A 71,932-nucleotide genomic window follows, 5' to 3' on the forward strand; every position below is an offset into this window, starting at 1 on the left:
TGGGACACAGCCTTTGTGTTTAGCTTGCTGAGGAAACTGGGACTAAAAGGAAGTTAAAGCACAGCGGTCGCAGGGGCAACGCTGCCCCCTGGTGGACAAAGTCTTTGTTACACTCTGCAGAAGTTGACAACACAAAGTTCCTTTAATGACTTTAAGCTGTGTCGATGCCTGTTTGTGTGTTTCAGTGTGTTTGTGTGGAAATGTCTGTAAACATTGGATCCAAACCGCCTTAAACAGACCACAAGTGGATCCAGAGGGAGTCGAACCCACAACCAGCCTGAGTCTCCCACGCCACGCAGGCCAGACTGCGGCTAACCCTCCACGACGGACGGATGCATGGACATGAACACAAAGCCTCGGGAGAACCCGGGGACTCTATCAGCTGATGTTTACATGTTTGTCGTTTTCTTTTTTGGTCACATGGCGAAAAAAAAACATTAAAATTTGTGCAAACAGGTTCATAAAGTGAGGGAGCGGATGGCTGTAAACCAATCAAACGACAATCCCGCCCTCACTTTGGTCAACCACATGCTCAGATTTGCACGTCAGTGCGCCCCCTGCAGGGCTCAGTGGGAACCTTCCTGATGGATCACATGACTCAGAGGCTCCATCAGCTGGTATCTGACCAAAATCCACAGGATGACTTTGTTGGACGGTTTCTGCCACCTGCTGTTACCCATAAGGCCTTGCGTTGGGTCGTCGCTGTGGTGGAGATGAATTAAGTTTGAACATTTAAGACATTCCAGTCGGCTCAAAGCTGCTGCTTCCACAAAACTGAGCAGAAATCAGAGTTTACTGCAGCTCTAACTGAGCCGCGCTGAAGGGAATTAAAACAGCTTCAAACGAACGTACGGAGGCCCACAAGTGTCCAACAGGAATAACTATTTCTCTAACATCTTCAGAGGCAAACAGTAACCTGAAGATACTCGATTACATTCAGGGGTTATTTTTGGCAATAAGTCATTTACGATAAAATTCACACAAAGAAAACAAAGAAAACAGAAACTATAAAAAGAGACGTTAAAGTTAAATTAGGAGGAATAAACTCAAAGACACAAACAGCACAGCAAATGAAATAAAAATGTCATTAAATTAAAAGAAAAAGAAATGACTAAACTAAAAGACTGAACTAAAAAATATAAAAACTGATTTATTACATCGCTCTGTTTTCTTCTTTTCTTTGAGGTGGATTAATTTTTATCTTCAAGTAAAACACAAAACTCTTTGTTTATACAAAAATAAAACAGTCCAATGAGGAGGGACCTACCTATGCAAAGTAAAAAAGCAAAGTGCAACACACAAAAAGCCCAAAACAAATATTCACATAATCAAGTTTTAGATTTATAAATGAAACATTTAGGCTACGTTCACACTGCAGGCGAAAGCGCATCAAATCCGATTTTTCTGACCCCATGCGACCCGTATCCGATCATGGTATGGCAGTGTGAACGGCACAAATCCGATATTTTCAAATCCGATCTGGGTCACTTTCGTATGTGGTCCTGAATCCGATACATATCTGATGTTTTAGAAAGCGACTGCTGTTTGAACGGTCATGTCGCATTAAATCCGTCTTTTACGTCACTGACACAAGACGGACGCCAATTATCAGCGCCGGAGACATCGCGAACGCTTCCTGGCCATCCAGTGTAGATGTTAGTGAAACTGTTGGGAAGACAACGTGAACATTTTATTTGTACTGTATAATCTGCAGATTCTGACAGAAATCTGCAGATTATCCTTTGAAGCACCGCCTCTCTCTAAAACAGCAATAAGGATCATTATTAGGTTATTTACATTATTATGTAAATAACAAAATAACTTAAAGCAAAATTGGGAAACGTGTAGTCTGAAGTCTTTATATTAAGGACCATCAGTCAAACAATACTGTTGGTCTGGGTCTAAACAGAGCGCGTTGTGTGTGACGTCTTCTTTTGCGCATGCGGGCCGCTTTGAGCGTTCATGTTTTAGAAAGCGACTGCTGTTTGAACGGTCATGTCGCATTAAATCCGTCTTTTACGTCACTGACACGAGACAGACGCCAATTATCAGCGCCGGAGAAGACATCGCGAACGCTTCCTGGCCATCCAGTGTAGATGTCAGTGAAACTGTTGGGAAGACAACGTGAACATTTTATTTGTACTGTATAATCTGCAGATTATCCTTTGAAGCACCGCTCCTCTAAAACAGCAATAAGGATAAGTTTTAGGTTATTTACATTATTATGTAAATAACAAAATAACTTAAAGCAAAAATTGGGAAACAAAGTCCGAAGTCTTTATATTAAGGGCCATCAGTCAAACAATACTGTTGGTCTGGGTCTAAACAGAGCGCGTTGTGTGTGACATCTTCTTTTGCGCATGCGGGCCGCTTTGAGCGTTCACACTAGAGCGCGTTTGTTGTCGCATTTTATTTGTAGTGTGAACAAGCAGACAAAAGAATCGGATTTGATCAAAAAATCAGAATTGAGCATTAAGACCTGCAGTGTGAACGTAGCCTTAGTTCTAACATTTACCTGAAACTCAGATAAAAATATTTCACACGCTGCAAAGAAGAAAACGACATGAAGCAAAATAAAAAGTACGAGAAACAAAATGAAATCACTACAGGAGGGGTCAAAGGTCATCCTGGTACATTGCTCTGGTTTCTGTTTGATTTTGATGAAATCAGCATCTGATTACGTGTTATTGAAATGAGCCGATTCGAGCGGGCGTTCTGGTCAAACTAAGATTTCTTTATGCAGAAAACAGAAACGTTCAACTGCTTTATAATAAAAAATAATCGAATGCAGTTTCATATTTACAGAAACTTTGTGAAGTTTGTCTGAAAAAAACAAAAAGTCTCACGGTCACGTTTCATGTCAGCGCCTTCACTGCATCTGTGGTTGGACATCGTCACACTTAAGTGCCTTTCCGGATCTTTCTACCTGTGTTTGTTTCTTTTGGACGAGGTTCATATGCTCGATTTATTTATTTTTAATCCATAATTGAACTCGTGTTTTCTTTTTTGTACTCTGTCTGGTGCTACACTGAGAATGTTCATCCAAAAATGGACGTTTAAAAAAAGAAGAAGCTTTTTGCTTTGCTGCTGCTTTTTGTTTTAAACACGTGAAACATCCAAAGCTTCGTGATCGTACCAACACGCACGACAAGATATTTGTGGAGATGTGTTCATGTTTCTCTGCCGGAGCGTGGACGAGTCTGTGTGTCGGATTATTAACGTGTAACTGTCGTGAAACGTGTCAAAGAGTCTGTGTGTGTAACCATGAACGAAAAAAAACCTGTGAGAAACCGACCGACTGCTGACTCGTTTGTCCACACACACACACACACACACACAACATTGACCCTCAAAGCTGAATAAACATGAATATGTAGCTCCTTTGCAGCTTATAAATTTTTGCATATAAAAATATATTACTTACTTTTTGCTCTGTCAAGTTGTATCTGGCCCCTGCGGGCGGTCTATCCTCCAAGCTGGCGTAGGTGTCGATGGCTCGGATCTTGTTCTTAGCCTTGAGGCGACTTTTGTTGTGATTTGGCGCTATATAAATAAAATTGAATTGAATTGAATAGCGTTCAGCTGACTCCTCAGGACTTGCCTGACCCTCTGCAGGTACTTGTAGCTGTCCTCTTTGCCTGCAGTGTTGCCTTCTGGTAGTTCGATCCCCTCAGTGAATCAACGTCTCGTTCACTCTTGGCATACAGCTTGATGTCATCCATGTACAGGAGGTGGCTGACAACTGCTCCACTCCGTAGTCAGTATCCATAGCCAGTGAGGGGGTTCAGGCCTATGCAGGACAGCAGTGGGGACAGAGCATCTCCTTGGTAGATCCCGCACTTGATGGTGACTTGTGCTATGGGCTTGGAGTTGGCCTCTAGTGTTGTACGCCACATCCCCATTGAGTTCCTGATGAAGGCTCTTAGGGTCCTGTTGATCTTGTACAATTCTAGGCATTCCAGTATCCAGCTGTGGGGCATTGAGTCATAGGCCTTCTTGTAATCAATCCAGGCAGTGCACAGGTTGGTCAGTCTGGTCTTGCAGTCTCGGCTGACTGTTCTGTCTACCAGGAGCTGTTGTTTTGCTCCTCTGTCAATCGCCGCTCATGTATTGAGCCATGTGCCTGTTTGTCTTAGCTGCTGTGATGCCTGACAGGAGCTTCCACGTGGTGCTGAGGCAGGTTATTGGTCGGTAGTTGGAGGGGACCGGTCCCTTCTTGGGGTCCTTGGGGATCAGGACTATCCGGCCTTCAGTTAGCCATTCTGGGTGTCTCTCATCAACTAGCAGCTGGTTCATTTGTGCTGCCAGGTGCTCATGGAGTGCAGTCAGCTTCTTCAGCAAGCAGGCGTGAACTATGTCGGGGCCTGGTGCTGTCCAACTCTTCATACTGGATGTCTGCCGCTGTGATGGTTACTGGTCCCTGTTCAGGGAGGTTGCTGTGGTCTGCCCTCAGATCGCTGTTATGGGTTGCGTCCTTCTGCCATATTCCAGTATTGCTCTGGCTGTGTCCAAATTCAGGGGCTGCATCCTTCAAAGGATGTCCTTCGAAGGCCACGAACACCGGACGTGCAAGCCAGTTAAATTGGACGGTCTAGCCTACGACGTGCGGTTTCTGTTAACCTAGTTAACCGTGACATAAGCAGCTACAGCTATGGAGGACGGCATGTTTCACAGAAATAGAGAAAATCTTTATTTATATCATTTGTTTGACTTTACTGGAGAACATTGTTGTTTCACCTCCGTGTACATTACAGCCACAGCGACTCCCCTTAGCCAACAATGATGCTAACTGTAGCTGCTGAGACTAGTCTCGTTTCATTTTGATGGTACAAACGTAATAGGATTTACATTATTCATATTTTACACCATTTTTTTTAAGTTCAGTGGTGAAATTTAACTCAGTTGTCTCAAATATTACATTTCAGTTCAAGTTTAAGGTATTTATTTCTGTTTCGTATCATTTACAGTTTGTGGCTGTCTGACAAATATTAATATTCACTGACCACTGTGTGAAAGCTTAGTTATGTTTAAGGCAAAGAGCCCAAAGATAAACTTGTTTCAGATACAATGGAAGACAAAGTGATGCAGCAAACATTCTTTCACTGATGAGAAAACTGTGCAGCATAATTTACTTAAGCTGTTGAAGACATGAGAGAAGATGGAGAACCAGCTTCAGCAAAACAACGTTGGTGAAGTCTGGAGAGGCCTCAGAACCATCTCAGGCCACAAACATCAGAACTCTCTGCCTGGGAGGGATGTGAGGTGGGCAAATAAACTGAATTATTTCTTCAACAAATTTGATTCAGCCATGAGGCAGTCTCCAACATCGGCTGCAGACTCACCCACCCCCACTGCTGCTGTTCCACCTCAGACACTTCACACCTCCTCTATTCACCCTGCTCACTCCTCCCAGCCCCCAACAACAGCATCCAATACACACTCAACACAAGGCTCCAGCCTGTCTCTCTCAACCACCCAGGTTAGGAGGGAACTGAGGAGGATTAAAGCCAAGAAGGCAGCGGGTCCAGATGGCATCAGCTCGAGGGTCATCAGGTCCTGCGCGGACCAACTGTGTGGGGTGATGGAGCACCTCTTCAACCTGAGCCTGAGGCTGGGGAGAGTCCCACAGCTCTGGAAAACCTCCTGTGTTGTTCCAGTGCCAAAGACTTCACGCCCAAGGACCTCAACAGCTACAGGCCGGTGGCTCTGACATCCCACCTGATGAAGACCCTGGGCGGCTGGTCCTGGCTCAGCTTGGCGCCTTGTGAGCTCATCACTGGACCCACTTCAGTTTGCCTACCAGCCTGGCATTGGAGCGGATGATGCCGTCATTCACCTCCTACATCGCTCCCTCGCTCACCTGGAGACCGCTGGGAGCACTGTGAGAATCATGTTCTTTGATTTCTCCAGTGCCTTCAACACTATTCTTCCCTCGGTTCTGAAGGACAAGCTGGAGAACTCTGGAGTGGACCATCACCTCACTACCTGGATTTTGGACTACCTCACCGACCGACCACAGTATGTGAGGACTCAGGGCTGTGTGTCGGACAGGGTCGCCTGCAGTGCAGGGGGCCCCACAGGGAACGGTTCTGGCTCCGTTCCTCTTCACCATCTACACTGCAGACTTCTCCCACAACTCCACCCAGTGCTTCCTGCAGAAGTTCTCTGATGACACTGCTATAGTCGGCCTCATCACTGATGGGGACGACAAGGAGGACAGAGGACTGACTCAGGACTTTGTGGATTGGTGCCAGCTGAACTACCTCCAGATCAACGCCAGTAAAACCAAGGAGCTGGTGGTAGACTTCCACAGGCACAAGCATCCTGCACTGCAACCACTGAACATCCAAGGTATGGACATCGAGGCTGTGGACAGCTACAGGTACCTTGGTGTTCATCTGAACAGCAAACTGGACTGGACTCATAACTCAGACGCCCTCTACAGGAAAGGGCAGAGCAGGCGGTACCTGCTGCGGAGACTCAGGTCGTTTGGAGTGGAGGGCCCACTCCTGAAGACCTTCTATGACTCTGTGGTGGCCTCAGCCATCTTTTATGGTGTGGTCTGCTGGGGTGGCAGCATCTCTGCTGGGGACAGGAAGAGACTGAACAGGCTGAGCCGAAGGGCCAGCTCTGTTCTAGGATGCCCTCTGGACCCAGTGGAGGTGGTGAGTGACAGGAGAATGGCGGCTAAGCTGTCATCCCTGTTGGACAACATCTCCCACCCCATGCATGAGACTGTGACAGCACTGAGCAGCTCCTTCAGTGGGAGACTGCGGCACCCACGCTGTGGGACGGAGAGACTTCGCAGGTCTTTCCTCCCCACTGCTGTCAGACTCCACAATAAAGACTTTAACTGATCAAACACACACATCCACACATGTGCAATAACACTAATGTGCAATAATCTTTCTGGCATCGTTGTATTTTTACTCACTTGTATATAGCATTTGTACTCTATTTTTATCTCATTGTATATTTTATTCTACTGTATATAGTATTTTATTTTATTCTATTCTGTACAGTTGTGTACTGTATTTATTCTTATTTTATTTTATTCTAATTTTTGCTTCATAACTTTTGCACTGTCCACTTCCTGCTGTGACAAAACAAATTTCCCACATGTGGGACTAATAAAGGTTATCTTATCTTATCTTATCTTATTAAACCGGCTGATGTTTGGGAAAGAGGCTCTAACAGAAACATGACATCCTGATAAAATACTGTTCCCGAACCCTCCCTGCGTTCAGTTATTTCTTATCATCGTCCATTATTGTGATCTCTTATGAATCCACTCCCCATGTAAATGTCATGGGCAGTCATGAAGGGTGGAGCCTATCGCAGCTGTCTCAGGGTGGGAGGTGCTGTACACCTGGACAGGTCACCAGTTTATTTTAGGTAATTAATGGGGATGACAGACATACAGGATTGATAGGTATTAGTAACAGATCAGTTATAAGGAATAGAAGTTGTGAATGATTGATAAGGAAGTCATGACAATAAAAACATGGAGGGTAAAAGTGGTGAGGGGATGGTGCAGGTTTACATCCACAGATCCTTCATCAGCCCTGACGTCAGAGACTCGAGCGGGAAAACAGACAGGAATGTTTAACCTGATCTGATCCAGATTAAAGCCGCGAAGAGTTCAAAGTTTCTTTCCTCACGTGGTCCGGGTAAGAAAACCGAGCCGTCTGGATTCACACCTGGTCTCAGGTGGTGATAAATCAGCCTGTTCAAGTGCACAAACTTTCTTTATCAGCACTTTCACACAGACTGGTCTGAGTAGTGTTTTAATTAGACTAAACCACATACGTGCTTTTAAGAGTTCATCTCAGGTCAGTCCCAGAAACAGACTTCAGAGAGTGTCTTCATCATCATCACCGTCACAGGAGTCGTTCTTCCACAAAGACGGGAATCATCCGGGACATGATTTTATGCAACCAAGAAAATCAAAAGCGCCTTCAAATGTAAAATGTATGACTTTAAACAGTTTATCGATCATTTAGTCATCAAACCTGAAACTGTTGGAGGACGCGAGCAGCTTCAGCCTCACCTGCAGAAAACACCTATGGAAGCTCATTTCTGCCACGTTCATGTTAATGTTGATGATTTCGAGTCAGAATCATAAGTTTGTCAGTTTCTTTTCATTTGAATATTTAATTTGAACTTAAATATAATCCAGCAAATTATAACAATCATATTTAACTTTACTACATATTTAATGTTATAATTATAACAATTTCCTTTCAAATGACTGAATGAATATTAAAGATTAAACTTGCAGAATATTTTTAAATATAAAATATGGATTAATTTTAAATGATCATTTCTAATCATGATTTAAAACATTTCTAAAGTCTAATTTGATCCAGCTCATCATTGAAAGTCATTACCAAAACTTAAAAATATTGTAGTTTTTATGTTCCTGTGTGCATTTACAGTTTAAGATTCAAGACATCAAACTGGTGGAAATTCTTACATTTTTTAAAATTAATTTGTACTTTCCTTTGTTCATATTGTTTGGGCACAAACAGGCTTCCGTATTTCACAAGCAACAGGAAGTGACGCACAGACGAGGAAGCGGGGCTTTCGTCTAGAAGCTTTATTGATAATTGTTTACATCTCACAATGCATTCCACAAACACGGCTCCCGGCTGGAAGCTTTTTATCGTCACAATTGAAGTATGAAGTTTATCATTCACAATTATACTTGCATAACAAACAAATGCTTGAAGGTTTCCCAAAAGTCACATCAAGTTGCAACTTTATTAAGATAACGGCTCCACAGACAGAATGGTTATTTTAATCCCATGGCTGTTTTGTTTTTTTTAAATCTTTTTAAATATTTTCTGATGGTGATGAATGTAAACGTTCCTTCCAGAGTTTGTCACTAGACAGCTGCGATGACGTGGAAATAACGACTTTTATGTAATTAATGTGTTTAAATCGTCCGGCAAAGATTTCTAGATGTTTCTAACTAGAGTTACTCAGAAGCGATGAAGATTTTAAAAGGTAGTACAACCCTCCTCCCTCCCCCCGCTGCCTCATCAGGAGTCAAAGACGTCGTTCGCGAATCCGTCGTTCGTCACATCGAGGCGGAACCGGCGTACCGAGGAACGAGCTCCAAGCTTCAGGGACACGACAGGAAATCACAAAAATACACCGAAAATCAGCGAGAATATTCAGACCGAAAAAACAACAACAAAAAAAAGAGGCGCCGCCAGCCGCTCGCGCTCATCGACCGCAGCCGACGCGAAGACGAACCCTTCAGCTGGAAAACCTAAAGCCAAAAACAGAAAACAGATCCCCCGAACCCGGCCGAGGAGCAGCCGACCTCCCACAGCGCACCGGGTGGAGGGAGCGAGGGTTCGTTCAAGATTCAAATGCGTTTCTTCGAGCGCAGAAACAAACATTTCAAAACTCGACTTTAAAAAGAAAAAAAAAAAATCAAACGGGGGAGGGGGAAGCGAAAAATCATCGAGCTGACCTCGGAGTCGTCACACGGCCGCAACTTTCCCAGAAAACACAAAAATAATAAAAGGAATTCTGAACTGGAAAAAAATGTTTTATTATTTTAACAAATGCAGTTGGAAGGGCTGCGTCCACGCCAAACCCCTCCCCCTCCTCCTCCAGCCTTCCTTCATATCCACCCCGTCTCCCCTCACCCACCCACACACCCCCATCCTTCAATCAAATCATCTGGCTCAGGACTTCCTGAATCCAACTCCCACTTCCTGTTTACATCACTCTGTCTTGCGTTTCATCCCGGGCACCTTCGCCTGGATCCTGTGAACGAATCAGAACAGACGAGCCGTCAGCACGAGACACAAACACAAACATCAAAGTCGATGTTAAAATCAGACGTCTGGTCATGAAATAATCGGCTACGATCAAAAGTCTGATCGCCACAGCGGCCGCTCAAACCGCAGAGCACACACGAGTCTGACGTCTGCAGGCTCGCTGTGAGTCGGACACCACGCTGTGACATCACATGATTCAGATTACAGCTGAGGGGAGTTTGCTCTTTACTTCAGATATTAGCAGCACGGGGTGTCGCTACCCGATCCGTACCGGAAACCCGATCGGTACCCCGCATGCGCAAATTTTACGTCACTTCCTCTCTTTACCAACATTGCGACATATGATACGGTTAGCTCCTAGCGCCGTAAAATAAGAAGAATGGCGCCTAATTACAGAGTTAGTAATACAGACTTTGTAATATGTCACGTGAAGATTAATCAGCCAGATGAAGTGTTTACTGACAACTGACAGTGATAGCAGACATCATCATCACTATTCCAATCAATCCTCTCCACACAGACAAGCATAAACACACTCGACTATCACTTAATCAAATTTAACACACGTCTGTAATGACGCTAATTCATTTACAATAGGGTTCATTCGCTCGGTCAGCAGGTGGCGGTATCCTCTTACACTGGGAAGTAAACTGCCATTAAACGAACAGAAGAAGAAAACCCCTGCACATGCGCGGTACCGATCGGGTAGACCTGATTTGTACGGTCCGACTTTGCACATGCGCAGTAAGGATCGGGGAGTCCTGATCCGTCACTATCTTTTTATTTTTCGTTTTTGTCTACATTATATTGAAAGGTTTCATTATTGCAAACATTTTAAGAGACACTTATTATTCTTAACATCTCAACAGATACTCTGACCCGTAACTATCGTAAAACACTTCGACCGGAAGTAGACACCTTTCGCGCATGCGGGGTACCGATCGGGTTTCCGGTACGGATCGGGTAGTGACATGGAGGAAGTCAGCAAAGGGTTTGGAGCTGTTTGGAGGGAGCGAGTCGATGTGTCCGAGTACTCTGATTACATCGTTCTCCCGTCACTCCCACAGAGAGACTCGGAGCTGGGAAACTAACGTGAGCCTCACTAAGAGCAGGCCCTGCTGCATCATAAATATTCCTGGACGTATTTGTTGGATTTGATCTGACAAAGTTAAGAAAAACATTTAAGTCGAGCCTTCAGCAGAAACCATGTGACCATCAGTCTCGTTGATCCGACAGCATCAGCAGAAATAAAACTGGAGATGGGAAAGTGGATGAGTGCAATAATCCTCATGAACAGCTGATATTCCTCAGAGGGCTCATCCTCACAGCTGTGTCAGTCTGCTCTGCAGCTCCTCTTAGACATGAAACTACCAGAGTCTACAACAGTACAGCCCACCGCGAGGCCCACTGTGAAACGCGAGGCCCACTGTGAACCGCGAGGCCCACTGTGAGTTCCACCACAGCAGACACTTAATTTAAAAACAGTGGTTTTGTTGGCTTTGAGAACAGGAAGTTGCTGTTTTGCTGCTCACTTACTTTCCAACGACGTCTTTGATCTGGTTGTTGACCAGAGCCAGGTAATGGTCGATCTGAGCCTGGAACACACACACACACACACACACACACACACACACACACACACACACACACACACACACACACACACACACACACACACACACACACACACACACACACACACACACACACACACACACACACACACACACACATTAAAACTAGAACGAGCACCTCCATCATCGACATTCTTTCTGTATTTCACAGTAAAATAATAAAAACTAGTAGAGAACGTCTTTACTGGCTGTGGTTTATTTCTCAGCTGCATTAAACACCCTCACAAACCTGCAGACAGAATGGTGCATTGTGGGTAAAATGAGCCCTCACCTGGTGCTTTTCATAGATAATCGGGCAGCTGAAGACTGCGATCACACCTGCAGGAGGAGAAGAGGAGGTGGCTGAGTGTGGTTCGTGTTACTCGAGTATTTTTATCTAAACCTCAAACTGTGTCTGCGCTTTAAACCAGTTCATCTTAATGGGACTTCCTGTTTCAATAAACATTACATTTATCTGTGATTTGACTCCAAAAGATCTCGTTTTGGTCATGTGATGAATAAAGACAAAATCGACCAGTTTAAGTTCCTAAAATCTCCACCAGATGGAGTCAAAGGGAGAGAACACACTGAGACCTCCACCCTAAGACTGGTGCCATCATCGTCCCTGCTGTGACTCACCCAGAATAAGAAGAGTGAGGCCGTTGAACAAGGCGCCGACGTAGGTCAGGATCCACATCAACACAGCGAACTGAATCAGAGAAGAAGAGATGAGTCAGCGGAGGCTCGAGTACTTCATGAATACAACTACAGGTTCATCAAGCTCAACTGTGACAGGAATCAGAGAACAGTGGTTTAACACACTGAAGGGTCAAAGGTTAAGAGGTGGAGTCATGGTGGCTGTGTTTGTGAAGCTGTGATGTAAACGGATACTTTCCACAGTTAAAGTGTGCCATCTCAGGCTGCAGGCTCATTGAAACACGTGTGACATTTAGTGACCTGCTGATGCGGAGGGAAATACTCAGGACAATAACAGGAAGTGGGAGCAGAGGCAGAAGAAGAGCGGGGTTATCCCAGAATGCACCCTGCCTGTGAGACATTCCTGAGGCTCGAAGCGGCTCCTGGAGGGATTAAAACTATCAGTTTTTTTTTACCCTCTAAGGGAATCTTGGCGGCGCGTCTGCCCGCTGAGCTGCAGCTCTGTATTTGGACAGCAGGCCGGGGGGTGGGAGGGGCTCAGCGAGGCGACGACAGCCCCCGACAGCTGCAGAGCCGCCTGAACGCTGACCTGCACTCACAGTAAGCCAGTGCAGGTGCTGCTCATTAACACAGCCTCAAAAAGCACGAGCCCGTGTGCGCACACAGACGCAGCGCTTGCGTCCTGCGGGGGGAGCTGTGGGTGGAGCTGCGGGACACATAGAGAAACACGAGCCTTCAAACTCACCTTGATGGAGTCGACCAGGTCCTCGACCAGGAACAGGCGTCTCAGTTCACCGATGGTCTTGTTGAGCTTGGCCAGAACCACGTCGCTGTACTTGTGGACCATGTCTTCAGACAGCGCCACCTCCTGGTCCAGATACTGCCTGCGGGGCACAGCAGAGGAGCAGGTCAACACTGTAAAAATATGCTGCAGTTCCTCTAGCGTCCAGCAGAGGCAGAGTGAGTCAGCCCCAAAGTGTTTTGGCCACTATAGATCATTTCCCCTTCATATGAAACGTGTATTTATGACTCACCCTTTTAAACTTTATTAATGCTTAAAGTGTGCATTATTAGGGGCGTCGACATTTTAACCACTTTAGTGTCATTTAAGACATTTACAATATATTTTTTCTACATTTTTCTTCTATATCGATGATTAGTTTGAATTTTTATAGAAAAATATAACATCCAAGCTCAACTTCAGTAAAACTTTTCTTTGCATCAATAAAACCGTCACGCTCTCTGGTCGTATGAATCATGTACGCTCGAACTCTAGATCAACCGCTGGACACGCTGATCAGGAACAAACTGATGAAGTCAGGCCGTTTTCACGTTGTTACGATAAATAACTCATTCGCCTCTCTAACAATGTGTCGATGTAGCCTGCAGTTCAATGTCTAATGGAAGAGACGGCACCAGTACTGCTGCTGCGGTGGTGAAACTGCAGAGCAACACTAAATACTGTTTATCCTGGGAGGTGTACGCACGTTGGAAAACTGCAGCAGCAGAAGAAAGCAAACATGTGTAACAGGAAGTGACCGTTGGCGGCTGATCCACACTGTGTATGGTTACATTTCCACGCAGGTTACACCATCACTTCTCTGGCTTTACACAACTTTGCAAAGTTCACAGCTTTGACGGTTAAAACTTCAACATTTGTTTTTAAATCTAATAAATCTACAGTGTGAGCTACATGCTAACGCTAAAATCTAGAAAGTCGTATTTTTAGGTACAGACACGTCTGCTGTGAATATTCAGTGAAGCTGATTTAGTAAAGATGGAGCGTTTGCTGCACGATCACGTCTCCTCTGAGTAAAAACGAAGAAATCTGCAGGAAGTCAGACGTAATGCGACTCTGTGTTTATGCTAATCTGCATTAAACAGCCTGAGGTTTGCAGCGAGGAGGAGGAAACACCGTAAGGTTTTTCTCCGTCTGAGGGAACAAACCACCAAAGAAACGAGGAGCTCAGCGTGACCTTTGACCTTCACTGCTGCAGTGAGAAAGGAGCGTATCTGATGTGAGGCGTGACTAACAGGATAACAGGAGCAGCAGAGAGCCGGAGCTCCGGCTGATAATCAGGATTAATCAGGTCGTTGATTTCTCTAACGGGATTGGCTGGGTTTAAATTCCTGATGAAATCTGACGAGCGGGGACTCGCACGGCTTCCAAACCCAAACTTAGACACAGCTTTTAATGTTTTACCTCCTGTCCCTCACCACTCTGTGCCTGCCAACTCATTCAACTCCAATCTATGAATGCTGAACCTTCATCTCCTCCTTCACTCAAACCTCCTCCTGTTTCTCCTCCTGCTGGTTAAATCCCATCAGGAGGATTTTCCTGGTGTTTTAAAACAAACCTTTATTTCCTGTTTTGTTTTATCAAAGATCTGCTTCGTTTTGTCTCATCGAGACAGATTTTATGGAAACTCGGTGCCGATGAAACTGCTCGAGTTTTTCCAGCAGCTCAGAACAGATTGTTTTTATTAATGACCTTTGACCCTAAAACTGAAGAGGCCAGTGTGTGTCCTTCACACCCAACTGTGTCGTATTTTAGGATTTGGGCGTTTTATGTTGGTGCCCAATATGTATGCAGAGCTGGGAGCTACAGGGAGGTGCTGGGAGGAGCTACAGGGAGGTGCTGGGAGGAGCTACAGGGAGGTGCTGGGAGGAGCTACAGGGAGGTGCTGGGAGGAGCTACAGGGAGGTGCTGGGAGGAGCTACAGGGAGGTGCTGGGAGGAGCTACAGGGAGGTGCTGCAGCTTTCCTACTATGGTTTTAGCAGCTGAATTTCCCCTCAGCAGCTCCCGTGGACACGCACGACTCTCACTGTCTGACACTTTTAGACATTTATCAAAAAAACATGGAAAAATAAACTCCGACCTTTTGGACTCAAACCTCTGATAACTCTGCAGACGGGCGGTACTCACTTGAATGGGTGTCCCTCATCTGACTTCTGGATGGCCTGCAGGATGCCTTTGTATATCCTGAAGCAGATTGTGACTGAGAGCAGGGCCAGGCAGATGTAGGAGCACACGCTCACGATGCTGCACACCGTCAGGGAGAGGAGCAGCAGCAGGGCGGCGCCGAACACCACGCCCGTGGTCTTCACATCACGCCAGTAGAGGAGATCCACCACTGCAGCGGGAAGAGCAGCAAAAACCGTCATCGGGACAAGAAACAGTTTGTGACATTAGATATTCTAACTGATGATCTGCACAGTGACTCCAGGGTGATGCTGTCCTGATCTCCCCTCAGAGCTCCTGCTCCAAAGGTGAATGTCCACATTCATCATGACCACCGATTTTATTATTATGACTCTACAAACATTACGAGGCCAAAGTTTTACTGGTTATTCGATATCAAACTGAGCTGCGTGTGACGCCCATGACCTGAAACCAAATCCAATCCCAGATAAACTGTTTGCTTCCTCCTGCAGCTGCAACAAGCTTCCAGCTCTTCTTCCCTGTTTGTTGGTGATTTGCATCATTTTCCTTGTTTTTGTTAAAGCGGGACGAACAGATCAGAGATCAGCGACCACGAGACCGTCAGCAGACACGAGCGGGAGGAAACAGAGTCCGACTTTAAAGTGCCCACAGGGCGAAGCTGAAACCAGTCAGATTTTCTGCCCTCTCACATGGACGCTGCATGACATCATCTTATCATAGAGCATCCAGGGTCAGAGGTCACGCTTGGCCTCATCCAGAGTTTAAAACCCTGCAGCAGCTGACTCAGAGTCCCTCTTTTCTGTCTCTCTGGGACTTTGATTCATTTTTACCTGCAGCCTACAGCAGCGATGACGGAAGACACGCATCATCATCCTCCTCCTCCTCCAGCTCAGCACTGAGGTTGGGGCCAGGCGCCTGTTAATAATCAGCTCTGTGTTACAGCTGCCTGACACATGAAAGCACACGCCCTGATCATTTTCAGCCGTCTGTGGTAAAAATGATGCAGATTTCAAACAAAGCGAGAACCTCAGAGCGCAGCGCTCAGTCTGGGTACAACATCATCGTTTATACTGATGCTGAGCTGCATTAAGGCATGTCTCACCTGCGCTCCTCCTGAAGCTCTGCCCCCACGCTCCCTGTGCATCTAAATGGCGCTCTGGGTTTTCCTGCAGCGTGCAGGCAGAGCCACGCCGAGCTGACAGCACACTACCTTTGTGTGTTTCCTGTGTTAACACGTCACGCAGCTGTGAATTTAAACACTTGAGTCGTGGCAGAAGCAGTAAAACGCTCGTGTGCACTCTGATGTAAAATTCCTGTTTTTCTGAATGGAGTCTGGTGGAGTGTAACAGCTGCGCTTACTGAGCACATGGCTTATGTTTGCGTCCGCTTGGGGGCGTGGCCTACTGACACCTGCTGCAGGTATCACACTGCAGAGTGAAAGAAAACCTTGCACATAATCTGAAAATAAAGTAATAATAATAAAAATGAATTTAGTGCAGAGCACTGTCCCTGCTGAGCTTCAGGTCAGACTCTTACAGGCTTTATTATCACTGCTGAACACAATCAGCAGTATCATGAAACTAAAAAACTAAAATTAAAAATCTGCAGGTTCCTGACTGACAGGAAGTCCTCCCCTCTCTGACGGGCGCTGAGAAGGCGAGTGGGGAGGTCAGCGCCTCCTGAGCGACAGCTGAGCTCATGACCTCCTTCGAGCACGCTTATATTTCATCAGAGAATTCCAGGCAGGTCAGCGGACAATATTAGAAGTGAAAGAGCGGTGCATTTCCTGCAGGCTCGCAGACGTTTCACTGCAGCAGGTCAGGGAGAAGAGTTCAAACGCACCACAAAGCGCCAAAGAATAAACGGCACCATTCAGAGAGCCACCAGATAATGTGCTCTGTGATAAGGAAAGCAGCTTTAAAATGCAAACGGATCCTTCAGAGTGAGACGACGACAGCTGCTGTGAGAGACGACGGGCCGAAATACTCCAGAAAATGAATCCATATCATCAAATGTTCAAACATTATATCTGAAATTTTATATTTCATCAGAGGAAAGCAAGCAAATCTGAAAAACTGAAAACACCCCAGACGTTTGCCCGTTCCTCCGCTCAGGTGTGCCTCAGCTTTACCTGCTGCCAAAAGTCAAAATCCAAAAACTCTTCCAGAAGAGTGAAATGTCAGTCATTTAGCTGCTTTTTAAAGTTTAAGGATAATCACAGTTTGCTGTCAGACGTGTGAAAGAAAAGCAGAAGCAGTTAAGTTTAAGAAGCTGAAAGCAGCAGGTGATTAAATGCAACGCTCAACAATGAACATTTATAGTTAAGAAAACGTCACAAGGATGAAAATCATCTAATCTGACTTTCAGTTTCTCAAAAGACCAAAATATGCAGCAGATACAGAATAAATACTGAGCATGAATATGTGAACTTGGACAACTTGATTGACTAACAGCAAAAATGTTTAAACACATTTCAGCTACGAGCTAACATCAGCGATTGAGTCCAACCAGTAATCAATAATTCACACTTTATGAAAGGACGGCACATGGCTGCTATCCCAGCTCCATCACCATGGTAACAGATGCTGAATCCTGGACCGGAGGTGGTCATGCTCAGAGCTCGTTTTCACCGATCCCGTCATCCGTGTCTGCTCTGAGCGAGCTTTAGATTCTCAGCTGAAGGAAAACGTTTTAAACGTGAACTCCGTTTAAAACAGTCGTGATTTCACTGAAGGAGCCCCGCACGCAGCGGGAGGCTCTGATCGCGAGGTAGAAACAACATCAACACGTTTTCAAACTCTGTGACGCACAGCTGAGTACAGCGAACCCAACACTGCAGATCCAAATGATGCTTCAAACACTGAAGCAGAAAGGCTTAACACAGACAGCTGACGGCCGCTGTGGTCACGCCGCTCACTGCGGTGTCAGGTTCTCTCCATCCAGCCTGGATGAACTTGTTTAGCTACACCGCTCAGGTTCCCCGGGCCACATGTTCCAGGGCTTGTTAGCCTAACAGCAGTTTGTTTCCGTGCACGTTTCATTTCTTTTCGTGGGATGACATAAAATGTTTTAAGTCTCCACGCTCCTGACAGAAACACACGAGCGAGTCCAACCTCTGCACTCAGACTGCAAACAAACCAAACTCATCTGAGACTGTTGTGTTGTTAATAAAACACCAAACCTGGAGTTTCAGGCACTGCAGTGTAAAAACATCTTAAAATGACAAAAATATAAATACTGAAACGCCCATGAACCTCTATACTGTTGAGTTTACAGTCAGACCGCTCCTGGGTTTTATTTTACATTTAACATCTGTGTTTGGACCTGACATTTCGATTACAGCTAATCCTGTGTTTAAATAAATTAAACCTGACTTTACAAAGTCCAGTTAAAATAATTTAGGTGATTTTTCTTTTATATAACATTAACACTGCCTGTTCAAGGACACCAGTATAAAAACTAATGTAAATACACCAGACTGTAAGTGTGCTAATACATGCAGGACAAACTCAAAGTAAACTAGAAAAATTTGCATTTCCTCCGAAAATGCTGTGTGGATGCCTTAACGCTGAAGTTGCCTGCTGAAAAGCTGAAAAAGTTGAAAACTTGCAAAAAGTTATATGGCGGTGAAGAAACTGAAAATTCTGCTGAAAACAGCTGAAGAAGCAGAAAATGTTTGCTGAAAAGTGGTGAAAAGCCAAAACTTCTACTGAAAGGGGTAAAGACAGAGAAATTTTGCTGAAAAAAACATTGCCCTAAGCGGGATTCGAACCTGGCCCTCCCGGTCCTAAGGCAGCAACTCATCTCACTGAGCCAAAGTCATTCTGACAAAGATGAGGTGGAGAGACTGACAATTCTGCTTAAATGAGCAGAAGCTGCTGAGAATTGTGCTAAGAGGTGAAAAGGCTGAAAATTTTGCAGAAAAGAGGTGAATCAGCAGAATTTCTGCTCAAAAGAGTTTTTTCTGAAAACAGCTGAAATTTGTGCTGATAATAGGGGAAAAGGCTGAAAATTTTGCAGAAGAGGTGAATAAGCAGAATTTGGGCTGAAAAGGGTGAAAATTCTGCTGAAAAGAGTTCAATCAGCAGAATTTCTGCTGAAAAGAGTTCTGCAGAACTCTTTTCAGAATTCTGCTGAAAAGAGGCTTTTGCTGAAAACAGCTGAAAAAGCTGGGATTTGTGCTGAAAAGTGGTGAAAAAACTGAAAATTGTGCTGAAAAGGGGTGAAAAAGCTTAAATTTGTGTTGAAAAGAGTTAAAAAGTTTAACTGTTAACTGAAAGAAATGTTGCCATAAGCGGGATTTGAACCCGGCCTCCCAGTCTGAGAACGGATGCTCATCTCACTGAGCTAAAACACAGGTCAACCCGGCAAGGAAAATCAGTGAGGCCACTGATAATATGGCAGAAATGGGCAAAAAATATTGCAAAAAAATTCAATATCTCAAAAGTATAGAAGTTATGAGCACCAAAAGTCATTGCCGGAAAGAGCAGAAAGAGCAGAATTTTTAAAGTTTGAATGGCGAAAATCGGCTGAAAACTGAAGGAGTAGTTAAGTGCCAAAAAGTGTACGGAAGCAACTAGAAGAATAACTAGAAAGCGAAAATTTCAGAAGAAATTTTATGTGTGCCTATGCAGCTGCTAATCACTGTAGTTTGCCATTCATACGGCTACAGAGAGCAAAACTCAGAAGAGCAGCCATTCTCCACCATGAACTATGGTAAAACAAACACCGCTCACGCTTCACAGATGACAGCTTACAGTTTTGTGTAAAGATGAAGTTACTTTGTACAGCGCCGATTTGCAGGCAGCTGTGCACACAGGTTCATGAGCAGAAGTCCCATTGTACCACGGCAGACCCGACAATGTTTGCATGAACACACTTTGAAGCATTACATTATAGACCACTTTTCACACATGCATTCACTTTTTGTTTTTGTTATTTTTACACAGTGTTCTGAATTATGAACAATGGTCTACAGCCAATCCTGTGTATTATTATACAAACTTTGGTTGTGAGATTCAGATAACTATTTAATAAAAGCTAAATATTTTATATGAGAGTAAGAAAGAAAAGTATATCTTTGTGTCCACCTTTCTCTGTTAATGCCCTAGCTCCCCCTAAAAGCTTTGCTAGATCCGCCCCTGCACAGTTACCAGCTGTCAGCTACACAAAAAAGGAGCTTGGTCTTTGTCTCTCAGAAACAACTCATAACTTCCCTTCAACTCATTCATGTCACCTAAAGTGTAAACCTGTTTCTCCATCACCAGTTCAGCTCTGATGATTCAGTAAGGACATCTCCTGATTTCATCTTCATGCTCCAGCAAACATCAGCTGATACTAGAAATTAAAATCAAAAGAATTCTAACAACAGCTGATCAAGCTTAAACGTGCTGCTGTTGTTTAGCGCGATAAATAAGAGCGAACAGCCGATCATTGATCAGTTTCATGATTGACGTTTCAACACGCGAGAGAATGACAGGGAGGCTTCAGAACGACAGAATAAATCATAATGTTTTCTCTGAATGTGGGACGATTCCGTTTATGCGGCACGGCAACTCTATGAACTAACCCTAATGAATAAAATAAAGTCCAACGTCAGTAACTTAGTGCGCACACAGCTGTATATAAACACCATTGGCATTACGATTGTAAAGGTCAACGAAAATAAATTACACCTAAACTCGGTTTATATCTGACCCAAATAGAGAGCGACCGGTGCTGACACGAGTTTCACCCGCCTCAATATAAGCCAAGCCTGGGTGCTTTTTCACGAAGGGTTGCTAGCGGCGCGAAAGCTAACTATGCTAGCGGCGCTAGCTAGCTAGCCGGCTATCAGCAACACATAAGAGAACTGCTGCTAAATAAACTACACCTAAACTCGGTTTATATCTGACCCAAATAGAGAGCGACCGGGTGCTGACACGAGTTTCACCCGCTTCAATATAAGCCAAGACTGGGTGCTTTTTCACGAAGGGTTGCTAGCGGCGCGAGCTAACTATGCTAGCGGCGCTAGCTAGCTAGCCGACTATCAGCAACACATAAGAGAACTGCTGCTAAATAAACTACACCTAAACTCTGTTTATATCTGACCCAAATAGAGTGCAGTTCATAACTTCTTACCTGAAATTCAGTTCACCTCACGCTCCTGCCTTCGCTTTCCTGATCCATGATTGACCACCGCGTTAGCAATCGCCTGCCCGGCCTCATATGTCTCGTTGGCGGCATGTCCTTTCTGTCACACACCGGTGGGTAGCTGCCCTCTGTTGTAGCTCCACCACCAAACAACTCAGTTATTTTTCCACATCCAGCTGTAACTCCGATTCTATGCGAGCATTTGCGAGAGACCGGGAGGTGAAAGGAGAGAGAGAGTCCCTCGCTATCCATTTGCAGCCAAGTGCGGCAGCTAGCTAGGTAGCCGGCTAGCTGTCAGGCAGGACCGACGTAGTCAGAGCACTGTCGCTAAATATGGGATGTCTTGATAAAACAAGCAGATATTTGAAGTTTACACACCTACATTCTCGCCTGAAAATATCTTAAAAGCTTATTTTGTGACCTAGAAACACGAATAAAAGACATATAAAACGCAGTGGTGGCCGCCATTGTTCACTCTGTAGAGGCGTGCTATGAATTGTGGGATATTGAGTTTTCCACCAAGCATTACCGTAACTTTTGAATGATTTGCGCAACCTTAAAATTCCAATGGCTCCTGAAAGCAGCGACGCTGTGCGCACCGTTGAAATTGTCATCATTACGGTAATCCAAATAAGGGTAGACAGGCTGTACCACTCCCGGCATACCACTAGAGAGAGCCAACACACCACAAATGAAGTCTGTTTATTTGGCGCCAAAAGATGAATTGGCCTAAATTTGCACTAAAATATTAATATTTAAAAAACTATAAAAGTCATGAACACCAAAAGTCATGACATAATAGTCCAGCTCCAGCCGCACAAAATGATCTAACATATGTAACCCTAATGTCAAAGCTGTTCGGCAGAGGAGCGCGGGAAAATTTTCACTAAAATATTAATATTTAAAAAACTATAACATTCACAAAGACCAAAAGTCATAGCACACCATTCCAGATTAGGCCGCACAAAATGAGGTAACATATATGAAGCTTGTCTCAAAACTGCGGGGCGAGATTCGCTGCAAAATTTCAGGCGGAAACTGGAGAATAATAATAATAATAATAATAATAAATCCGACGAATAGTAATATGTGTGCCTCTTGTCATAGGCACACATAATAATAATAAAGAATAAAGAGAAACAGGAAAACAATAGTGTGGAAGCCCTTTAAGGGCATCCACACAATCAGACTGTGTCAGAGGAAAGAGGCGAGCGATTCATTTTAAATGTGCTCAAAGAAACGCAGAGCAGAAACATTTCATCAAAAATAAAATGATTTCGTTTGTATTCATGTTGTTCTGAACACTTAAAATGAAAGATGTAAAGCTGAGAGCAGATTATATGTGTGATGAGCTTCACACCAGGACTCCCTGTTAGTGTTTTTATACTGGCTCTGATGGTGCGTTCACTGACGCCCATCAGAGTGGCTTCCAAACCCCTTCAGAGACACACCGTTATTTACACAGAGCCACGAGAAAGGCCGGGCGGGCTCCTGCCGGTGAACCATCCCGTTTACAGGCTACATGTGGGCTGACAGATGCTACGTTAGCCGACAGCTAGTTATCTCTCTGCTCAACGTGCTAACTCGGTGCTAACGCCGTTAGCCACCGGCTGACGGCCGGTGGACCGGCTACCGTGCGGTCGTAAAGACTCGGACCGAGCACATAACATGAGAAGAGACAGACGGGAGGAGGTGGAGGAGGGTCTGGGATCCAAATGTGTCCGCCTGGCTACATATGGTAGCAGGCGTGCTAGGAGCGATGGAGGCTGGCTAAAAATAGACCCGCATCACAGCGAGCTAAACCCGGCCGCTGCTTTAATCCCCTCTCTGACACGGATACCGTCCCCCCTAAATGTTTTAATTTTTCTGCCCGGGATGCTCTCCGTCTGTCCCCACCGGCTGCTCGCCTCCTCGCGGGGACGAGCCGTCAAACCGTCCGGCATGACCTCCCGCAGGCGGCCCGGTGCGCCTCCAGCCCTCCCCGACTCAACGACAGCCTTTTCCGCCTCGAAAGGAGCCCCGCTCTCGGTGCTCATGGAAACGCAAACCGGCCATAAACGCGACGCTAGCGGGCGGATGGAGACAGGAGAGACGGTAAACAAAAGATTAGAGCCACACTAACCACATTTGGCGTCCATCTTGAAGCTCCGCTGAGAGAGGTGAGACAGAGGAGGGGGGCCGGGCATGCGCAGTTAGGCCTCTGTCTCACTCACGGACCCCTGCTGGGACAGGTTGAGCCCGCACGGGTCCGCTTTTCAACCCGGGACACAACTCTGCCGGGTGAAGGCAGCGAGGGTCTGGACCAGGAGGTCAAGTTTACTCATGTTTAATATGAAAGTTTTACATTTGTGAGGAAAAAACTTTCACATTTAAAGATGAACAAAATCAGGAAAATCAAAACGAGCCAAAAACGGGCAAATTTACCAGGAAAAGGGTCAAGTTTAGGAGAGGTGAGGGGCCAAATTCATGACAAAAACGTCAAAAATATACAAAGAAAAAAGCAAATTTATGAGGAAATCCTCACCAGCAGTGAGGAGCAGGTCAGTGAGGAAGACTCCACACGTCATGCAGGCATTAAAAAACAAAGCATGTCTGAAGCTGACTGCAGGTCAGTACAATGAAACCTCCACGACTCAGACAAACTAAGGAAGCAGAGGTCAGTGTGAAAGGAGAAACAGGCTTCCTAACAAGGATGATCGCCACAGGAGGAAGAGGAGGAGGCAGCGTGTCACAAAGCTGTAGAAGGACAAATGCAGCTGCAGGAAGGACAGAAGAAGACAGAAAAGTGAGGAATCCAACAGATGGTACATGAAATCTGCTCATGTTCAGCAGCAATCCCTGCACCGGTGCATGCAGGGAGAGCTGCAGTTCGTTTGTTCATACGTTACTGATGGACGGCGTGCTGAAGGAGAGCGGCTGCTTTAACGGCGTTTTTTTCATCGAGAAACCGACAGAGCGAAGCTCCGGAGTCAGACGATCAAACATCCCGAAGGCTGAAAGCTCAAATCATGGCGAAGGTGACTGAGCGACACAGTGCGGATGGGGAACTGCTCTATAAACCATGAAAGGAAGTTTGAGCATCTGAAAGGTGCTGATGTGTCTGACAGGGACAGCACGCTCGTCCTCAGGGTTGATCTGCTGCAGACGCTCAAAAACCAGTGAGACTGGAAAAACCACCAGCAGACCAGGCTCGCCGTCGAGCCTCAGGTAAGACGAGAAAGCAGGAAGACGATCAGACCAGCGAGCGAGTTCACCTGCTACAACCAGTCTGTGCGCCGATGTTCACCTGCCAGCAAATCGCACTTCTGTCATCCATCACAACGCATGCTTTGTTTTCTTCAGCGCCGTAATCTGATCGATGTAAGAGAGGCTCCGTCATCGCTGCCGGTCGTCACACCGCGGTGGATACCTGCGAGGGTTCAAACAGCCGCCAGCCCGCCATCAGAACAAAACAGGCTCGGTGTTTACTCCACTATGAACTCTGCTAATTATTCTGTATGTTTGCAGGTTGAGCTGGCGGTTTATAAACTCACTATGTGTTAACAGACCTCTCTGCATCGAATCATATCTGTTATTAATCTCTGTCTCTCTTCCACAGCATGTCTTTATCCTGTCTTCCTTCTCTCACCCCAACCAATCACAGCAGAGGCCCCGCCCCTCCCTGAGCCTGGTTCTGCCGGAGGTTTCTTCCTGTTAAAAGGGAGTTTTTCCTTCCCACTGTCGCCAAAGTGCTTGCTCATAGGGGGTCATATGATTGTTTTTCTCTGTATGTATTACTGTAGGGTCTACTGTACAATATAAAGCACCTCGAGGTGACTGTTGTTGTGATTTTGTGCTGTATAAATAAACCTGATCGACTGATCCAGCAGCTGAACGTTGCTTTGAGTGTGAAAACATGTCAGTCCCTGCTCTGTGTGAGTGGATGATGCACAAGAGGTCAATGTGTATACTCAAATTTTAAAAAGGCCTAACGTGACAGCTAACAGGACTTGATGTGATCGTGTAAAAGAAATAAAAGCAGCCTGTCGTCAGTGCTGTGAGCTGGACAGCTGCCTTCTCCTCAGCTTCGATGGAGCTCGCTCATAAAGCCGAAGAATTAAACTGAAAAATGTAGAAATGTTTCTCTGCAGGAAAAAAATGACCAAAATACTCAAAAACTTGTCATCAACAGTCGAGCTCAGCATCACTCGAGTGTAGCTCGGTCTGATTTATAAAAACGTGCGATCAGACTCAGAACGTCTGAACCGAGGACGAAGGTGAGTCACTGAGCTGTGATGAAGATGATGATGATGATGCTCCTCAGGCTAGCTTGCAACATAAAACTGAGTTAATTCACTGCAGCGACACACACACACACACACACACACACACACACACACACACACACACACAGCAAATAGTGCTTAGTCACAGTGCGACAGCCTCACGGCTACACGTTCTGTCACTTCATGGCCATCGCTCATTAATCTCTCACACACACACACACACACACACACACACACACACACACACGGGCAGGGGAAGCGAAAGCAGCGCTGTGACCTCAGATGATGCAACAGCAGAAGGACACATGATGGTCAGCAGCGAGCAGCGTGAAAGAATTTTTGAGCTTTTGAAACATTAAAGCGAGACAAATATGATTTCAGTTCAACTGCGTCACTGAAATCTTCACTACTCGAACATTTACTATGAAAGGTCTACAAGAACTTCCTGAAAGAGCATCTCATGCACGGCTGCATCATTTAAATCGAGTACGTCGTTCTTCATGATGCTACAGTGGACCTATTCTACTTCCTGTTTTATTCCTACAGCTGCTTTGCATGATTCACAGTTCCAAACAATCCTCCTTTCTCTCATTCGGGGCCTTGGTACCTGCCGTTTTAGCTCCTCCTCCTTATGTCAACATTGCTACAATTGGCTGCCACCACAATGAACAGATGGGTGGGGCTTCTGTGCCTGAGATTACCATATTTGGGATATCCCAGCTCTGTGACATCATTCAGATCCAACAGTGTAAAAAAACTGCGATAAACTGAGTGTTTAGAGCAGGATTACTGTAAAAACGCTCAGCTTATTATTAAAAAGTTAAACCTAGAAAGATGGACGACACCACTTTAAAGACCCTAACGAAATAACTTTTCTAGACCCAGGTTCACATAACGCAGCAGGAAAAATGACATCAAACAGGGCAGTGGTCATATACTTGAATATAATTATAAATAAAATAAATAAATAATGCGTGTCACAAACCAAACCTTAGTTTTCTCCAATCACTAATGAAGTTTGTACTTCACAGCAGTCAACATGAATGCCTTTCTGTGGTTATCAAACAGAAACTTGAGGCCCAAATTCTTCATTAGTCTGTTAATTGATTAGCTAATCAACACTATTGACTGCAGCTGATTTTCTGTCTTACAGTGAACTGAAAACCTGCCGGTCAGCAGCTCCTGTGAGCGATTACACAGCAGGAAAACAGACTTTAGTCAGGCTGATGAAATCAACGATTGAACGGATTTATTCATCACCTCCACCGGAGAGGCGTGTGATTGGTTCAGCTTCATCACTCTGAAATCTATGGACGGTATTTCTGTATATTTGTATAGACGTGCAGCTTTTCTGTGACCAATTCTAAAAACATCAAACTGAAAAAGGAAGAGTTAGAAAGTACTCAGAGAGACTGTTTATGCCTGTTCAGCCTCTTGTTTTCTCCTTTATCTTGTCCAGATAAAGAAAATGAGGCTTTGGTTTGTCAGGATGAAGACCAGGAGAAGCTGGTAAGGAGGTCTGAGCACGTCTCAGGTTCAAAGATACTGTTTGAAAAATGAGAAACGACCTTCAGAATGTAGCAGAGCTCAAAGCTTCAGACCGTCAGGAAAATCCACACCACCGAACCAGTTCACCGTTTTTGGGAAAAAGCTGAAAAGCAGCAAATCCTCAGATTAGAGAAGCTCGAAGCATGAGCTGGATTTTTTTTTTAAAAACGTTTAATCCACACAGGAAAAAAAAAAAAAAAAAAAAAAAAAAACGGCCAGAGGGTCAAAACATGGTGGAAGGTCTCTGACAACCCCACAAATAACAAGAACAGGAACACGATGTTAAAAACTGAGACGGCGAGTGACTGACTGACATCCAACCATCAGTCACCTGCACGTGGGTCACATCAGACACACCTGTGCTTCAGTCCGGAGCCAGGGAAAGGTCAAACAGTCACCAAGGTAAAAGCTGCAGCAGGAACAACAACAACAACAACAATAATGGTTTATCTGTTTATCGCTTGTGAAAGTGATTGCTCACAGCCCTCAGCTGAGCACACGTGATACTAAACAGGCTGTAAAATCCAAAATATAGATCCAACTTACCAAATAAACGCCTGACTTTGTCTGGTAAATTTCACATAACTAAACAAAAGGGGAGGAAGCTGAATAAAGACCCAGGATCACGATTAAATTCCCTCAAAAATGAACATTTCCAGTCACATGAGACAAAGACAAGCACCAGGAAACTGGGAAATTTTGTGGAAAATGATTAAAAATGTGAATAAATATCCAAGATAAAGAAAGAAACGTGTTGTTTGTTAAACTGATAATTGTTGAGTTTGCCTCACAGGAAGTTGGACATGCTCCAATGTGAGGAGGAACAGAAACGAGTGAAACCAGCACATCGAGGTCCTGCAGCTCTAACATGACCCTCATGTAACGCATGCTGCTGCTCCAGCTCATCTGCATATGCCCGCTATATTAGCCAATCATTAACCTGCCAACTAACGTCACCCCTCTCTCCGATCTCCCCTCCTCCTCCTTCCTGCTGTCCACCTTTGGTCACAGTGGCTGACTGGCCGACTGTCCAAAGGTCCCGGAGCTGCAGGGACGACACCCGAACACAAGCCAGAAAATTCTGCAGCTCCCACATGAGACAGACGCCACAAACCTGCTCTGAGGCCAAGCTGTTCACCTCTTAGGAAGCTAAACAAGGCTAAAGCGAGTCAGAGACTCCAGAGCTGCACACATCTGCCGAGTTTCAGGTTAATTCAGCACAACGTGGGCGTCTAATGCAAGCGAAGGAAAGTCAGAGCGGTAAAACACGAGCAGTTTGTGCAGGAGGAGCTGCGGGAGGAGGACGAGGCAGAAAGGTGGAGGTTTACCCTGCTCCTTCCAGTGCTTGGCGGCAGCATCACACTCCTTTCTGTCCACAGAGTTGTTATCCATGCCGTCCGATCAGCAAACAGTCATTCCACTCAGAGAGGGACCCGACAGGCAGCAGCACTGAGAGAGTGTGTGAGGAAAGGTGTGTGTGTGTGTGTGTGTGTGTGTCGGGCTGCAGGAGGAGGAGGAGGAGGAGGAGGGAGGGGAGAACCTGAGCAAGGCTTCCTCTGAGGGGGGGTGACTGCAGCGGGCGAATAAGTCCCTCCCGCCGGCTGTCAGCTGACTGTCTGCTGCCAGTGCTCTGACGCAGCAACTATAACCGGCTCGGCCTCACCCCCGCCTTCCCTCCTCCCTCCACCATCCCTGCCTGCTTTGGCTTCCTCCTCCTCTTCACACAAAACCAAATTCATGTTCCTTTTCTCCCTTCCTTTTTCCTTTTTTTTGGATGTCCCCTTACTTTTCCTTCGTCATCCCATCACAGCCAGATCTGCTGACGAAGCAGGCGATGACACCACGATGCAGAAACCTCGATGGCTGAACCGGGCTGCAGCCACAGACTGTATATAAAAGACGGCCACGCCACCTACTGGTTTGCCCACACTCAGAAACAATTCAGCCATGCTGGGCTGTTTCATGTGACCATATTTATGGATTAATGTACTGCATGGATACATCACAAGGACACAGATACCTGCTAATGAGTGCAAAGTGACATCCAAATAAAGTGACACAATCCTTGTTGGACAGGCTGTCAGTGCAGTTAATGCACAGCACGGCTTATTGTTTGTCAGCTGCAGCTTTTGGTGCAATCAGTGTCTTCAATCATTTCTAATGTCCAGCAGGGGGCGACTCCTTATGTCTGATTGGATAAAAGTGTGTGAGCCTGGTGCTCACCTGGTCTCTTAGCTCAGTGAACTGTTTCCTGGTCTCAGTCGCTGCTTTAAAGTCTTACTGAAGAAAAGTTCATTTTGTCAATTTTGGCTCCATTAGAGTCAAAACGAACCAGAGAAAAAGCACGATGCTAATTGGCTAACTGTGACTGGGAGGTCAGAGTCTTCCTGTGGTCGTGACATCTGGTTTCAGAAAGCTTGAGACTTCAAAACCGGGACTTCACTTCCATCTTTTATATACAGGACCACTTTGAAATTAGCCTAAAAAATGTCACAAAACAGCCAAAGAGTCGTTACATGTTGTGTTTTTGTCTGACCCAAATCCACAGACAGTCAGTTTACCATAAGTTTAAACGCAGAAAATCAGCAAGTCAATAATCAGCTGTTATTGATCGGTTAATCACGGCTTCTGTTCCACCCAATATCTAATCACTATCTAATGTCACTGCAAACCAGCCGCTCCCCATCTTTTCAAACTGATCAAACCTTTGCAAAGACACGTTTGCATTTCTTTCAGTTCTCCAACATGAAACTGACAGATCATCAGATCTGCCTTCAAATCACTGTTACTGACACCAACAAGGTGATTAAGGCTGAGAAAATGAACAAAAGCAGAAACACTTTAAAGAACAGAACGAAGCACCGAGGAGCTGCAGGAGGCTCGGCTCTGCGGCTTGGAGCTGCACTGGTGTCATCAGAGTGGTAATTATCAACTTGAGCCACTAGAGGGCACCTGCATCCTTTATAAACACCTCTTTTATTCTTTCTTTCAGCCACATTCAGCAAACCTTATGAAACACGTCTGACTGAAACAGTTTCAGGGTCTGCAGCTCAGCTTTAACTAGGCCCACAGTCTGGACGTTTAATCCAAAAAACCTTCTGCATATTACTGCTGCATGTGTCGCATGGCCTTATGTGTCACATACAGCCACATAAAGGCCTGAATCATCACAGTTCCACGCCTCCCTAGTCTCAGTTTCTACTGCCGGGATTTCTGAGGCACACAAACCACAAATAAACTTCCTCAGCTCAGACAGAGCGTTGCTTTTCTGCTCCATCACGTTAAGATTAGCATCATTGCGCTAATGCGTGACTGTGTGCAACAGCAACACCAGCTGGTTTAACTACATTTGTATTTTTTTAATTATCAGTTAACTGCAGCCTCCCACCACTGGGTGGGGATGCAGCCCCCACGGACGGCAGCGTGATGTGGAGGACGTGCAGCGTCACACACTTTCCTGCTCGTCTGTTCATCGTTATTCATCAGTTTTCTGCATCAGTTTAAAACAGCAAACTCAGCGAGCGTTACCGGAACATCATCACTTATCTGTGCTTTGACAACGTGGACGAGATCGTCTGATAGCAAACACACCATCACCTCTCCTCTATGGGACACATTTTATTTTACATATTCGTGCTCAGAGCTCGTGATTCGTGCTTCCTGCAGGCTCGAGCTATGAGAAAGTCTTCTAACTGTGAACTTCAGTCTCCAGCTGGAGGCCCACAGTTTGAGCTGCAGTGATTTCACTGTGCAAACAGACGATTACATAAAGAGGAAGTGCACGTTTGCACACAATGACCCTCCACCTTCATCTGACTCTGAATGACTTTGCCCTCTGCTGTTGTAATCCAGCGAACACGTGACGCATTCCCCACAGTAGAAACCTGCAGAAGCTCTCCCTCAGCGGTGAGCTGGACAAGCTCCAGCAGCTTTTCCCCCCTCTGGTTTCCAAAACAAAAGCACTTTGAAAACAAACGCTGAGCAGCTTTGATTTGATAATGTGCACACAGTGGCACAGTTATCCAGCATGTCATCAGCTCATGCCAGGAGGACGTCCCGGACTGGATCTGTGTTATGAATCAGGAGACTGTCACAGCTTTCTCCAGTCACATCATTCAAACTGATCCACAACTCACTGCTTATCGTATTAAACTCATCATCATAAACACAGTCACAGGGACGCCAGTTAGCTGAGGTGAAGACTAGCAAACAGCCGCCTGTCAGAGGCCACACCCCTAATAATGCAAGCCTTTACCCAGGTGGGTTACTGAAATGTTCTCTCCCAAAACAAAAGTTTGTGTCAGGCTGTAAAGTTTTTACATGGGAATCTATGGTGACGGGCTCACGGCTGCCTCTGCTGGACACTAGAGGAACTGCGGTTTCCAGCAGTGACTTACATTATTTCTCATCTGGAAAGTGTGAGTCGTCCTGATGTCTGGAGTTATTATACATAGTTCAAAGATTTTCTGCTTTTGTTACAAATGACAGCAAATTGAAGATCTTCAAGTTGAGTCTCAGACAAAACGAGACATCTGATGCAATCAGTGTGTTCACACATGTAAGGAATGGCTGTAAGTGGAAATCAGTGAGCTGATGTTTCATCGGTGAGGAAGAGTGGAGCTCAGACAGCAGCGCTGCACCTCGGGTTGCATAATGAAGAACATTTGCTGAGTGTTTTCTGGGTCGGAGAACCCTTTGTGGGGCTGCCAGTGTCGCAATGCAGGGAGGAGGAGGAGGCTTTAATTAACAGGAGATCCCTCCAACACACACACACACACACACACACACACACACACACCCCTAAAGCCTCGGCAGCTCATCCAAGGACCACAGTCCGCTTACACAGCCTGCTGTGAGCTGATCAATATCAGTCGCCATTTAAAGGAAGACGAGGCTCTACCGCGCTCACAGAGACGCCTCCTAAAAGCCCAAAGGACACAGCTCTGCGTCTGTCTGATAAACTCTGATCAACCCGCCGCTCAGCTCACAGAAACTTTGTCATGCTGCAGTTCTATCCTCCGATCATCACCTCAGGGCAAAATGAAAACGAACCACAAACAGACGAAACAGGAACTGTGTAGAAATCTGCTCTGCGTCTTACAGGAGGCGGCAGAAGCCGCTTTAAGGTTGTTAAAACGCCTCTTTTGGGCAGTTGGTAAAGAACATTTCCTACAAAACTGCAAGACAGAAGCAGGAATAATATGCAACATATTAATAACTGAGGCGGTTTCCTGGGATGCACCAGCCAGGCAGAGTCATCACACTGTCCACCGAAGCCATGGAGGCTGAACAAATAATAAAATAAAGTAAATAGACCTGCAGATGAATCACTGAGCTGCAGTCCAAACAAATGTAACCATAACTATCCTAAAGGTGACCTACTCTACTCATTTCCACCTCCATATTTCTACTCATGCACTTTCCTACAGGAGCTTCGCATGATTAACAGCTAAAACAATCCTTAATTTTACACTGTGGTTCTCAAGCTGTTTTAGCCCCTCCCACTTCAAATGAACTTTTTCTGATTGGCTGCCCCTCACAGACATACAGATTCAAGACGATGTTTAGAGCAACTTTGAGCTCACAGGGATAAGTGAACGTACACTCGGCTCATTAAAAAACTCTGGTCATGTTAATGTGAACATCCACTCCTGAGAAGTTTATAGGTGGAAAGTACAACGTCCTCCTGACTTATTACAGTTCAGGTTATTCAGCACACAGGTTATCAGTAAATGATACTAAAGCATTCAGCCTCAGAGCATGAAATCTGACACTATGCTGTGTGACGTGCATGGGTGAGAGTAAAACATGTAGTAAAACTCAGGAACAGGGTGTGGTCCGTTCTCTGTGTGCATGTGAGCGGATGCTGGGGTCTGAGGTGGTGCTGGGTTTCAGTCCAATATCTCAGGTTATGTCCAGAGGGGAGGAAGATAAAACCAGAGTAAGAAGATCTAATTCAAAAGCAAAAAAGCTCAGCAGGCAACCAGAAACGCCTGGTGTACTAGTGTTTGTATATTCGACTCTATAAGCTTTGTCAGCGTGTTTAAAAAAAGGACAACAAATCAAAATTTTACAAAAAACAAAAACTAAACCAGCTTTACTTACCATGTTTTTAAACATAAAAAAATAAAGTGATCAAATGCACAGAAATGGTGTTACTCGAATGAGACAAATGCACAAAATCCAACAAAAGGTCGAACGATGAGGAACACACAACTACAAAATGCAAATGTTAAGATTGAAAGAAATGCAAAAAGATGATGCAACCAAAGGAAAGACTGACTGGTTGGTTGGATGGAAGAAAGTAATGGAGGGGAACTAAGAATGGAGATGGAAGTTATGTGGATGAACATGGAAGTGCCATTAAAAGTGTATGGGGGGATGGTATCCATGCTGGAACTGGGTTATTTTACCTGCACTTATGTTCAGGTTTGGCATCTTAAACAGTTTGCCGCCCTCCGCGCTCTTCTTCGCCGCCGGCTCCTCTGGTTTGCAAACGGGGGAATGGGTGGTAGGAGCTTGGAGGGGTGGGGGTTGCTGGATGTCGAGCTTCTCCAGCTCAGCCTTGCTTTTCTGGGGGGAAGCCTGTGTGAGGAGGCGGTAGGAGCTCTGACTTGGAGCTTCTTCTTCAACCTCCGGGGGCGGGGCTACTTTTGCGATTGGATCCTTTTGTCCAAAGCTGAGATCATCATCCATTGGGATCTCCGGGGGCTTGGAGGCCGCAAACTTTGAAGTATCCAGAGCTTCGAGAAACTCGTCAATAACACCCCTAGGTGGTCTTTCGATGAATTCAAACTCCTCAGAGGAGACTTCATGCTCGGAGACCTCCTCGGCCATCTCTGGCTCCTCCAGCTCCATCTTCAGGTCCTTCTTGTCAGTTTCCACCTGGAAGCTGGCAGGGTTCTTTGCCATTGCTTCCAGGACCGGCGAAAGGGAGTCTGCTGTTGGAGACTCTGAATCCGAATCCTCAGCAGGGGTCTTCTTGTTTTGGAAGTCGAGTGGCTCAAACTTTTCGGTCACTTTGGGAGAATCGTGGCTTGAAAACCAATCTTTCTGTTGAATCTTGACAGGTTCCTCTTCTTTTGCTTTAGTTGGGGTAGTTTCCTCGGCGTCTTTGACGAGATCAAATGCGCCAAAGGTTTTGTCGTCTTCTGCTTTTTCTTTGTCTGTAGCTCTCCCCTCCATCTCCTCAGTCATCTCTTTCAGCAGGGAAACTTTAGCCTCAAAAGCAAAGGGGTTATTAGCAGACAGATTGATGGGAGGATTGGGTGACTCCATCATCCTTCGTTCGAGGATGGGGCTCTGCTCCTCCGGACTTCCCTCAGAGGAGCCGGAGTCTAGTTTGTCGGGGTTGAGCGGAGAAGACTTCAGGATGTCTGGAAGCGATGGCGGCAGAGCAGAATCCTCCTCTTCCTCTTCATCATCATCTCTGAGACCAGATGAGAACTGATTCATCGATTGCATGAGTGAGTCAGCAGTCATCTTGGCGGTCTCAAATGTTTTTCCCTCATCCAAGAAAGATGGTGGATTTTCCTGGGATTCTCCAATCTGCCCATACTGGACCAGATCGGGAGTGGGACTATCGGACATTTTAGATGCTCTGCTGTCTGACTTGGAGTCTCCAAAATGTGAGTAACCGCTGTCCGCCAGTGGGGAAAAGCCATCAAATGGGTTATTGTTCTTCTTCACCTCGTACATCAAGTCATCTTCTTCGTCAGACTGGTTGCCGTGCAGGTCTGGCTCAAAACTTGGGGGACTAATGGAGGCCGTGTCCTTGGGGAAGGAATCCATTGAGGGCTTGGTGTTGTCTTGAGAAGCTAGGTATGGTGAATCCCAGTGCTCTGTTGGGTTAGAGGAGGCAACGTGAGACTCAGGGACCATCATCTGGGGATTCACGGGGGAGGGGCCAGTGGAAGACCTGTCTGAGCTAATCAGCTTCTCGTCAGGCGAAAAGGAAATGCCACTGTCTTCGCACGGATTATGAGGCCCTGGGTCTTTCCCTAAACTCAGGTAAGGACCAGCTAATGGATCTAGAGGGTCTTCCTTATTCTTACTACTGCCCGGTCCAGAGTCACCCTCCCAAGGCATGTCCTTGGAAAGAGTAGCAGGGGGTTGAGTGGAGAAGGAGCCCAGGGGTGCAGCAGATCCTGAAGCAGGGGGCTGGTTGGGACTCTCGGTCAAAGAGAGCTCTTCCAGAGAGTCGGGGGAGTGGAGAGGGGAGATGGGAGAGATGGGAGCAGGGGAATCACCCTTCTGCCCAAGTGCTTGAGTAGAGAGGGAGGAGGGAGAATGCAATACAGCACATATCAAAGACATACTCCATTCCTTACAGTGCCCACCACACCTGGGTAGAACAGCTACCAACAACATTCTCAGAAAAGGTTCAGAGATTTGGACCAGACAACTGCTACTGAAAGGTGGCTGTGGCTGGTAGACCAGTTCAGTATAACCCCAAAAACAATCAGGTGAAAGGATAATGCCAAATACTAATACATTTTGTGTGATTTTAAGTCTTTTATATTACAGTATTGGCTTGAAAGAATATATTTTTGGAGTTTATGTTTGAAAAGAAATGGGGCTTACCTAATATTTGGGGACCAGATCCAGTATAACATGGTCATGTTGAGATATTGGTGGGATTGTATAGTCAATGTAATGCATACAATAGATAGATTACAAAAGACGAATGTTGCTTTGGTGCTGGAACACCTCACTTTGGATCCAACCTAATCCTAAACCAACACACAAACACAGCTACAAGTGCATACTGATTTGTTTTTTAGATTCAATGATTATTTCAAACATTTTAACTTTCATGAGCAGAGATTTTCAGCCCAGCTGTCACTGTATCCCCTCTTGAAATAGTCTCAGGGTCGACTGGCTGATATGCTCTTATGCAAGCAATCAGCTATGTTACTTTCACTGGGAGATATTGCCTTTCAGAGGACTGACGGGGAGGAACAGGTGACTAATGAAAAACACCATCACGTTTTCTCAAAGGTGGACTCCACCAGACCTATGGATGAGTGCAGGCTTGGATAATGCTTTCACTTGTTCAACTTCTACTCACCTTCAAACTAACTGACATCACATTAAACAAATATTTGGTATGACTGTACGTGTTGTGCACAAAGATGATGGGCAAAGTCAAGTGTACATTAGTCCTGATTTAGACTTTTGCTATAAATGTTTGCAGAGCCTACTGGGACACTTTAATGCCTGGTCTTGCTTGGAAATGAGATTTTAAGCTCAGTGAGATTTATACCTGGATAAATAAAGGATTAATAAAATAATTATTAACAAAATACTATGTCCTGGAGCCAGTCAGCTTGGCGTTGATTTCAGCAGTCACTCTTGGGCTCAGGCAAGTCCACCGGTGTAAAAACATGTTTATTTTTCACAGGTAACCTCTTCCTGCTTCTGCTAACAGTACTGGTTCACTCCTAAAAACATACTGATTTCTTGTTATGAGAGTTACTGACCAACCAATAAGAATGTGATGGGATTTAAGTATACTGACAAAATCATCTACATGCACAAAAAGCTTGGATTGACTGCATGACTGTTGTCTTATTTCCTAAATGCCATAAAACTAATTCTTTGCGGAAATATGAATTTAAACCCACCTAAACAAGGGAAAGAAACAACTTTTATAGCTGTAATGTTATAGCTGGGGTCTGTTTCTTTGGGAATAAACTGGACTTACACGACTACCATCCACAGTCAGGTTTGCCCACATTTGTCTGGTGGTCTGTAAACCACCTTGGTTTGACGTTTGGTGGTGCAATAAATGCTTCCCCAGGTCTGGCGCCAATAAACCATGCCCAGAGTGTCAAACAAACTGCTAAGTGACCACAGATAATGATTCCTCTCAATTAAGTTTTTCAAAATGTCATTTAACAAATGCACAAACCTGAGGAGAATCATTATTGGTCTACAAACTACTCGTACAAGTTCAGGTCAGTCTACAACAGTCACATGTGGATCACAATGCAACACAAACACAGGCAAAGTCAGATTTAACAAACCCACAGCAAGCATCCCGTGTAAATGCTCATGTGACGTAAAAAATCTACAGCTTCTTCCATGCAATGAATCATTTTAAAACAAAGAGTGAATAAAGAACTGAAGAGGAAAATAAATGACCAAGACGGGGAAAGACACGAGCAGAGAGGACTTGCCTGTAGGGAATTGCATCAGAGGATGAGGCTGAGCTTTAGAAGAAGAAGAAGGTACATCTGTGGAAGAAACGAGAGAAAGCAGCAGAAAGTGAGTTTATGCAAGCTCAGAGGGAAAAGACTGAGAACAGAGAGAGATATCATTGCAAATACAAAGTGAAGAGGAGCTTTCTAAAGCCAAAATGGGTCTCTACGCCTCAAGTGACGGGATAAAATCTTAATTACAGCTACCGAGCGATAAAGAGAGAAACGTGGATGCCCACAGGGGGCTTCTTCACCCAATGCTTTTATTCAAAAAGGAGCAGCCGTGCATAGAAGTTCACATAGCTTACAGCATTTAACAGCCTCAGTGCAATCTGACATGCCATCAATACCACGCCTTCATCCCTTTATCAGACCTGCAGCGTGTGGGTCACACTCAGTGCCCCGCTGCAGGAGGCCAGGAGCTGTGTTAGCTTACCATGTTAGCAGTTTACAACCTCTCCAGGTACAAGCAGCCTTCAGCACAGCTTTCAACATTAATCTTTCTGCTGCTCCCAAAAACCAAACAAACAGTTAAGATGATTCAAATTCTTTTAGCGCCACTAAAACGATCAGCTGTTCAGCTCTCAGGTGTTGATGATGTTCATTCAGAGCATTTTTGAGGTAAAGGAGTGTTGATGACTTCAGAATTACACTTTGTTCTACAATCATCTCACTTTCTATAAATTGCAACGTAACAGAAGATTTATGACTATAAAAGAGTATAAAATTCACTGCACTGACAACATGAATCAAACGTGTTCGTTACGGTTTGTGCGGCTGTACTTTGTGGTTAAAGAGGATGACTGGATGTGAGAACCTTTGCTAACTGAACAAGCTCTCAGAGTTACGTAAACACGTGTTAAAGGCCGGACGTTTTTTAACTGATAGCAGATGACAAAAAAAGGTCAGATAAATGGTAACAGGAAGTAAAGCGTCAGATGATTTGCTATGAAGAGCATGCGGTGAGACAGACAGGACGCAACACGAGGGCAACCCAGAGGTTTCAGCAACACGCCGACTAACCATCCAAAAACACTCTAAATGTGTGAAATATGACAGATGTTTTCAAAACTTGTCTGGTTACACAACATCAGCTCACAGACAGGAAACTTGACTGTTGTGCAAGTCAGAAAGCTCGAGCCAACAGCAATCGGCCGATAAAACCAAATGAAGCCGAATGACATTAAGGACAGCGTGCTGAAAACATCCGCTTCTTCCTCCTAATGAGCTTAATGCTGTTTTTCCCAAACAGATGACTGCCTACATGTGATGGGACAAAAAACATGAAAAGTGCTCCAACAAAATCCTCTACAGCAACACAAACACACAGACTGCTCATGCAGTCAAGTGCAGCGGCTAAAGCACCATTTTATCCAAGTAAAGGTCTCACTGAGATTAAGAACAGCCGGCTGAAGGGAAGCAGACATCGACATTAATGCAACTGTTACACATGATCAAGTAAATATACAGACATACAGCTCGAGCTCCTGTGCTGAGCTGACTGCTCTTTAAACCTTTAAGGACAAACTGAGAAAGACGTTTTCGCCGATTTTGGTTTTTCTACATCTATGGATAGAAATGAGAGGCAACGGGAGAAGCAGACTAATCTTTGACTGACAGTTAGACCACTGCACTCAGAAAAATGAGCAAAACAAGTGAAAGAAAACAAGAGAAATCCCTGTAATAAGTGAAGAAATCGGAGATTTTCTAAGTTAAAAAAGGCCAAAAACCATTAAAAGGCAAACTCTCAGAATGCAAGGACATAAAACTGAGTCGTCTACATAGAAGCGGACATCAGAGAAACAGGATTGTTAACATCGAAAATACAAACACACACAACACCCGTGTCCAGATTGGGACATATGTCCTAATATATTTACACAGACTGGTTGGTGTCGCCTGTGTAAGTCACCCGATGAGCAGAGGGCAGCTCAAACACAGACAGCAGATACTCTACAGCACGAGCTGCTAAATAATTAACCTCCAAACCTACACGGATCTCTTACCTACCCTCCAGAGACTGTTTACAAAGGATGGACGTCTGTAGGTGAAGCCAATGATTAAACATCTTTAAGCTGCATTCCTGTGAATGAGCAGCAGCTCCGACTCACTGACTTTATGAGAAGGTGAAACTTGTGCTCAGCTGAGCTCTGAGCTCAGCAAACACTGTGCTGGTGAGTTTGTGGTCTCATTGAATAAAACATGAAGTTCATTTTGTAAATGATGGTCCCACCAGAGTCACCGTGGCTCTGTGTCCACCGTGTTGGCTCACGCTGAACTCAACCACGAGAGTTTGTGTTTTTAGGATGGAGCGAGAACGATCGATTGATTTATAACACGAGACAAACGAGAGCTTTCAGTGGAAACAGCCGTTTTCTCCTGATTATCTTCCTCTCATAACTGTAGGAAGCCAAGATCATAATTAAATTAAAATCTGATTGATTAGTCCTCCATCTTTAACTCAATGTCTTCATTAGCCAACAAAGAACGGATTCATAAAGAGATTAAAAAGAAACTTTTCATTCAGATTTTTATAAAATTTGATTATTAAAGGACAGAAGTCTGAACTGTGTACAGGCTGGAATGACGTTCATCATCAGTGAAGTTTCATGAAGGTCTCAGAAACCCTCTGCTTTCTCTCGTCCTCTGAGCTGAAGGCCAGAATCAAAAACACCGACAGGAAACTTTCATCATTTTGTGATTATTACAGATGAAAATCAAGAATCAGGACTCGGTGAATAATCTGATTTATTAATGAATTGATTTTGAGTACAAAGTGATGCTGAGCTGATTACAAAGCTCAGTTTTATTTGTTACCTCTGCTGTTGAGGTTTGCCTTCCAGCGATGGAGAAGACCTGCGATGGAACCAAACAGGACATTTAACATGAAGTCACAGTCGGCTAAGTCTGAACTCTAACCGCTGCTTCAGCTTTTCTCACCTAACATAAAGCACAAAATGGAGTTACGTTAGGTTTGGATCCCTCTCAGCTGACTCCTCCTGACGCTCCTCCACTGCTCACATTAGAAATATGTTTACTTATCTCTAAAGTATAACAGCGACATTCATAATCGCGCAGGTGTGAGCATTACCAATCATAACCAGCAGCAGTGACGCCTCGGCCTGCTGCAGGAATCGAACCTTTAACCCCGACACTTTACGACTGAGGAATGTGCTCTAAGTCAGCGGTCCCCAACCTTTTTTGCGCCACGGACCGGTTTATGCCCGACAATATTTTCACGGACCGGCAATGAGGTGTCGCGGATGAATACAACAAAATAAAACTAGTGCCGGCCCGAAAAAAGAAGATTTATTCATAACACACGTGAAAAGACCCAGGAAAACCGAGTTAACGATAAAAACGATAACAAAATAACGCTGAAAACCGATAAAAACCTTGAAAACCATACATTTCACACCTGAGCCTCAACTCTCGCGGCCCGGTACCAAACGACTCACGGACCGGTACCGGTCCGAGGCCCGGGGGTTGGGGACCGCTGCTCTAAGTGTCTCGCAGCTCGACACAGATGAACGACTCAGCTGCTGCCGCCCGAGCTAAACACAAAACTGACTGCGCCTTCTTAAATGTGCACAAAGCAGCGCGTTTAAAGAGGAGAAAACCCCGAGATACTACTGCAGTCCGTCCACACTCTGAACCCACACAACCTTAAAGCTCTGTGACACAAACCAGGACCTGTGTGGACTCATCTGACACTGTTATGTTTAATCTGACCCTGTCCCCAGAGACAGGGCTGAGAGGGAAACTGGCCTCCAGCTAAACCAGATCAAACCCAGCCTGTAACGTCCGCTGACCTTACTCTGAGCCCCGGCGTCTGCCTGGCTGGGACGTCTAAGGCCAAATAAACCCAAACTTTAACAGGACGGATGGAAGCGTGGAGATTTTCATGGATCTGTTCTTCCACTTCTTCGATTCACTCGCCGTCATCCATCTGACATCAGAGTCTGACTGGTCTCAAAGCTAGAAACCAGTCCAGATTAAGTCTAGTCTAATGGACCAGGTTAGATATTCTCCATTCTGCCATCATCTCAATCTTCAACCGTTTTAATTGTCTCTGAAACGTGGGCTTCTTATTTCCGATTTATTTTCCACCCGTCTTGCAACTTCCTGTCACAAAGAGACAGAGGTGCTGCTGGCTGGTGCCAGGTCAGCCAGCGTTGTACATTAATAAGATACGAAGAATTTACTAACTACCTGCTGGGAAAGGAAAAAGGTCAGATTTATTCCTTTTCCAGAATCCCCTGAAAAACGATCCCCTTCCAAAAACACTTGGAAAAGTCTTTTCCACAAAGTCTGTTCTGCCTTTTTTAAGAAGTCCACGCGTTTCCTAACCTGGTGCTACCACTGCTGAAGTCAGCCACTGTCAGAAAACTGCAAAGAGACACATTTCAGAGGTATGGAGAAAGGAAACTTTTCATTCATTATCTCAGAATACTGCATTATTCTGACATGTGCTCTGTTAGACGTCTGCCTATGAGAGAGCTCCATCTCTGATGTGAGAGCTCTGCAGTCCATCCAACTTTAAAACATATATATATATATATATATATATATATATATATATATATATATATATATATATATATATATATATATATATCAAATTAAGAGGAACTCCGGGATCAGACTCAGCTTCTTTAGCCTGAAAACAAACAGATGACACAGTTTTCTGCCTCGTCTGATGAATCACTTCATCACGGGCAGGTATCACCTTTCACCGCACAGCTCTACAATCTCTGAGCTTATCGCGGCGATAAGAGGCGGGATTAAATCAGATTAACACGAGCTCATCGCCACGAGAAGCCAGAGCTGCTGCTGACCGAGTAAAATACAAACAGAGCGGGCGTGGCTGCTGTGCCAGGTGGAGTCGCACTTAACCACACGTATGTGTCACCATCACTCACTCACACACACACCTCTCTGTCTAATCCACCTGACCACACCAGCAGCTCTTCAAACAGACACTGACGGATGTAGGTGACCCAAAAAAATGAGATGTAGGCTGACGGCGAGCCCCAAACGATTACACGGCCTGTCCGTCACCCCGCCACAGAAGGACGAAAACTCGCCGCAAACACATTTATCAAGGTGATGACCTGAATCTGTGTGAGAGCGAGGAGGAGGGAGGCAGCAGCACCTTCATCTCTTCCAACAAACAACATGACAAACATCGAGCTCCAACATTTCTGCTCCTGTTTTTATTTCAAAGCAAAATCAAACAAACATATTTTTAAAAAGATTACTCGTCATGACGCACGCTCCCGTGGTCATCTCCCCGGCTGCATGTACATCTCTACATAGGGCTGCACGATTTTGCATAAAATGAGAATCACGATTTTTTTGCTTAGAATTGAGATCACGATTCTCTCACGATTTTCTTTTCCAGTATAAATATTTATTGCACTTATTAACTGCACATCAACTTCATAACAGTTGAGACTGAACATAAAAACAATAAATAAACATAAAAACAATAATTGTCTCACATTTTGTTGTTGCCGCAAAATGTTGTACTGCTTGAAATTCCATCTCCACCGTTGCTCGACACTGCGTGTATAGAGCAGGTAGTGCAACAATAGAAAAATAGTTGCGGGACGGCGCTGTGTAGCGTTTGTCTAGGGTGTTGATCATTTTCCTAAATCCCTCGTTTTGCACAGTGTTGATGGGAGCCATATCTTTGGTCAGGTGATAAGTAATAGCCTCCGTAATTTCTTTGTGCCTGCGGGAGTTCGACGTGTATAGGGAAGCGCTGTATAAGGTTCCCGTTATTGATGTTTGGCTGGTTGACCGGGACGGATTTTCTCCTGTCATTTTCTCGTCATCCCTGACGTGTTCTCCGTTGTTATTTTCCTGCCAATTTGAGCATCACGGCACAGCTTCTGTATCACGTGGTATAAGGCTCCGCCCTTGTCATTTGTTGAGCAGGAAGAGGGAGCGCTTGTTTTCATGCAGATTACATCCCGGATCAAAATGCAGTACAATCGTCATCATCTTTTTTTTCTTTTTTTTCTTTTAATCGTTGTCATTTGGAAATGAGATCGCACATAAGTATGAATCGAGATCGCGATTTTCTAACGATGAATCGTGCAGCCCTATCTCTACATGATCAGAAATCTGCTGTTTAAAAGCTTTAGCACCAGAAAGTTTGTGTTGTAGAAAATAAAGGATCGTTTGTTGGCTCTGAGGTACAAAAACTGTAAAAATGAGACGACTCGCCTCATCGACGCAGACAGACAGCAAACATCAGAAGGAAGCAGCTGAACTTCCCAAAGAGTCGGCGTGTTTTCTTCATCACATGAAAACCCACCCTGCTTCTGTCCTCGTCCTCAGACATTTAAACTATGACCTGACTGCTACACGGCCGGGTTAAATTAATCATCTCAGCTGTGCGCCTTTATTCCCTCCTTCTTAGTTTGGGCGTTTCTTTTTTTAAAATGTTTGTATTTACTGAATATTCTCAGAAACGTTGAAAGAGCAGAGTTTAGGAGAGGCGACCGGCTCGGGCAGGAAGAGCGACACTGTTGTATTTGACCAATTAGATTTGGACCCCTGTTTCTTTGTCCAGAGCACTGATTGGATCGGGCCCAGCTCTAAAGAGGTGACGACCACCTGAGAGATACAAGGGAGGCAGGGCTGGGTTGTTCCACTCCTGCACACTGTCCTGTGTGGCATATCTGTTGGAAACCCTCGAGTTCCCTAAAATCTCCTTTGAAGAAGGAGATTCAGCTGATACTGATCTCACTGGACCTGAACAGGGATTTTATCCAGCTGCCTTTTGTCTGTGTGTGTTCAGTAATAAACACACAGAAACCTCCAACAAAGGTGGATTATTCCAGCACACGCTGAACATAAATCATAATACATCTGCCAGAATAAAGTGGAGGCAGCTTCCTGTGATCAGACACAATCGTTTTTACTGAAGCGTTTCAAATATTAAAAAGTGGTTTTTAAAACAGTCGTGGCTGCTGGAGGCAGAGAAATCTGTGAGGCCTTCATGGGCACATTAATAACGCCTCATCATGTAATGCCTGCTCTGAGCGCGGTAATTAAAAGAGGCGAGGCTGTTCATTACTTTATAATCATGCAATAAACACAGGAGCATCGAACAAGAGGGCACTGTGGACCAGAAACAAAGAGAAAGGCCAGAACAGGCTAAATATGGAACAAAGGACACATTTAAAAGCTTAATTTAGTCTCAAATTCCCCAAAATTAAAGAAGAATTCTCATTTCCCCTCCCTCCTATTCTCAGGTCACCTTCCTTCTGAGCGGTTTCTGTGTGCCGAGGAAATCATGTTTAACGGTGACATATTTTCGCCTCGGGTCTCTCGGGTGTGTGATAGACCTGGCAGTGATGGAATCGATTCAGACATGGATGAATTTCTTTCTCGCTCCGACTCTTTTGTTCTGGCTGGTGGCTGCTTGCTGGAACAGGCGGTTTTTCCACCTCCGTCTGTGGCCTCGCCAAGCAGCCCCACCCTGCCTGCTGCTGCTCCAGCTCAGGCCTGTTTACCTGCTGAAAGCCACATCTACTCCACCAGATAAACAAAAACAACAGCGGCAGCAGCTGAAATGGAGCACTTCCTGAAAGTCTACGCAGTCCAGACATGACACAAAACGCCACGGGAGCAGGACCGAGCCCCAGCAGCCAGAGGCAGAGCCGATCTGGAGGCCTCTGGAGCTGATTCTTTTTTTTTCTCTGGGATCTGGGGTGTTGGTTTTTGGGTGGAGATTGTGGGGGTGGGTGAGGGTGTGGGTGATCAAAGCCAGGGTAGGAAAATAAATTATGAAAGGGTGATTGGGGTTATTCTGGTAGCGGTGTGGAAGCCGACAGGGAGTGGACGCACAGCGGATTCCTTTGTTGTGACTAATCTCCCTGCTAACCGCGCATGCTTCCATTATCGGACACGACCATGTCTGCCCTGCTGCCGCTTTAATCGGAGCAAACAGATCAAAAGAACCAATCTCATACGGTTTCGTGTTTGCTGTGATTCTGACGCCGATATTACAGGTTTATAAAATAAAGCATTACAATGGGAAAGCGCTGGAATCCACCTCACGCAACATAATAGAAAAACCACACAATTTAATTTGTCTGCCTCATTTTCTTAAGTCATGTCTGAAGGAAATTTCATGTAAACATATCTGACGCTTCAGCTTTAATTTGTTGGAAAAAACACAATAAAGACTCCGTCCGATAATGGAACCAGGATGCAACTACCGTTAGCATGCGCGGACACGCAGCGAGCGGACAGCAGATGCCCGGTTTAACAACAATAACGGCTCCGATAACGGTGGAACAAACCGCGTTTATTCCGGGGAAATGCTTCCAAAAACACCTCAGTGCTGTTAGTTACAGGAAGCAGGCTGCCTCTGGTGGATAACTGGAGGATAAATGGTGCAATCCTGCCACCTCATCGGCTCACAGCCTGCTTCCTGCCGCTTGTTTGTTCGAACAGGTGGGCCGCATCACCACAACACAGCAAAAAACCGGGCTAACCTGCTAGCATAAACCAGCGCAAGTGTGCGCAAAAAAAACACCGCAAATGTCTCGTTTTTAAAAGAAAACACTCTCCGTGACTCCAGGAGTCTGCCTCTCATCCATTCAGCGCAAACCCACAGAGTCAAACAGCAGCCAGGCTCAGTGATGAAGCACCTTTCGCTCCCCTCGGGGGTAGCATCGCTAGGCGGCTAAGAGGCTAAGCACTTAGCGAACAACACCCCGGAGAAATCCGCACAAAATTAGCACAATTTAACACAACATAACTGAGACCAGCCGTCCAACTTGTCCAAGTGGCAAAAGGCAGCACTCTACCCCGCCTATTTTTATCTGCAGGTCGTTGTTGGGATGCGATGCGAACCCCATTCAGGTGCACAGAAAACCAGTAAAAATCAAAAATATTCAGGTGGATTTCGCCTAGTTTTAGGTGAAAGGCTTTAAAAATAGACCTTAAAGGTGTCCCTCCACTCTCGTATAACCCTGTCCTGCCGTTAAGGCGTTTATCCATCAGTGATACTCACACGACGCGGGAGCCGCTGGTTCCGCTGTCACCGCAGATCGCTCTGCTGCCTCTGCGGGGGATGGCGCTGCTTCTCGGGGTTCGACCGCTGGGAGGGCGTCGCTCTCGGGGGCAGGTTCTGGCTCCGGTGCAATCTTTGTACGAGCCGGCTCGGCTTTGGGAGCGACCACTTCAGGCTCCTCGTGGGCAGAAGCTGGGCCGGTGGAGTCTGGGACTGCCGGTTTGAGGGCTGGCTCCGGTAACGGTACCGTCTCCGTGTCCTTTAGATCAGGGAGGGAAGTTTGCGTGAAGTCGTCAGGAACACTATCTTCAGCTCGGTGCCGCTCCAAAGCGTCCTTAGCCCCGCCAACGAGGTCCACAATGTCGTCATCCACGAGGTAGTGGTCCGGCTCGGCCTGGTAATGGTGCACCTCGTCGTTGAACATAGGAGTGGTGGAAGAAACTTGATGCTCCTCGCTGTCTGCCATTTTTCTTGATTTTCCCTCCTCCAAACGGTCGCCTGAGGTTGGAAAAAAGTTTCAGCTCCGGTAAATGTCCGCTCAGTCAGTCACCTCCTGTTGCACACGTCCACCAGGAAGAGCCGTGAAACCGCACCGTGAAGTCCCCGCCTGTATTCTGCCTCTGACCCCGGACAAAGTTGGAGCAGCTCACCGCAGGACAGTCACCACAGAGTCGGACCCGAGTCCCCAGATGGCCTCCGAGAAGCTGAGAGGGGGAGAAGGGGGAACACCAACGACCAATTACCTACGGCTTAACCCCAGAGTGACACAAGCTGTGACCAATCAGAGAGCACCGAAGGTGGGCGGGGCGTGATTGGACGTCGCCACAAAAGTGCTAAAAAGCAGAAAGTTGATTGCTCCTGTCCTGACATGAATTTCATATGTTTATAACTATGATGGTGTGAACTCTGAGGGCGAGGAGCTCAAACTAGTCAGCCTTACTGAACTATTCAAGTCACGTGATCCTGTTTGAAATCACTGATCCTGTAGAGGCTGACCACAGGATAAACACTGGTCTCCTAAATGAAGGTTAGGTTTTGAAATCATATTTAAAGTGGGCTTACTCCACTTATTTCCAGCTCCATTTCTCTACTAGAGTAGCTTTGCGTGATTTACAGATCAAAATCATCCTTTATCTCATACTGTGTCCCCAGTTCATGTCTCTGTCTGAAACAGCAGATTTAGCCCCTCCCATTTTAAGAAAGCGTTTTTCTAATTGGGTGCCCACAATGACACATCCAGATTCAAGAGTAGAAAAAAGTGTGATGAACCGAGTGTCCAGAGCTGTCTACATCCTCAGCGTTTGACTCACAGACATTACTGTGCATAAAGTGACCTCATGATTACAAACATTGGTCTAGTAATGCCTGTGCTCATAGACCAACCTACTAAAATACAGCATAAACAAGAGAAATCACTTAAATGCTACATTAGTGACCATAGTGATAAGTACAAGTTAAGGATAGAGTAATAATAAAGCTTCTATAGCCGCTGTAGCTAAATATGCCAAAATCATAGTATTTTGGGCCATGGCTGATCCTCAGTGGATGAGAGAGTGGATTGGTAAGCTATCAGCTAACTAATCTTAGGTCGTTTACATTAACAGCCCATTCACTTTTACAGCTTAACTTTTAAGTGCACTAAAAGTAAACATTATATAATATAAAGTTAAGAAAAAATATTTAAAGTCTGATGATGCTGATGTATGTTAATGTACAACTGTGCACCAGGTTTTATACGCTTTTATGCTAAATGATATTGTGGGTTTTATTATGTATTGGAAAGTGGTGAGATGACATAGCAATGATGCAAACTAGACTGAGGGTGCTAAAAATACTAGCATGCAAAGTAAAGAGTGAATAAATGTCTTACATAGTGTAAAACAACAGTGTTTCCTTCTGAAATCCAGCAAAGCAGAAGTATAGAGCCAAATAAAGAGGAAATGGGTTGGTAAATTTCCACTGCAGCATAGAGCACATGGTGCCTTATTTAAAATGGAGGCTACATATCAGAGATGACTAATCAGAGGATTTCACAATCCTGTCAGAGGCAAAGATGCTGCTTTCAGGTCACCCAGAAAATGTCATTCAGATATCCACGTGTTTCTAACTGCAGATGACAGTTAAAGTGGACCTGTAGTGTTTTTTATGCTTATTTCCAGTCATATAGATCTCTTATACTAACTGTGGATATTCGTACAAAGTAAAGTAAGGCAAAAAGAAATTGCTTCAGTCTGCTCTAAACACTCGTTTTACACTTTTTTCTGCTCTTGGATCTTTATGATTTTAATCTGGACTGAAATCTGAACCTATAGCTGGCGTGTCTTAAATCTGACCAGCAGGGGGCGACTCCTCTGCTATAAAAATATGTCTGTCTGTCTATGAGAGTCTATGAGAAAATGAATCTCCAGGTCAAGTGATCTCTGATCTCAATAAACACTCGGGAGTATTTTTGGACCATTTAGCACTCATGAGTACACGCCCCCGACAAAAATTAATTAAACTAGCCGCTGGAATTAACAAACAGCAACACTTCAGAACTTCCCCGGACATCCGACCAAGATGTCACAGTTTCCTTCCATCTCTTCCTGTCTTTATATCGAATAAAGTTGACTCCTGAAGCTGAAGCCTGATTTTTACTTTCTACTGTTGTTGATGTCAGAAAACTCTCAGGTGACATGTTTTTATGATACGATTCATTTTTAAATGAAGATGAGATCTTTTGCAGATATGCGTTTGTCCCTATTGTTATACTCCAGGATCAAGTCATGTGTCTGATTATTCCAGCAACAGACCTGCTTTATGTGATTTAGAGTCCAAAAACAATCCCTGTTCATGTTGTACTGACAGCCTGCAGATGTTCAGTTTATCAAAAACAAGTTTAGCTCCTGTCCCTTAAAACCCGCCTCTCTTTTACTATTCAGCCATTTTCTGGAAGCCTGCTGAGGGGCAGCACCCATTGGTTTCAAAGTTTTAAAAGGCTTCTGGTGCCTCGCTGGTTATCAAAAGCTCCAGCTGCTAACTCAGGAATAAGTGTTGAAAACGACCTTAGAAGAAATTTTTATATTCATGAGCATTTTTACATTAATAGAACAATGAACAACGGTGAGGAATTCTTCATTTAACAGTATTTATGTGTAAGAAACATTGCATATTATATTACATACAAGGGCCAATGTATTTTCATTTAAAAATCAAAGTATACATTCATTTAAAAGAAAAGGAAATATTGTTTTTCTTTGAACATCTAAATGGCTCTGTGATGACACAGAGCTTCTGTTTGGGTTTTGTTAGTTTTTTAGGATGGAGGTGATCATTTTTGCCACTAAAGTAAAATTCCATCCATCAGGCAGAGATTTCATACCTGCTGATCTCTAATGTGGAACTTGACCTGCAGTGGCAGGGCTTAGCCTCACAGCATAAGTTAGCATGACGATTGTAAGAAGTAAACCACCTCTATAGCACAGAAAACCCAGGATCAACCCCGAGGTTATCAAGATGAGTCAAAAATGCTGTTTCTTAGGCCTCTAATACTATGAAGAAAGACTTTAAGCTTATCTAGGTAACTTCAGGGGTGACCCTGGGTTTTATTTTACAATCATTGTAATTTTGTATGCATGTATAGAAACATTAATATTACTATATGATTCTTTAATGTCATTTCACTGTACTTGCTGTCAGGGCGCCGATGTATTTTTAAACGGACCCCAGAGCAGACACTGCAGAAGACGGAGCTGGTTAGCAAAACAAAAGTGAGCCTTTATTAGGACTGAATGAAGACAAACAACAAGAACGCTACGCAGAAAACTGAACTGATCATTTTTGGGAATGCTATTTTCTGTGCAAGAACTGGGAATTTCTGTATTCCCAGTTCTTGCACAGGTTCGTTTTAGTGTTTCGTTTTCTGGTGTAATAATAAGTTTTTTCACTGTGCTTTCATGTTACAGCGCTGATGTTTCAAAGGATTCAAACAAAGGCTCAGTCTAGGTGCACATTTCCGTCTCCAGTGTACTTGTCATATTAAAGAATCACACAGAAATATAAATGCTTATATTTGCTCACAGAAAACTAAAATGAGTATAAAATAAAGCCGAGGGTCAAACTGAAGTTACCTGGAAGCTCAAAGTCCTGCTTCATGTTAGAGAGGCTTATACTACAACATCCCAGGCTCCCGTTACCAGGGTAACCCTGCCTTCTCACTGATCTGCTGTAAGCAGATGTTCTTGACCATCGACAGAATCCTCTTCTCACTGTCCACAGTTGTCTTCACAGATCATTGAAGGCATTCAGCTCAGTCGCTTCTTTAGATGTGATAATGGACCCAAACTGTTGTTTTGGACACTTGTAATATTTTCACGATCTCTGATGGATCTCTTGTGTTTTTTCAGCCTGGCCTGTTTCAACTGTAGCAGGTTCTCATTTTGTCATTTCAGAGAAATCACTTCCAAACGTCCTTATCATACTGACCATCTTCTGGCCTTTTTATCTGTGCATCTGATGAAGAAATAACCCACACAAAGAAATAAAATAGCTTGTGAGTGGATGCCTGTACTTTTCAGCACCTGCAATTTAAGACTTTATTCAACAAATAGTTCACTGAGCTGTTGTGGTGCGTTTTATTATTATGATGTAGGATCATGCTGTTTTTGCCGGCGACACGGCAATTCAGCGGCATTGGGCTTCAATTAAAATGTTGACAATTAGATTAAATGACTGGTGACAAAAGCAACGACAGGTTGTAAAGTCATCTAGTCAGCTGCTCACGCCCATCCCCACCTCCTAGCCTCACTTACTCACAACAACCCAGCTACAACTTTCTTAAGCATCATGGCATCATTTCAGTTCTGCTGTTTTGGCTCATGATTGATTTTAAAAAATTGTTCTGTCACACAAATTATAGTGACTGCATCAACAGCTTAACAGCAAAGTAACCTCGAGAGCTTGAGTACTGACCCATATCTATAAGACTGCAGGCACAACTTGACCTCTTTATACACCTGAAAACAAGACAGAAGATGAAGTTTAATGAATTTCATTCTTTAGCCGGGATATTTCCACCACTGAGAGAGAAATACCAGTGAGAACACTGTGATGAATACTGGAATACGATAATGCTGCCCAGCAGGGGTTTGCTGGCACAGAGAAACATTGGTACTCTGCACGATGCCTCCTGCTTGTCTGCACTAACTGACCTAAAGAACACCAATACAGACATAAGAACAAGCTGCAGATGTGGGATTCAGAGCAGGATGTGGGTCACACAGTGACGGCACACTTGGACATGTTTCCCATGTCAGACCTGATGGTCACAAAAAGCAGAGCTCCAAGAGTGGAAGGAAGGCCCACAGCGGGATTCCTGACCCGCTGACCTGTGAAATAAACATGATGAAGTGTATTTTGACCCTGTGAGGTATCGGGGCTGATCCATTATTTGATTACTTTGAGCATTATCTCAGTCTCTCCTGTTCATGGCTGCTCAATTCCACAATAAATAGGTCACCATACTTGTGCTCCGGTCCACCAAGCTTTACTTCCACCTGCTTGTTGTTCAGATTGATCCCAGTGTGTTTAAACCCCCACCTCTGGTCTGTATATTGTCTCCGTCTTCATTTGTCACATTGTCTGTGTAAAATCCACTTCACACAGACTGAAACTGCCACTCTGACTTACTGTGGGCAGAAATGTTTGAATGTCTCTTAGTAACTTGAACCATTTCATGTCCTACTCATCAGATTCTCTTGGTTGTTTTTGTGATTGTGTTGCTGAGAAGCAGCTTTGTGTCTACATCAGCATCTCTTCAGAGCGAGGATGAGTGCAGGAAGCTTTCATCCTCTTCGATCAAGCACTCTTTACTCAGTCTTTCTCCACAGGTCCCTGTACCTGGGATGGACCCTCCTGCCCTGTTTCTGGATGTCAGTGGGATGTTGTCGTCTTGGTAAAAACCACCTGTGCTTGTAGCAGCCGCTGAAGCTCCCGGCTGTGTGTGCACGTCCGTGTGTGTTTTCCCTCCAGCCCAGTCTGTCAGCCCCGCTGGCCGGAGGACTGGAGGCACTGCTTAGTGGGGAAGATGAAGACGCCTTCTTTGACCTCCATATTGTTAAACGCTGTGAGGAGGCTGTAAAATGACTTTTCCCTCAGGTTTCTTCTTCCTGTTTTAGAGATCATTAAAACTACCAGATGCAGATGGAGGGAAATTTCAAGTCATTTCCTTTGAATGTGTTCCAGGTGAAGGCCGAGGCGTCCTGGGACTCAACAGTCCACGAGCGCTCCCAGCTGAGTCGTGTGGCGCCCGCTGTCCAGAGTGTGTAGCTGACAGTGTGCAGGGCGGTGCAGCTGGTCCTCAGGAGATATATCTGTGTCAGTGTTACTGGACGACAGGTGTGTGTGTGTGTGTGTGTGTGTGTAGCCTAGATATCTTGGGAGAGGACGTTGCTGAGGAGTACAGGTGACTGGGCGTACAGGACAACAGGCTGAACCAGAGGGGCTCGAGCAGGCTCTGCTCCCTAACCTGAGTTTATGATCAGGAAGGCAGACTCTGCCTGGCTGCAAGCTGGATACTGCTGAGGCTGTGGGAGAGAGGAGGTGACGGAGCAAACTGTTATCCATCGGGCATAATATTGACCACCTTCTCTATCACCAGGGACAGATACCTTCTCTGTATCTATTATTATTATAGGATATATTGTACAATATAAAGCGCCTTGAGGCAAGTGGTGTTGTGATTTGGGGCTATATAAATAAAAATGAATTGAATTGAACTGATTACAGGACATCTGTCATACCACACGCAGGAACTCCTCTTTAATTTCATATTTTTACTGCCATTTAAAATTCTGTCATCACTTCTAGGTGTTGTTATACATGGATGAGGAGAGGTGGGTGCTCTGTCCTGCTGGACCTCTCATGTTTCATCATCAGGAATTGTGGCCACATTTAATCCGAGCATCAGACACAGAGGAAGGAGACGACAGTGCTGTGAGTGATTATTTAGGTCAGGGGTCGGCAACCCGCGGCTCCGGAGCCCCATGCGGCTCTTTAGTCCTTATACTGCGGCTCCGGGTGGTTTGGGAAAATAAATTAGAAGTATTTATCTGAAGTGTATTTTATTTATGTTAGTGCTTTTTTAACTTGTAGTTCTAAATTGGAAGATTATTGTGATTTTGAAATATAAAAATACAATTATATTTTATTATTTCATCGCTCACAATAAGCGTCACACTCGCGGAAGCCGGTGTACCCGCTGAAACACCGTGCATTTATCGAGACTTTCAACCCCAGGTAGGCCAAATATGGATCTTCGGATCCACATTATGTCAGCAGCTGTTCTCCACCGTGAACTATGTTAAAAACAAACACCGCTCACGCCTCACAGATGACAGCTTACAGTCCTGCGTAAAAATGAAAGCCCCGATTTGCAGACACTGTGCGCAGAGGTTCAGGACCATAAGTCTCATTGTAAACATATCACGGCAGACCCGACGATGTTTGCATGAACATGCTTTTCAGCATCTCTTTATTGACCACTTTTCACACACGGTTGCTGTACGCATACAGCCGGCTGTAGCGTCTCAGCTCACAGCCCGACAACACAACAGCAGAGAGAGCACAGACGTTAAGGCGGCGAGGCGCGATTGCGGGTGCCGCTCAGGTGCGTCCGATTCCCATGCAGCGGCACTGCAGACCACGCCCCGCCGCACACATTAACAAGGTAAAATAGATATTTAGGCAGAATTTTGCAAATATCTATTTTTTTTAGCGGCATAGTGCTTTTTTTCCAATTACTTTTTAAAAGGGTGGCGGCTGACAACAGTGTTTGTTTGCTACATGGATCATTTTAGTTCAGCTGGGTGTCTTTGCTTTTGTTATATTTCTTTAAGAGTTCAAAATGTGTTAATTACATAAATAAAATGTAATTTTCTCTGTAGCACTTCATGGATTTTATAAGCAGCACACCTTAGTTTCTCTGTGGATTCTTTTAAAAAGCAGTTAAAAACTTTTCTGTTCAAACAAGCCTTTTGTTGATCTACGTATTTTATATTCTTTACATTATTTACATTTGATCTTTTACATTGTGTATAAAGTCTATTGATTGTATTGTTTATTTGAATCTTTGTGTACAGCGCTTTGTGACTGCCTGTCTGTGAAAAGCGCTTAATAAACAAACTTTACTTACTTACTTTAGTTGTTCACACAAAGCACAAAGGTAAAAAAACAATATATACAGTATTATCTTCATTTTAGGTGTCAAAAAGTATTTGTGGCTCCCAGTGTTTTCTTTTGCGTGGAAACCGGGTCCAAGTGGCTCTTTGGGTGTTAAAGGTTGCAGACCCCTGGTTTAGAGTCAAGCGCTGACAAAGGTCCTACGCTGACTTTAATGAGGATGTTGTGGTTCAGGGTCAGAGAAAGCGGAAAATATTAACATGCAAATTATTTAGAAATTAAATCTCTGAAAGAATAAAGCAAAATGTAAATATTTCCTCCTGAAATGCAGTGAAGCAGAAGCATAAAGAGGAGGTGATCTATGAGCTAACTCAAATGGGCATCAGTGCAAAGAAACGCTGCTTTAGGAGGAATCAAATGCAGAGAAATCCACGGTGGCCTGACAGGGTCACATATACAGTTACACAGCATGCTGATGGCAGGCCAGCCTCTATATATAACATGTGAATATATATGTCACAGTATTTATGGCTGCTTCACACGCACAGCAGGCCAGCATGTGATCACATGTGAGAGGAGCCGAGGAGGCTGCATATTTACAGAAATGTCCCTTCATGAAGATCTTACATCATCTCCTTTATTTAAATGATTGATGACTAAACTTAATTTTTAGTTCTGCTTAAGCCTTTGACTCAGAAACACGTCCTCAGTATAAAGACAATAAACTGTTATTATCTCTGGTTCTAAAGAAGTAAAACAGCCGTGAAAAGAGGAAGTTGATGTGACTGCTGAGAGCATGAATGAACATGAAATCATAGTGATGTGAGTCATAAGGAGATAAATCTTCACGGGTTAACCAAAACCAACGTCTGTGAAACTCAGAGATCTACGAGGGGATTTTACCCACGCAGAGGAGACGAACTGTCACAGTCTGAACACTGAACCTGAAACCTGACCCAAGCTCAGTGTCACGATCATTAAAGGAGGGGCGGCGTGCCGGGGATGGCACAGGTCATCCTGGCTCCACCCTTATGTAAATAATCACAAAGTTTAATTTTCAAATGAGAAAACAGCTTTAACAGTTTAGTTTCACCTGACCTGGACAGGTGTAGCTATACCTGGACCACAGGACCACAGTAAAGATCTCAGTATCTCATGTTGTTAAGTTTCATAAACTGACTGGACCTCATGCACTCCAGTAATGATGCTACTATAAGATAAACAGGGTTTGTACAGCAAGTTCTGCTCATTTTTACTGCTACAGCAGCTTTGCATGATTTAAAGTCCAAAATAATCCTCCTTTATCTCACACTGAGCCTCAGTTCATCCCCAGCTGAAACAAGCCCCTCCCCCTTAATCAACTTTAAACCAGAGGTGGGTGGAGCTTCTGTCCCTGACTATCTTAGGGATATCCCTTCTTTATGACACCATGCAGATCCAAGAGTAGAAAAAGCTGTGATAAACTGAGCGCTCACACTCTGAGCTCATTACTGTGAACATGAAACAGGAAATGAGGAAAACAGAAAAGATCCACTTTAAACATTTTAGCTCTTCTGTGCAGCAGCCTGAGCTCATACAGAGCCCTGTTAAAACACCACATAACCAGGAGAAGTATCCTCAGACGCTACATCAGATACCACAGAAATACCACAGTAACTGCAGGATGAGCAGAAGTGTAAAGACGGAGTATCAACAGAGAAGAAGAGCAAAACCTCCCAGAGCCAACTGCAGCTGAAGTACCGTGTCTGCCATGATAACGCCTCGTCTCCTCTAGCCTCTATAACGTCCAAGTCATAGACTGTACATAAAAGATGGACACTGCCATCCTGCAATCACCCACTTGTTTCTGCGCTCTGTATTTAAAGCTGTTATTTTTTTACCTATTAAGCTGCATTAAAACGTATAAAAAGTAGTTTAATAGTTTATACCTGCTGAAATACAATGATCCTCCACATCAGGTACTGAAACACAGCAGAAATGATTACCTGCCACACAGGGGTGGATTATTTAAGGTTCAGTTTCATGTTCAGAAGCAAAGTTTCTTATGCAAAAGTCACACAACCTGCAGTGTGTGTCTCAGATCTGAAACTACTGAATTGTCTGGATTTGTTAATGTTCTGATGATTTTCTCGGTTAATACGTTTCATTGTTTTGCACAGAACAAACTCAGTAATCATAACAATAAAAAGTCTTTGGTTTCCCAGAGCCCAACGACAAGACGACAGATGTTCCATCAAAATGAGCAGAGAAATGAATCCACCCCCAGCCTCAGCTCTGAGTGGGGGAGTGAAACCCCGTCACTGCCTCTGTGACCTCCACATCACAGCAGACGGTCTCCAGTGTTTGCACTGGGATGGAAACCGCCGTCAGCTGACTGGGGGTTTACTGGGAGTCTGAGTCACCACCAGCAGGTGAATCGCTGTGCATGTGACCAGTCTCTGCTGGAGCTCGGTTTAATGTTCACACCCTCCATCAAACACCAACACAAACCTGTGCGGCCTGTTAACATGCCTGCAGAGGTGTAGACACAGTGCTGACACTGAGCCACAAAGGCCATCAGCAGTTATTTGGATTGATCCTATAAAGCCGATCAGATCTTTAAGCCTTGATCCAGTTTAAACAGGTGAGTTATAAAATCATCCTCCACCTGTGGAGGTGTCATGAAGGGGAAATTATCTTTAGAGACCAAAACAGGTTTTGTATCAAGCTTTTAACATGCAGATTTTAACATGGGAGTCTATGGCACTGACTCACTGCTGGTGCCCCTGCTGGACGTTAGAGGAACTGCAGCTGGGTTAAAACAGTGAGGTGATGAAGCTTCAATACAGCGATCTGGTTTCCACTGTGAGTATGTTAGGCTACGTTCACACTGCAGGCCTTAATGCTCAGATCTGATTTTTTTGTCTGCTTGTTCACACTACAAATAAAATGTGACAGCAAACGCGCTCTAGTATGAACGCTCAAAGCGGCCTGCGTGCGCAAAAGAAGACGTCACACACAACACGCTCTGTTTAGACCCAGAGCAACAGTATTGTTTGATTGTTTCGGACTTTACGTTTCCCAATTTTGCTTTAAGTTATTCTGTTATTTACATAATAATGTAAATAACCTAATAATGATCCTTATTGATGTTATAGAGGAGCGGTGCTTCAAAGGATAATCTGCAGATTATACAGTACAAATAAAATGTTCATATTTCTCCAACGTTGTCTTCCCAACAGTTTCACTGACATCTACACTGGATGGCCAGGAAGCGTTCGCGATGTCTTCTCCGGCGCTGATAATTGGCGTCTGTCTCGTGTCAGTGACGTGAAAGACGGATTTAATGCGACATGACCGTTCAAACAGCAGTCGCTTTCTAAAACATCGGATATGTATCGGATTCAGGACCACATACGAAAGTGACCCAGATCGGATTTGAAAATATCGGATTTGTGCCGCTCACACTGTCAGACCATGATCGGATACGGGTCGCATGGGGTCAGAAAAGCTGGATTTGATGCGCTTTCGCCTGCAGTGTGAACGTAGCCTTAGAGTCTGAGAGTATAAAACAGTGACTCACATATGAGTCTGTTTTACACACAGAGTTAGCACAGCAGCATTCAGTGGATAACGTGATAGAAACCAGAATGTGTCTGATCAGACACTCGAAGCTACGTGTGATTAAATCACTATTTCATGCTTTATTTTGTTTCCTGGGTAAACCAGTGCTAACTGGTGGATTGGTGTGAGTGTTGACCCAGTTGCTGCATGCTGCTGACATACAGAGTTATCTTTAGTCGATGATGATGAGGAAGATGATGGCAGCTGCTCTGATTAGCAGCGGTTGCCTAAGAACGGCGTGGACTGTTTACAGAGTGTTTGAGGAACGTTTGGCAAACGTCTCGCAGAGAGCGGAGGACACAGAGAAAACTGAGTGCTTACTGAAGAGCCTGAGAGACATCAGAACCAGGCAGAACTGTCACGTCCTCTCAGGGCCACAGCATCAGTCCAGGTACCTTTACAAAGACACCCCAGCACCTAGTTACTGCACTTACTGAGGTCACTTTGAATCCTTTTACCCTGATCAGCTGCTCACACAAAAACCTGGCATTGTCACAACGGGACTGAACGGACTCACGCGCAGGCTCTGAGTAGAGACCACAAGAGTCTTTATTTACAGCAACACCAGGACGGACTCTGGGGATCCACACACGAACGGGGGAAAAGACGCTGGAAGTCCACACACACTTCTAACTCCACACTCCGTCCACGCTCCACGCCTCACGCTCCTCTTCACACTCCACAGAAAACACAAAATCTCACTCCAAACCTCACACACTCGATCACTCAGGTAACACAGGGGTTGGTCCAGCGACAAGTAACACAGTGCTGCCATCTTATAAAGGGACTCGAACACTGTCGGGTGATGTGATTGCGACCAGGTGCAGGAGCCCACAGGTGAGCTCCGCCCAGGCAGAGGGAGGAGAGAAAGACAGGGAGGGAGAGAGCAGGAACAAAATCAAAACAAAAACACATGTAGCCATCCTGAGCCGACCAGGTAGGCACAGGGACCCTGACAGACATGATTTCTGCTGAATCTCAGGTTTGAACCACTGATGTCAGCTATACAGCACAGATACTGGTCTGGGACGAAGCCACAACTGGTTTCTTTAGATTTTGCTCCCAAGGAGCTGGAATAAAGTTAAAGTGCTTTTGAGCCAAAGTTCTCCACCTTTCTAAAGATTCTTTGGTCCAGTCCTTGGACCTGACCTATCAGAGGGGTGTTATTTGTTTATTAGGCCACTTAACTCTGACCTATGAATCGTTAAAGCATAAAAAGACTCCTACCTCAAGTAACCAGTGTTGAGCCAATAAATGAGAGACGACTCAGCAAAGAAGCAGTTTTAGATGGTGTCTTTAGGCTCTCTGTTAGCAGCAGCCTCTCACAAAGATGACACAGTTTGACATGTGATGATGATTCTCAAAGAGCTGTTAGCTGAAACTTGGCATATGTCAACATGCAGTGCAGCGTGTCCCTAAAATATTAAGGAAACTGGACAGAAGAAGAAGAAATGTGAGGCCATAAAACTCCCTGTAGATGAACGATATCTGAAAGTCACATCTTTCAGAAATGTGTCAGTGAAGAAGAAGCTGTCAGGAAGTCGTTCTTAAAGAAGGGAAACAGGAGGAAAGGCTGAGGTCTGAAAATGACACAAGAACTGAAGATGAGAGGAACAGGTGTGATGGAGAGATGGATCCACATCATGGTCAGTTTGTACGAGGAGGTGAGGAGGAGGTCCAACAGTCTGCAGCCATCTGTGAAGCTGGGTGGAGGCTCTGTCATGGTCTCAGCTGCAGCTCAGTCAGAACTGTTGGAGATCTTTGATAAACTGATGAATCACAGAGTCTGATCCACCACACAGGAACATCTGGAAACATCTGACTGACAGAAGAAGAAGCCTGGAGAAGTCTTCCTGAGGATCCTCACAGAGCTGACAGACAGCTGCTCACACTGAGTGAAGGATGAAGCTGCTGCTGGTTTCTTCCTGTGTGGCTTTAATAAAGTCACAGTTACTGTGGATCATCTCTCCAGCAGGAAGAAAATATATCCCGAAACTGAAAACAAGCAGCTAATCCCAGTGAGACATATGTCCATGTGACTGCTGTCGGCTGCTCGCGCTTGGCCTCTGCAGGGTGAAAACACTGTTTCTCGACCCCTCCTGTGGAAATGCTGTGCAGCAGGCTAAACGTGGATTTGTGAGAGTCTTTTATTTGCTGTAAAGTGACTTAGTAAATAAAATAATGATGCAGGAGGGAAGGTTCAAAGTAATACACTGCGCACGCACTCGGCGAGGAAATGTCTAACGCTAGACCCGCCCCCCGGGAGTCAAGCTGCTTGCATGTATTGTCTGCTCAGTGACATAGTAAACAAAGCTGGCAAGGAATCATGAATCCAGCAGCATTACTACACATCAACCAGGGAGGATCTTATATGATGAGTTTGTCATTATTGTTGATGTGCTGCTGCCTGTGACGGGTCTGAAGGTCAAAACACACAACGAGTACACAAAGTTAAAAATGCTGCGTAATCCCCCACGCTTTCTCTATTTATACACACACACACACACACACACACACACAGACACAGAGACACACACACAGACACACACACACACACACACACTTAGTTTGTCTGTGTGTGTCTCTGTCTGTCTGTCTGTGTGTGTGTGTGTGTGTGTGTGTGTGTGTGTGTGTGTGTGTGTGTGTGTGTGTGTGTGTGTGTGTGTGTGTGTGTGTGTGTGTGTGTGTGTGTGTGTGTGTGTGTGTGTGTGTGTGTGTGTGTGTGTGTGTGTGTGTGTGTGTGTGTGTGTGTGTGTGTGTGTGTGTGTGTGTGTGTGTGTGTGTGTGTGTGTGTGTGTGTGTGTGTGTGTGTGTGTGTGTGTGTGTGTGTGTGTGTGTGTGTGTGTGTGTGTGTGTGTGTGTGTGTGTGTGTGTGTGTGTGTGTGTGTGTGTGTCTGTGTGTGTGTGTGTGTGTGTGTGTGTGTGTGTGTCTGTGTGTGTGTGTGTGTGTGTGTGTGTGTGTGTGTGTGTGTGTGTGTGTGTGTGTGTGTGTGTGTGTGTGTGTGTGTGTGTGTGTGTGTGTGTGTGTGTGTGTGTGTGTGTGTGTGTGTGTGTGTGTGTGTGTGTGTGTGTGTGTGTGTGTGTGTGTGTGTGTGTGTGTGTGTGTGTGTGTGTGTGTCTGTGTGTGTGTGTGTGTGTGTGTGTGTGTGTGTGTGTGTGTGTGTGTGTGTGTGTGTGTGTGTGTGTGTGTGTGTGTGTGTCTGTGTGTGTGTGTGTGTGTGTGTGTGTTTTGTTGGATTGAAGGTGTTGTTGCTGGAAATATTTTGCAGAGCTGGCGGAAGATATTTGCGAGGTGGGCGGGACTTGGCGTCAGCATCATGGAAATGTCTGTCTGAGCTCCTCTGGAGGACTTTGATTTATCCTTCGTCACATCTGCGAGGCGTCCACAGACTCACTGTCCAAACATCCACCACAGTCAATAAGAATGTTATAATGAGGAAGAGGAGGGAGGAAAAGCAGCTCAGTGAGTCTTGCCCAGCAGTCATCTTCACTCTTATTTGAACCCAGATCAGCCTGACACATCCTTAAAGTTTCACATTTCTGAGCAGAAGATTCAGAAATGTTACTGAAAATGAAACCAAACAGTCTGTGCATCCCTGAGACTTCAGCAGCAGACACTCCTCAGAGCTTCTCCCAAGCAAGCCGGTCCTGAGTAAATGTGATTCTAATGACTCGTATGGTGACGATGCAGAAAATAAAGAGTGTGTTACCTCAGCCAGGACAGGGAAATCTCAACTCACGAGGTCAGGTGGGCTCAGCTTCTGGATCAGGTGGCAGTCAGAGGCCTCTGCAGTCTGACACTGGGTTAGCAAAGCTCCCTGCAGGGACATGAAGTTTCTACTAAAAGAAAAATTTTGTTTTAGTGAAAATCGTGCCCGGAGTGGTGAGTCACGGTGCACAGGATTAAACTGATGATGTCAGGAGGAATGATCACATGACCTGTGAGTTGTGTGAACCTGCCCTTTAACACCTGGGAGAACGGTGACGTTTGCAAGAAGGCGATAGAAAGTCAAAGAAGCTGTGTCATGCTGGACCAGCATTACACACACACACACACACACACACACACACACACACACACACACACACACACTGCAGGAGATCAATGTGCTGCGACACGAGCCAGGCTGTCGTGACTCAGCACTGAGTCTTTGGATCTTTTCCTTGTCTCTCTGCTCCTCAGCCTCAGCTTCGTCTTCCCATCGTTTCATTTCTGCACATTCGAGGTCTCAGTGTCGGCATTTTGGTCGCCTCTTTTTTTCCCTTTGACTCTCGCTGCTCTCCTTCTGCTCTCCTGAATTAATAAGAAAACAAACAGAGCTTAAAGCTCAGATTAATAACTGACCGTCCTCACAGACTCTCAGGGTAAAATAAATGTTGGAGCCTTTTAACTGCAAATGTAAGAGAAATGATAGAAACGGCTGAGCGATGCAGTCCAGGATGGAGCTGTGAGTTCAGTCTCATAGTCCGCTGCTTAATGTTCAGCTGGTTTAGTGAAGTTTCAGAGTAAACTGAGCGTTTTCATCTGCACGAATCAGGTTAAAGTGCCTGTCTAGTAACCAGGAGAGCCTCAGTGCTGAGGCTTGTTTCTTTGGTTAGATAAACACAGGCGAGAGTGAACAGAGAGGATGCTGGGTAAACAGTGCTCGCTGTGTTCATAGAGTGGTGGGAGTGTGTTTGTTCTGTGTGAGGCTTCATTCACTGCGACTGGACACAAAGGCTCCTCTGTCTGACCTCCTGAGTGTGTGTGTGTGTGTGTGTTTGCATAGACGCACTTATGAGGACCCGTGACAGCGTCTCCACAGAGGTTTTTCACCTGTGTTTGTAAAACAGGTGCACATTTCCCAGACAGTGTCTGACTGGCTCAGCTCTGTTAACAGTGAGAACTGTGACCGGCTCTTACTGCTGCTTTCTTTTGTGCGTTAGCTTAAACTTGGAAAAAGTGCAGCACCAAGGCACTGCTGGGATTCGAACCCAGGATCTCCTGTTTACTAGACAGGCGCTTTAACCAACTAAGCCACAGCGCCTTGCATGTGTGCAGGTCACATGACCGCCTGCACACAGGAAGGTGTGGCCTTAAAGCTGGTCAAACTGTTTTCTGACTTCTTCAGTTTCAGACGACTTTGCCTCCGGGTGTGGAAGAAAAGGTGAACGGCCCACGATCACCTCCCACCTCGCCGCCACGGTCACGGTTAAACCTCCGTCCATCCAACGTCTCAGCTCAGCCTGTGTGTTTGGTAAAAACATAATGATAACTTTAAAGGCTGCTGATGTTGGCCATAAACATTATAATCAATGCAAACTGATCAGTTAATAAAGCTCAGTGTCAAGTTAGAGAGGACATATTTACGGTCTTCACACAAGGACACCGCTCGATAGGAGGCTGATAATAGTGCAGCAGCTGTTTCTAATAATAATGATAATAATAATAAGACGCCTGTTGTTGAGAACATGCTTACAGTTGACATGATTTGACAGTTTTGCTGTGAGTGAAGCGTGGGACACTCCTCTCCTTTCATTAAGGATGTCTCCTCTGCTAAGGAGCTAATAAAGGAAGCACTTTTCCTTGGTAGCTCTTATTGGATGTGCAGATGCTTTATGGTGACTTGTGTCAGACGGGGTCCACCTAAACACACCAACACTCTGATCTCTGTGTTAGTGTGGGAGGTTGTGAGGCAGCCATGATTTAAACTGGGGTAAAACTAGCAATCAAACCAGTAAAGGAGACCAGTACAGTTTTAAGGGGACCACACTCCCTACACTCTGACAGCTCTGACTGAGGCACTGCTGGGATTTGAACCCAGGATCTCCTGTTTATAAGACAGGTGCTTTCACCTGCTCAACCACAGCGCTGCAGTCAGCTGACCTGACAGCTGGTCATCAGTGAGGATTCATCTCTGCTGTAAAGTTGGACATGTTGAAACAATGCGCAGATATTTTGAACATGACATCAAAGTGCTCGTTACAACAGCGGCTTTCCTTAGGAGGAAAAACCTTCTGACCAATAAGACGCCAATGTCACGACTGTGATTCTGGACATATTAACAGTGACATCATCAGTGATTGTGTCACTGTGCAGGTCACAGAAAACCAGCCTCTACACAAACAGCACTTCCTGAGAGAAACTGCCTGCTGAGCCACGTTTGCAGAGCCACATTTAAGGACAGCTTTCAGCCTTTATGCACAGCTGGAACTTGAACCCTGAAACTCTGCGTCTGGACAACAGCTGCAAGGCACTGCTGGGATATGCACCCTGTTTACTAGCCAGCACTTTAACCAGCTGACCCACAGCGCCACGGTCTGCAAACCTGTTCCAGCCGTGAGCACACCTGTCACAGATGAGGAAAGCTCCAAAGGTTCATCTCTGCTGTAAGGCAGACACTTTAACCAGTGACATCACAGCTCCTCAGCTGTCAAAGGTTAGATTCAGTCACTGCACCATCTTGTGGTAGAAATCAGTATTGCACCAAAGAACAGCCAGGCCCTGCTTCAACCTCAGTTCAGTCATCAGTACTCAGACTCCTCTCAGGATGGATCAGCGTGTGAGTGCTGTCTCAGGCTGTTGTGCACCTGCTGATGTTTGTAACTTAGTTTCACCTACAGTCTCTAAATCTGCCTCCATCAGCACCAACGAGAGGAAAAGCTTGTTTGGACCTCGTCCTCCTTTTCAGCCACTGAAACACAAGCAGCCACATGAAAACCTCAGTAACTGATGCTTGGTTTGGATGCAGGCGTCCAGCTCAGTATCTCTACAAGTGTCTGTGTTGGCTCACACATGTGTCTGAGCTCCTGCAGCATGGAGCAAAGTCAGGTTTCAGACCAGAGTTCATGTTTGCAGAGGCGTGGTTAACAGATCCCCACCTACAGTCTGTTGGCAGACATCACTCACCGTACATACACCGCCTGGATCAAACTGAAAGTACAGCGCAGACACAAACGTGTTTATAGTATCTGACATACCATCAGTAATCCAGCTGAACAGATGACACCAGCGTCCTCATCAGGAGGGCGGTCTAACTGTCTGCAGATCACCTCAGTATCATCTAAGTCCCAGCCATCATCACAGATTGTTCCCCAGGAGCCACGCTGACAGAGTCCGAGTCTTCCAGAGCACCGAGTCGACCCAGCTAGTCTGAACAGAAGATGACTGACCTTCAGCAGAAAATGTGGGACTGTGTATAAAATGTCTGAACAGTTGATGCTATAATTTAATTAAATGTGTTGAATTAAAGCTGAAAGTTCTGAGTCGTGCAGTAAAACCTCCAAACTCACAGCAGAAATCACAGAGACAGAGATATCACAGACAAACAGTTTATTCCACAAAGCTGATCTGGGACCTGCTTACTGTGATCTTTGACTCTGAGCTGGTCGCCATGAATCACTGAGGTCATAAGGTCATACCTTCTCCAGCTTAACTTCGCAAAGTTAAACTTTTTTTTGTTTTAGTCTAAGGTGGACCTTCAAAAACTTATCACCGGGTTAATCTCATAACCTCTGGATTCAGGAGGCCACGTCACTCCTCACCACAGTCACGGAGGATTTTGTGGAGGCGTGGCTGCCATCTGCTGGTGATTTTGTGTCATTGTTCATTTGACCTGCTGGCAACAAGTGTTTGTTTTATTTATCAGAGCTTCTTACTTTTTTACCTGGAGCCAAACAGTGTGCAGACTTTTCCTCTGACCTTTCACAGCTCCGTGATAACAGCCACCCTCCATAAACCTGCTGAAGATGTGACTGACAGACTATAAACCAGGCTGAGCTTTGATGTGACCAAAAAATCAAAGCTGTTCACTCCTACATTTTGTAAACATTAAAAACTCAAACTGAGTTTACACAAATAAAGTTTACATGTAGAGATGGAAGTTCAGCTTCAAACTAGAAACTGATTCTGGGCTTGTGTAACTGCATGATATCAGTTTGTTCACTTCTACTGTTTCATGATAATAAATGACTATGAATAAAAAGGAAGCAGTGCAAACAAAACACAACAAATCCCTTCAGTTATGGATCACATACACTGCCAACCTGAAGATAACACTGTATATATTGTTTTTTATCTTTATGCTTTGTGTGAACAACTAAGGTGTGCTGCTTATGAAATCCATGAAGTGCTACAGAGAAAATTAAATTATATTTATGTAATCAACACATTTTGAACTCTTAAAGAAATATAACAAAAGCAAAGACACCAACCTGAACTAAAATGATCCATGTAGCAAACAAAAACTGTTGTCAGCCGCCACCCTTATATCGCCTTTGGGCTGTTGGAGCTTTGACCTGACTCTTAAAAAAATAATTGGTAAAAAAGCACTATGCTGCTGAAAGATGAAAAATAGATATTTGCAAAATTCTGCCTAAATATGTATTTTACCTGGTTAATGCGTGCGGCGGGGCGTGGTCTGCAGCGCTGCTGCAGGGGAGGCGGACGCACCTGAGCGACACCCGCAATCACGCCTCGCTGCCTTTACGTCTGCGCTATCTGTGCTGTTGTGTTGTTGGTGGTGTATGTCGGGCTGTGAGCTGCGAAGCTACAGCCGGCTGTATGCGTACAGCAACCGTGTGTGAAAAGTGCTCAATAAAGAGATGCTCAAAAGCATGCTCATGGAAACATCGTCGGGTCTGCCGTGATTTGTTTACAATGGGACTTCTGCTCCTGAACCTCTGCGCACAGAGTCCGCAAATCGGGGCTATACGAAGTCAGTTTACGCAGGACTGTAAGCTGTCATCTGTCAGGCGTGAACGGTGTTTGTTTTTAACATAGTTCACGGTGGAGAACAGCTGCTGACAATGTGGATCCGAAGATCCATAATTGGCCTACCTGGGGTCGAAAGTTTGGATAAATGCACGGCGTTTTGAGTGATGAAAAAATAATAGAATATAATTTTATTTTTATATTTCAATATCACAATAATCTTCCAATTTAGAACTACGAGTTAAAAAGAACTAACATAAATAAAATACACTTCAGCTAAATACTTCTAATTAGGGGTGGGTTTTTATAATCGATTTATCGATTAAAATCGATTCATTAAAATCCTGAATCGATTTTTTAATATAAATTTATTTTGCCCGAAATGCCAGAATCTCAGGTGAAACCTCACAAAATTTCAACAACCACCAAACAGCTAAGACAGTAAGTGAGAGCAGGAACACGGATTCTGACAAAGACGTAAACACACAGCGCGGATCAGTGAGATGTCGCCTTTCTCACCTGACGGCACGGACACGGTCGGGGCTGAAAGCCGACAGCTCGCTGATTCTGATGTTTCGGCGGGTCCGCGCTTTGTGTTCACGCCCTTTTTGCGCTGATTCTAAAGCTGTTAGTTTGATCTCTCTCCAAACAATATTGACCGAACCAGCAGCAAAAGAAGATCCAAACTACGCTTCACATAAACAACAACAACTCTGACTTTTACTGTTTTGCTTCCACCACGATAAAAATCACACTTCATGCACAGCTCTCTCTCTCTCTCTCTCTCTCTCTGTACTTCAAGAACAGTTTCCCGTCTAAAAATCTGTTTTCTGCATTATTCGCTTGCTTGTTACGCACAGGTCTACTGTTGTTTACAGCGCTGTCCGCCGCTGTTTTTTTTCCCTTTTACATTCTTCCGAAAAGAAAACCTAATTTCTGCCGTTCAATACTGAACAAATTTAAACTTTTTAAAATTATGCAAAATGCAAAACGCTCAGCCGTGTCTCTAATAAAACCGCTGTAACGTCAGAGGTAACGTTCATGTGTTGATTAATGGTTTTCTTCGTTTTGATGTACTGCAGAATATTTTTATAAAATCCCAGGCCAGGAAAACCACCTTCATGTTTTTCTGTGTTTTATCTTCAGCTACTTTGACACAAAGGCATCTGCTGTGACGCTCACACCTTTGATAAAGTCTTGCGTGTGTCAGCTTCCTTTTTATAGATACAAAAATATGTAAATGTACTGATCTGAATTATAATATTTCTGACTGTCAAAATTTCCCAGATTCAAATCAAATCGAATTAAATCGAATCGGAATTGAATCGATTCTAGAAATCAGTGACGATACCCAGCCCTACTTCTAATTTATTTGCCCAAACCACGCGGAGCCGCAGTATAAGGACTAAAGAGCCGCATGCGGCTCTGGAGCTGCAGGTTGCCGACCCCTGGTGTAGGAGATCAAAAGTTTCCCCCCAATTCAGTAATCCTGGCCTCCAGAGCTGCAAATATGCTACATTTGTTACAGGTATCATTACTGCTAAAGGAGGCCGAGGAGTAACTAAACATCTGACACAATGAGCAGGAAAGTGCAGGAGGGACAGGTGAAGTAGCCATGCGAGCTAAGCTAAGCTAGCAAAACAGTAAAGACACGGAGTGAATACTTTGGCTATAAATTAGCGAGTGAATCAATGAAAACTACAAGCTGCACAAAACACCACTGTGTGTTGGAACAGGAACAGGAAGTGATACTCTACAGCAGAGAGAGCAAACACCAAGTGACAGCACCACACAACAAAACACACTAGAGTGGAAAGCCAAGCACACTAATTTGCAATAAATGTGACATTTACAGTTCTGTTGCAGTTTGTGGCACACAAATGAACAGAAATGTGCAAAGGTGTTTGTTTTATCCAACCAGTAAACCGAGTAACAAGTTCAAACAGTACAGACATCTGTGTCATGCAGCAGAGAGGTGGTAGGTGTGAAAAACTGAGAGGTCTGAGTTTGTGATACCTCTGCAGTTTCTCTGCTTCTTTCTGTCAGTGTGACTTCTGGTGGGAGTTTTGTGGTTTTACTGCAGTATAAATGAGAAAACCAGTTGATGTTTTTTCCATTGAAGTTGGTACACAAGGCAGGCCTTTTTTAATAAACTTGTTCCTTCATGTTCAGTATTTTAATGCCATTAACTCAGAGCTCTCCCATCATGACTCCTCATCGGAAACCTTTGGTCATCTCATTTATTTCTGGGTTCAGTTCCAGGGTTTTACATCTACAGCTCAGCAAAGGTGAGTGTTTTAGACTAGAGTGGATGTTTACACACCTGCTGTTAATATTTCCATGTACAGACAGGTTCATTTAGACAGTGACACTTTCATACAGGCCTCCATTTTCAGAGGGTCAACAGTAATTGAACAGTTTACTGAAAAACAGTTTCATGGCTGTGTGACTCTAGAGAAGGAGAGAAACAGCTGGTGCTCTGAAGCATACCACATCACATGTCAAACATGGTGGAGGTAATGTTATGGCTCGGGCCTGTACGGCTGCAGTGGAAGCGGGTCACGGTTTATGATGTGACTGCTAATCGAAGCAGCAGGATGAACTGTGACGTGTACGGGGCTGTGCTCTCTGCTCAGAGTCACACAAATGCTGCAAAACTGATCGGACAGAGCAGATGGAGTATGAGCCAAAGCAAACTGTAAAAGCAAATAAAGTAAAGAAATGGGACGAAATTTGAAGTTTGACAGTTGAAGATGGCACACCTGTTTTCTTCCATATACGGCATTAAATATGACACGTGTGTGGCTTTATGTCCACTGTATTGTTCACTGCTTTGTAAGACAGCAGGAAGTGTGTCAGAAGAAAATTATGTTTTGATCAGTTACATGAAATGTATTCTTTTTATAATTAAGCACATGTCTATGTGACTTTTCACCTAGTAACTTGTGTGATGAACCTATGCAGCTACTAACCGCTTCCTGTCTTCAGAGAACATTTAGATATAGAGAAGTGAAACCTCAGCTCTGAGTTCTGAGAATAACTCTGTTATCTTTGTACACACACACACACAGAAGTATAAATAAAAAACGCAGACAGAGATGAAACGCAGATCCTGTGTTTCATGACTGCCCCTCGCGAGCGAAAGAACTGCAGTGTTTGTGTGTTTTCTAAACTCAGGAGTCTTGGCTAAAGAAAAGAACGGCAGGGTGATTTAAAGAAATCCCCTGTCAAAGTGTCTTAAAGCCACAGCGTTCAGTCTTATCTGCAGCTTTCTGCCACTGACGGCTCATTTCATCTTGTGTGTCTCAGCCATGTGGACACAGCAGACAAACTTCTTCTTGTTGGCCACAGGTGAGATGCATTTGACATCACTGAGTAGTTTTCTTATCTCGGCATGTTTCACTTTACAGTCCAGAGAATAATCAGCCTTATTTTTCTTTTCTACAGTCTCTTATGTGTCAGCTGCTGCAGGTCGGTCATGTTTGACAAAATGAGTCTAAATGATAAAGTTTGGTGTAAATAACATGCCATAAATACTGTGCACGCTCTTCTTTCTTCTGTTAGATGGTCAGATCAGATTAGCTGGGTCTGGGTCGACTCGCTGCTCTGGAAGAGTTGAAATCTATCACCGTGGCTCCTGGGGAACAATCTGTGATGATGACTGGGACTTAAAAGATGCTGCGGTGGTCTGCAGACAGTTAAACTGTGGAACAGCACTGAGTGCCACTACAGATGCTCACTTTGGTGAAGGAACTGGGCCGATCTGGCTTCATTATTTGGTCTGTGCAGGAACCGAAACGTCGCTACGTAAGTGCGATCATGGAGGATTTCGGCAACAAGACTGTGGACATCATGAGGATGCTGGTGTCATCTGTTTAGGTGAGATATGTTTGGATTACGCACGGTGTGTCAGATACTGTAAACGCATGTTTTTGGCTGCACTGTACATGTAGTTTTTTCATCCACTCAGTGTAGTTTAGTTAGTCTCTGCATGCTGAACAGCAGGTTTGGTTATCGTACTGAGCAGCAGTTCAGTTATGAAATGTTTCTTGTTCAATATGAATGCAGCTGTAATCCACAGAGAAATATGCCCACAGTTCTCTAAGCTATAAAGCTGAAACTAGCTTTGTCCACACAGCGAGGGTATAATGAGTAAACTTCAACTTATTAACTTAAACGTAAATATGTCCAATGCAGAAATTTAAATAGTTACTACAAAGTGAGAAATAACACACGTTCGTTGTGTTTTGTGTTCAGGGGTCAGGCTAGCTGGGTCGACTCTGTGTTCTGGAAGAGTTGAAATCTACCACAGAAACTCGTGGAGAACAGTCTCTGATGATGGCTGGGACTTCACTGACGCTCAGGTGCTCTGTAATGAGCTGGACTGTGGAACGCCAGTTAATGTCACACACTTTGGTGAAGGATCAGGAGAAATCTGGTTTGATAATGTGACGTGTTCAGGAAATGAAACATCTCTAACTGAGTGCAGAAGATCTGAGATAAAAAGCAGCAGACTCCATAAATATGCTGGTGTTATCTGTTCAGGTGAGTTACATTATATATAGTTATTCTGTTATACACATGTTTGCAGACTGATACTAACTTCTGTGAGATTATACATACAGCGGTCCCTTGTTTATCGCGGGAGTTACGTTCTAAAAATAACCCGCGATAGGTGAAATCTGCGAAGTAGCCAACTTTATTTTTTACAATTATTATAGATGTTTTAAGGCTGTAAAACGCCTCACTACACACTTTATACACTTTTCTCAGACAGGCGTGAACATTTTCACACTTTTCTCTCTTGTTTAAACTCTCAAAGTTCAAACCTTCGTAGAAAAATACGTCCAGTGTTATAGAATGAAACCAAAGATCAAACCCTGTTTTCAGGTCCAGAACATGAAACAACTGAATTATGCTCTTTGACAAATTTCAGCTCGTTGCAAGTCCCTGCACAAAAAACATGGAAATCTAGGCAAGAACCCAGAGTGAAAGCTGTGTGATTGCTGACCAGCAGACCCTGAACTTCAAAAGGTAACAGACTGATGAGCAGTCAGTATGCAGCCTCCATTTCTGCAGTGGCTGTAACTGTGGCCATTGCCTTGAGGTGGCTTTCTAGGCAGGGAGCTTCTTCCATGGCACTGGGACAGGCAGCTGGGGACCGGTAGGCCGGCCGCCCCGCTCCACTTCCTCCGTCCCAGCGGCCAGATGGTCCTCCGCTAAGGTGACTGCTGCCTCCAGGCTCACCAGCCAGTGGCACAGAACACACTGCGCAGTATGCCCG

General features: G+C 44.8%; 3 protein-coding genes and 2 non-coding genes across 13 annotated transcripts in view; 2 read left to right on the forward strand and 3 right to left on the reverse strand.

Annotated features, from left to right (window-relative positions):
* LOC116335530 (echinoderm microtubule-associated protein-like 6) overlaps positions 1 to 1,437 on the forward strand; it is an 83,541-nt gene extending 82,104 nt beyond the window's left edge. The window contains exon 43 of the mRNA XM_031759256.2: positions 186 to 1,437. Coding sequence (XP_031615116.1) covers positions 186 to 210 — 25 coding nt within the window. The 3' untranslated portion in view covers positions 211 to 1,437. The remainder of the gene's footprint in view (positions 1 to 185) is intronic.
* Positions 1,438 to 8,584: 7,147 nt separating this feature from the next.
* Positions 8,585 to 46,927, reverse strand: LOC116335527 (reticulon-1-A-like). 8 transcript variants are annotated; one of them, XM_039621429.1, is made up of 10 exons: positions 46,197 to 46,927; positions 39,977 to 40,015; positions 37,139 to 37,195; positions 33,371 to 35,221; positions 14,995 to 15,202; positions 12,813 to 12,951; positions 12,050 to 12,119; positions 11,703 to 11,749; positions 11,334 to 11,392; positions 8,585 to 9,783 (listed from the first exon to the last, which is right to left on the reverse strand). In XM_039621429.1, the coding sequence occupies exons 1-10, from the start codon at positions 46,660 to 46,662 to the stop codon at positions 9,741 to 9,743; spliced, it is 2,979 nt and encodes a 992-aa protein (XP_039477363.1). In that variant the 5' UTR covers positions 46,663 to 46,927; the 3' UTR covers positions 8,585 to 9,740. The 8 variants fall into 8 exon arrangements, with proteins under 8 accessions (XP_039477363.1, XP_031615105.1, XP_039477364.1 ...); XM_031759245.2 differs by lacking the exon at positions 39,977 to 40,015; XM_039621430.1 differs by lacking the exon at positions 33,371 to 35,221 and having other exon boundaries at positions 46,197 to 46,910.
* Positions 46,928 to 62,909: 15,982 nt separating this feature from the next.
* trnat-agu lies at positions 62,910 to 62,983 on the reverse strand. The gene has a single exon. It is a non-coding gene; the product is annotated as a tRNA-Thr (tRNA).
* Positions 62,984 to 63,735: 752 nt separating this feature from the next.
* On the reverse strand, positions 63,736 to 63,809 carry trnai-uau. Its single transcript has one exon. It is a non-coding gene; the product is annotated as a tRNA-Ile (tRNA).
* A 5,949-nt stretch (positions 63,810 to 69,758) lies between these two features.
* Positions 69,759 to 71,932, forward strand: part of LOC120443268 (deleted in malignant brain tumors 1 protein-like) — a 5,629-nt gene continuing 3,455 nt past the window's right edge. For both annotated transcript variants that reach the window (XM_039621541.1, XM_039621542.1), the window contains exons 1-4: positions 69,759 to 69,999; positions 70,096 to 70,119; positions 70,213 to 70,527; positions 70,906 to 71,193. In XM_039621541.1, the coding sequence (XP_039477475.1) occupies positions 69,960 to 69,999; positions 70,096 to 70,119; positions 70,213 to 70,527; positions 70,906 to 71,193 (667 nt within the window). In that variant the 5' untranslated portion in view covers positions 69,759 to 69,959. The remainder of the gene's footprint in view (positions 70,000 to 70,095; positions 70,120 to 70,212; positions 70,528 to 70,905; positions 71,194 to 71,932) is intronic.

This window comes from Oreochromis aureus, linkage group 13 (assembly GCF_013358895.1).
Source record: "Oreochromis aureus strain Israel breed Guangdong linkage group 13, ZZ_aureus, whole genome shotgun sequence".
Taxonomy (NCBI): Eukaryota; Metazoa; Chordata; class Actinopteri; order Cichliformes; family Cichlidae; genus Oreochromis; species Oreochromis aureus.

Coding starts and splice junctions, on each gene's coding strand:
- LOC116335527 (XM_039621429.1), bottom strand. CDS start 46,662: ATGGCAGACAGCGAGGAGCATCAAGTTTCTTCCACCACTCCTATGTTC. Junction 35,222..37,138: donor TCTGATGCAATTCCCTACAG/GCAAGTCCTCTC, acceptor TCTCTACTCAAG/CACTTGGGCAGAAGGGTGAT. Junction 15,203..33,370: donor AAACCTGAACATAAGTGCAG/GTAAAATAACCC, acceptor TTCCCGCTGCAG/TGGTGGATCTCCTCTACTGG.